Source organism: Callospermophilus lateralis, unplaced genomic scaffold (genome assembly GCF_048772815.1).
Source record: "Callospermophilus lateralis isolate mCalLat2 unplaced genomic scaffold, mCalLat2.hap1 Scaffold_63, whole genome shotgun sequence".
NCBI classification, from domain to species: domain Eukaryota; kingdom Metazoa; phylum Chordata; class Mammalia; order Rodentia; family Sciuridae; genus Callospermophilus; species Callospermophilus lateralis.
In genome coordinates, this window is record NW_027514713.1 from 236,924 (window position 1) to 306,904 (window position 69,981).

The following is a 69,981-nucleotide window of genomic DNA, read 5'->3' on the forward strand; positions in this document are numbered from 1 at the left end:
CTCACTGGAACTCAGATCATGAGCTCTCAGGAGAAAGCCTCAGTCTGGCATTCAGACTCAGACTGGAACTATATAATTATAGGTCTCCAACTTGTCCAATACAGATTTTGGACATCTTAGCCTCCATAACTGTATGAACCAATTCCCTTATAGTTAATGTATTTTTAAATGTCTCTATTTGTGTGTGCATACTATTAGTTTAGCTTCTCTAGAGACACCAGATTAATACTCCCATACAAGATACACCTGTTATACAGATAAGTTATTTGAATTCATGAAAAGTAAACTTTCATTTTTATGTACCAGCTACAAAGCTAACAGATAAAATTTTCAAATAATAGCTCTTATAATAGAATAAAATATCATGTACTTTGGACTGAATCATCTAAAATAAGAAGACTCCTCAGGAGAAAATTATACTATTAAGAGAAATTGAAGTTCTAAGAACAAGATACTATTTTTGTGATTATCAGATTTAATATTTTCTGAAGGGCTATGTTAATTCCCCACAGGAAGTTAGCAAAATTACAATCAAATCAAGCAGCCTGTATTGACAAGATAATTTTTAAAATAACATACGAAATTCAAAAGGTTAAGAAAATCAGTAACATAATCTTTAAAGAAGCACAAGTATTTGCTTCTCTAGTTGTTATCATTTACTACAAACCTGCAGCAATTAATGATATTGGCATAAGGATAAAAGAAATAGATTGATGGAAAAGATGAGATTGTTCAGAAGCAAGACCATTTATACCCTTGGTTTACAACAAGTGACATTAGAGTATGGGAGAGTGTAGACAACGGAGAATTGGGGCAAAGTGGATGAATGATACTGAACAATTAAAGACACCTATATGGAAAAAAAATCAACCTCAATCCCTACTTCATATTCAAAATACAAATCAATACTTGCAGGCTTTCATACCTCTTAACTAAACATATTTATTAAAGTTCTGATAATGTAAACATATATCTTTATGACCTTAGGTAGAAAAAAGACTTCTTAAATAGAACACATATGTTACTAATCATACAGGGAAGGGATAACACACTTTAACCACATTTAACTCAGATTCATCAAAAGCCACCTCAAAGAAGAAAAAAATTAACTTTCAGAAGTGGAGATGGATGTGACACATATAACAAAATTATTCATATCCAGAATATATGTAGGACACCTAAACCTTCAATAGGAAAAAAGGTATCAAAACCCTAATAGAAGAAGATGGGGGTATGCATAGGGGATACAGCTCAGTAGTAGAGTGTTTGCCTAGCATGAGCAAGGCCTGGGTTTGATCTATGTTCTACAAAATAAAGAAAAAAATACAAGCACTTCACATTTAAATAGCCAATATACATACGAAGGTGCTCTAACTCTTTAGGAAATAAGAAAATGCAACTCAGACAATATTTAAAACTATTATCCACTAACCAGTCAGCAAAATTATTATCAAATATTGATGATAATTTGGAGCAATAGGAACATTCTTACACTGCTGTTGGAGCATTAAATGGCTCAAATTCACCATTTCATACATACGTGAGTCACATGAGATTCTAATCAGCAACAGATCACATATATGACAGTGATCCCATAAGATTATAATGGAGCTAGCCAGGTGCAGTGGTGCACACCTACAATTCGAGCTAATAGGAGGACTGAAGTTTTGAAACCAGCCTAGGCAGCTTAGCAAGACAATGTTTTAATTTTTTTAAGTAATAACAATAAAAGGCTGTACATGTAGCTTGGTGGTAGAGAATCCTTGGCTTTAATCCCTAGTACCACCAAAAAAGATTATAATCTAACTGAAAAAAATCCTTAATACATAATGAAGTCGTAGCTGTCTTGACATCAACATGATACTCATGTGTTTGTGGTGATCTTAGTATAAACAAACTTACAGTTCTTCCAGTCATATCAAAGTATAGCACATACAATTCTGAAAAGTGAATAACATTTGATAATTATAATGAGCATGTATGTTATTCATTTGTATATTTGTTCTCCCATACTTTTTTTTTAAATTTTGGAGTCTTGCTACTTATTTTAAAAGTGCATAACCAGGTGTGGTGTTATCCACATATAGTCACAGCATTTTGGAAAATGAGAAAGGGGGATTGCTAAAGCAAAAAGATTACTTTAATCCAGGGGATTGGTGACAGTCAAAGTAGGACCCCATCTCTTAAAAATCAAACATGGCAAGTTTACTATAAAATAATATGCAATAATAGGCCACAGTGGGCCACAGTATGTGATTATCTAATATTATCTATTTCTGTGTATGTATTCTTTATGATGTTCAAACAAGGACAAAAATCACCTAACAATCTGTCAGAATGTGTCTTATCATGAACATATACATATATATTCTTTGCAGTTAAGCATTTAATACAGTAGACATTGGTCAAATATGGATAATGCACATCTACAATGTAGCTCCACTGAATTGATACAGGCTCTAAAGAGTATAAAACACAGGCCAGAGTTAAAATATTTAGTATAAAAATGACAATTATCTTAATTTTTTTAATCCATCATGTGTTGCAATGATTATATATTTATTAGGCTGAATAAAATATATCATTAAAATCAACTTTATCTCTGTCTACTTAATTTTAAATGTAGCTTGGAAAAAATAAATTATATATATATATATATATATATATATATATATATATATTTCACATTATATTCTATTACATATCACTTTTTGAGAGACATTACTTACATGTATACTTGAAGACATGCACCAGGAAGATTGTAAGTAACATTATTAGTTATAATTCCCAAACTGGAAATTATTACTAGAGTGTAATAATATATTGTGGCATATTCATACAACATGTAGCAAAAAATAACATTAATAATAAAAACATGGATCTATCTTCAAAATATTATTAACATAATGAAGCCAGATTAAAAAAATAAAAACACATATGATTGAACTCATTCTAATCTCTTTAAAAAGTTCAAAATCAGACAAACCTAACTATGGTATTTAGGGACACCTTATTAGATGAGAAAATCATAAAAAAATCAGTGACTACCATAAAAGTGGGGTATCTTTTAAAGAGATATGCTGAGAAAATTGCTGACAGTGTGCTAACTTCAACACACATCATGCTCAGTGATGGTTAAATATTGGTGTTCTGTAAATTGTATATTTTTTATTTATATACATTTTCTGATTGGGTTACAATTCACCATAAAGAGGACTTAAAAAAGAATCATCAGGCACAAAAAAAAGAAGGGTAAAGTTATTAATAAAATAAGTCTAAATGGTCATTCTAGTACCCAGTTCCAAGAAAAAAGGACAATTTTCAAATTCTGTAAGGGTATAGCAGAATACACCCGTAACACCAGGTTCTCAGAAGAAGAATGAGGTAGGAGGATCAAAATTCAAGGTCAGAATCAGAAACTCAGTGAGACTCTGTCTCAAAATTTAAAAAAAAAAAAGTAAAAATTAACAAAGAGTTTGGGATACAGCTCAAGGGTACAGTGCTCCTGAATTAAATGCACACACACACACACACAAACACACACACACACAAACACACACACACACACACACACACACACAAACACAAATATAAACACTGTCACAGCTTCAGAGACAGAGAACCTCCTCCAAGACTGGGGGTTAGGGAGAAAAAAGAATGGATGATATACAAGTAGCAGTGAAATATTTCCAGATTTTAATAGTAATACTAAAAGCTAAACAACACTAATTTCCAAAAAAGAATTCAACATTCAAACAAATTATCAATGACTTGTCATAGTAACATACTCCTATATACACCAAGGTAAAAAATCTTATCTCCCATATATTCTTTCTCATTAAGCTTATGTGGGTTCTGCTATTGTAAAATGGATATAAATATTAATAAAAGAAAAATCTGGAATATAAGAAATGAAGAAACCATTATGGAAGAATGGCCAAAAGAATGCCCAGAATGAAATGAAGGAAAAATTACAGGATGAGAACTATTTAATAAACAAAAATATCACCAGTCCACATTTAGGTCAGAAAAATAGAAATATCACCAGTCCACATTCAGGTCAGAAGGCCCTGGAAGAAACTGTCTCAGAAAAGAAAATTGATACAACGACTGAGGGAACTAAAAATCTTGAGAGAATATTTGGAAAACTGGTAGAGAGTTTGAGAATCAAAACATAGAAAACTATACAAACAAGAAAACAAGGTAATTTTCTAATCAAAAACTTCCTCCAGAGCCAATCTTGAGCAACTTAAGAGGTATAATACCTCCAACTCTTAGCAGGCACTACAAACGTGCATGTGACAATGTCCCAAATAGCGTAAAACTGAATATAATCTAAAGTACTTCACCAAAAATTTCCCAAGGTTTTTAAAATGTTTCTGTGGGAATGTACATTAATTCTATTAAAAATATTAATAAATTAATAGAAATTGGTTTTATACTTCAAAAAAATGGTCAAATTTCTTACACACATTTTATAAGCAAAAGGTATACCACAATTGTTGAGTTCTACAATATAATATTTGCCAAGCACCTAGAAAACAAGCACAACATATGAATGCTACCTAATAGGACTAAAGCAAAGGACAAGGATTAGATGCTAGTCTTGGTTTTGCTCTAACATATCCTGAAGAAGAAACAAATATGGACCTGAACATGAAGATGATTTGTCAATACTACCTACACGTAAATACTATTTGCTACCACAAAGTAGTAATGGGCATATATTGCTTTATGTTTGCCAACAACATAGACCTACCTGGTAACTGAACTCACACTTCATGATAGAAGTACTATCTAAGCATTTCTCCCTTTGCCTTTAAATCAGGTCAGAGTTCATTACCACCACTCAGCACACTTCTACATTGATTTGTCTCCTTAGAGAATTGGACTACACATGTCAGAAGATCAGTTTAATACTTTAGAACCTGGTGCACCAATGAGATGACAATCATTCCACCCAGTGTTTTAAAAAGCATGGCTTGAAATTTGCCCTAAGGGAGACAATGTCCACTTTTAAGAATCAGGACATTAGAAAATCTGAAATTCGGAATGCCTGAGAAAATGTTTTTACCTTTAAAACACACTACTGCATTCATTTTCTAGGAACTTAATGTATGAAGAATTATATTCCAGGTGCAGTCTTTTTCTCTCCTGAATCCCTCCTGGGGACAACAGATGGATCGCAGCAGAGTTTGAGAAAGGACTGCGACCTGAATCCAGTTTTATGACCACAACCAACCCTTCCTTCCAGGACCCGCCAAAAAATCAAAACAAATCAAAACATACCAAATCGAGAAAATGCCCTCCAGGACCAACAGGCAGCAGAGTCCCTGCCGCCAGCCACAGGGACATGGCTGAGCCTTGGCTGAGAGCAGAGAGGACCCTGCTTCCTGTATGACTTCAGGGATGGACAGGCACCCCGCCCTCTGTGGGCCAGCCAGGTCCCTCCCCCAGGTCTCTGGTGGCTGCCGGCCCAGCACTAACCTTCTGGAGCCCCAGGACCAGCAACCCCCACCATTTCTGATGGTTCTCTTTGCTGAAGCTTTCCGACCTCCGCTGCACCAGTTGCATGGCCAAGGTACCCACAGTGGAGCTGGGGCAGCCCGTGGGCCAAGCCGGGCCAGGATGGTGGCCAAGCCGCGGCAGGCCGGTGGCCAAACAGGCAGAGCGCAGGCCACATGTGTCGCAGGCCACCGCCTCCAGCCTGGGTCGTGACTGTGGCCAAGGAGTTCAGGCCTTCTTCCTGCGCCCAACTGGCCCTCGCCTCCCAGGAAGCACGGGAACCCTGAACTCCAGCTGCCTGCAGGGCCCTCTATTACGCAGAGCTGGGTTTCTCTGACTCCTGCTTTTTCTGGGCCCCTAGCCCCACCAGTGTCCCTCGGACTTCACCTCCTTTCTTATTCCGCTGCAGGCCACGGCGGGCTGTGGGTGGAAGCAGCAGCTCCTCTGCTCCTAGCCCTTTCCCTGCACTCCAGACAGGCAATGGCCCACCTGCGTCACCTCTAGAGGGCCAATGCCACAGACTGAACGCGCAGAGGGCAAAAGCATGCCACCAGGACATGCACAGCATGAACCCCCCTTGGGCAGCCACCCAGAGCTTTGGGGAGAAGCCAAGCTCCAGGGCGCAGATGCAGAGACTCAGCCCGCGCTGCCTGGAGAGGCCCCACATGGAGCATACCTGCAACAGAGCGAACCAGGCTGTGGCCAGATTGAGTGTGGCTGTGTATTCGGCCTCTGGGGAACTTTTCAGGGACTGTTTCAGACTCAAGGAGGATAAGTGCTCTGGGCCCCATGGCCAGTTCTGCTGTGGTGTGAACTGGTCAATATAATCAATGCCATAGGCATAGGTTATAGACTATAGGAATAAGATAAGATGATATAGAGAAGGAACGGTAAGACATAAATTCATAGACAAGTTCAAAGGAGTAAGCCTTAGTAGTGAAATCATGTAACTATAATACATAGCATTTAAACCAAAGGATATGCTCCAACAAGAGAGGCTTAATTTAAGACTTATGTTTCAATTCCAAGATCTGGTGGCCCCTTGGTTTGGGCCTTTGTGAAAGGTGGCACATTATTAAGGGAGAAAATATTGAAGGGATTTCTCCCACCTCAAGTAAAAGGAGAATATAGAGGGGAGGGAGGAGGAAAAGGTGGAGGAGGAGGAGATGATGATGATGATGATGATGATGATGATGATGGAGGAGGAGATTGGTATTTCCCAATCTATTTTTCAAACCATGCTTCCAAACACCTCAGGACTTTTTACTAGGCCTCATCTCCTGAAGATTTGTTACAATTCCCTGTACCACCCTCGGACCAAGATTTTGTATTACACATAACTTTTGGGAACACTTATCCAAATTTTAAGTCAAGATTACTAAACTCTTGAGTAAAAAATAATTATGATATTTCTAAAGTTTGAAGCTAACACAGAGCCAGATGCTGGATCATGTAGAAACATTATTACATAGAAATGTACAGATCAGGCATATAAATGTTAAAAGCTTCTCTTCATTAATTTAAGCATCTGTCAACAATCTCTGAAGAGTAGTAGTTTTTCCACTCAATGAATAGAAATCTCAAGGAAAATTTCTCTTTCAGACAATATAGGTATGGAGAAACAATATAGGTATGGATATGTGTCCTGAGGGCCATTGCAAGTGAGTAATCTGTACATTTCCGTTTTGGTGAAGGAGTGTTCTGTGTACTTTGCCAGTAGAATGTCTAACACCATGAATCCCACCTCCATTTCCTCAGATCCTAATCTTTTTGTGCAACCAATTCTTTAGTGAATGCTCAAAAAGGGCATATATTATTAAAGCCTGCATCCAAAGATCACTGTGAGAAGTGAAATAGGCAAGTGCTCTGGATATGACTTGAGATAATAGTAAATAGCAACACAGTGTATTCTTCACAGTTATGATGGTGATTGTGATAATCATGATTTATGAAATTTCTCTGTATAATTATGATAACAGATTATTGTTTGGCTGCATAAGAATATCATCTTATTTTGGAGCACATTGCGATTGTTTTGTTACACAATTCTGTACAAATATTATTCAGAGCTTTATCCAATTTTGAATTTTATGAGTAGCTGAGACTAATATTTATATACCAATACTTTTGGGCTGATCAAGTGGCCAAACTTTGATCCAGTCTTCTTGCTTCCTTCCCAGGAGACAATCAGAGGAATAGGAAACACTAGGAAGTGTAGAGTGGAAAAGAGGACGTTAGAAGCAGCCCTGCACAGGGGCTATGTCCAGTCTCCTGGGCCACTGTATGGGAAAGGGACATGCCTGAATGAATATGGAAGTCCTATTTAATAATGGGCATGAAAAAAAGTAAAGAGTGTAAGGTAAGTTGGTGATAGGGAGTAAGGAAAATAAGACCTAGAAACATACTAGAGCTACATCATGAAAGGTCTTGAATGCCTGCTGGAAAGGGTGTTATTCAGGCAAGGGGTCTCACTGAAGGTCCATGAGCCAGGGAGGCTTAGAGGAAGGTTGTTTCAGAAGGGAATATTAAGGGAACTTGTGAGTGGACAGGAGTAGTGATGGGAAGAACTACTTCAAGCCAAAAAGTTTCTGCATGTGGCTTTTCTGGTGATGAAGCCCCACAACAACCACTGCTGAGTTTCTAGTTCCTGGACTTGAAGAGATATTCTGATGTCATTGACCTTGTGATGTGGAGAAGTGAAACTAAAGTATATAGATAGTTGTGGCTTCATGGGAAAAGTACTGGGACAAGGATTGGAGAGACCTGGCTGGGAGTGTCCTGAGTTGGAAGATTTCCCTCTCCTAGGTTGTTTTTTTTTTCCATCTGGTAAAACAAAGCAAGCGAGATGTATTAGGTTGAGCATTTTACTCCAAACTAGGAGCACTAGGAAAGACTTAAAATACAGCTTCAAGGGGTCTGTAAATTCCTGAAGTTGCATAAAATTTGGTCTATAGCTTTCCCAGTTTCTTTTGCTCCACTGAAATGCCCTCTGCTGGAGGTGAGCCTTCTTCCCCGATTTTCCATGAATTTTATGTGCTCTTCCCATAGCACAGATCACACCCAGTATTGATGTTTTTTAACTCCTCAGAGACCATAATCCCTTCTCAGTAGGTGTACCTGTTTGCCCCCACTTCTGACTTTAGAGCTCATATACACATGTGTGTGAATCTGTAAATTTAGGGATGGAATTGAGTTCTGTCTAGGTAGGTGCTATGAGCATCCCTTTCTCTTTCCATTTGTTCCCTTTTAGCTCTTTTTCTGGTTTGCTGTATACAAATGAATATTGCTCTGTAGTTCTAGAATAATGAAGTAACTGAATTTTGTAGGCCAAGCAGAAATTGCTTAGGGACCTCTTGCTAGTTGATTTTAAATTGCATTCTCATTTATCACTCTATTTAATTAAGTGGTAGTTCATTCTCAGGACCCTCATCCTAAGAATCTCCCTCAATATCATATTTATTTCACTCTTGAATCTCCTAACATTTGGAGAAATAAAATGTTATTATTGTTTCCTAAAAAGTAAACTTAGGGCCTTTGTGTCTGCTGCTGCCCTTTGGAGCCACTTAGTGGTCATACATTTCCATGCAGTTTGCCTTCAGCTGCTGTAATTAAGCTGGAAAGGCCTTCAGTTTTTTATGCTTCATCACTAGCTTGGAGTCAAAAAATGAACATGTTTGAAAACACGCAATCTCACAGGTTGTCACTCAGCTCTTCTGAAGTCATTATTTCTTTTCTCTTTTGAACTATCATGCCTTCCATGGACAAGTCCTTCAGAACTGAATAGGGTATGGCCCCTTCCCTTGAGGAAGTTAGAGTCTAGCATGAAGAAAAATAAGTAATTAAACTATTATAGATAAAAGTTCTTGTAGGTATGCAGAAATAATTAAACTCCTTGTTATTATGCAGGTAAAACTATAAATCCCTCCATGATGTGTCTTACAATTTGTGCCTTAGGTTTAGTAAGTTAGCCAGGAACTTTTCTTCACTAAAAAGGGAGTGGTGTGGCATTGATTTAGCAACTATGAAATGATGAATCCTCAAGGAGAAGGATGCCCTTGGGGAGCACAATAGAGTCACTGATTTATGCTGCATTGGCAAAGAGGTTTAGGTAGGAGCCTCCATTGAAAAGAGATCTATGTGAGAGGAACCTGTTTAGATGAGTAATTCAGAATCTTGGTCCTGCAAGTCTCTGCCTCATGTGTAAAATCTTCTTACATCCAGAAGTCACAAAGAATTAGAGACAAACCCTTTAAAACCCTTGTATGAGTATCAAAACTACCATAGTCTTAACTGCATCACAGGCACTGTGCTAAATTTTTTACTTATGCTCTTATTTAACCCATGTGATAACTCTAGATTTCTAGTATTTTTATCCTTCATTTTACAGATGAGGAAATTAAAACTCATAATGATCAGATAAATTCCCTTCTACATGTACAGCCCTTAAGTGATATCACCAGAACTAAACTACAGGTCTATCTGCTATCCTCCTGGTGAATGGGAGATTACAAGTAAATCTAATACCAAGAGATGTGTATAATCTCATTTTAATGATAGAAAAAAATGCCCAGGTGAAAGAGAGAGAGCTCAAGCCTTTAGCCACACAATGAGTTATTTGCTGATCTTTTCAGAAATGTAGCTAGGATTCTACCTCTTAGTCATTTCTTCTGCTACCTACAGACTTTCATGGTTTTAGCAGGAAGCTGGCTCATTTTTCCCCTGGTAATTGTTTCATTGTGTTCCCAGGAGGTAAGTTCACCATTTTCAGATGAACTAAGTGCCACAGTGCCTCTGAGTGCAACCCAGAGGGAGATCCAGTGCCTGTCTATGACAAAATGTCCTGCAGATTCCTGGGAATGAGTCAGAAATGGCCAAGGTATTTGCCTTAGTTGGTTCATGAACTCAATAGTTCTCAATTTATCTTGTTCAATGTGAGTGTGGAGAGTGAATGTGAGAACTCTTGGTGAAATCCTTTTTTATATTGAATTTAGAGACAGGGTCTCACTGAAGTGCTTTACTGAATGAAGCATTACCCTATTTCACTCTGGAAATTTATAGTGTCTGGTGAATAAGGCACAATTCCCAGGCTAGTGTTTGATGTCTTTCACCATTCTCAGCTTTCTATTTTTATTTTCCTTCCAGCAATCGTCAATTCCCTTCTGCTGGGGAACAGAAGATTTCACAGACATACTCCTTCTCATCCCTAAGGGTACAACTACAGAAGTGATTTGCTATATCTGGAGTGCCTAATTTGTTTGTTTCTCACAAATGTTGTCCATCATCTAATAACATTCTTCAAATATTACTATTAAGTACCAAAAAGACATTCAAATGTTTCTTCAACATTATATGTATTTCTCTATCATTTATTCCACAAATATAATTCAGTGCAAACTCTGTGCAAGTAATTATGCTTGGCATTAAATGTCAATATATAGTTCACATTGGAATTATGATGGAAGCCAGAAATGGTGGCATACACCTGTAATCCTAGCAGCTCAGTAGCCTGACACAGGAGGATCACAAGCTCAAAGCTAGCCTCAGCAAAGTGAGGCACTAAGTAACTCAGTGAGACAAAGTCTCTAAATAAGATAAAATATGGCTTAGGGGATGTGGCTTGGAGGTTGAGTGCCTCTGAGTTCAATCCTGCCTCATCTCCAAATATCCCCAGGACAGAAATATCAAATCACCCTTTTTAGTGAAGCACTATAACTCTCTTTATTCCTGTCAAGTGTCTTGTCAGAGTGATACTGTTGGTGTATGAATGCCAAAGGATCCTGGCTTTGATTTTTTCTTTCTCTTCCCCTTAATCAGATTTCCCTCTTCTTTCATACATGACCTTGTCTTTCACCTTTAAAACAGCAGAACTCTTCCTGTTCCTGAAAATAGTCAGCAATGGCAAGCCCTTGGGACATGGCCCGCTGTTTGTGGTTTAATGGCTTTAATATTATGTTCATAGGAAAGGAACTGGGAAACTGTGTGGTGGAAATTTGATCAAATTTGGGGGGAAAAAAAGCAAATGAAGTTTTCAGAGCCAATCCTACAGAGATGGGTAGAGTCTGTAAACAAGTCAAGATGGCGCCTGGCATTTTGCCAGAGGGAGTAGTTTGTGAAGTAACACCAACAAGCTATTAAGCATGGACATTCCTTATTGACTAACTGCTGTATCTAGTTTATGTTAATTAAGATAAGCTGTGTGTAATGTATATATACCCCTCTTGTCGTACAATAAATGGCTGCCACTCAATGTATACATGTTTTTTGTCACCTCCCAGTTATGTTGCTGCAGCCAGACTGCAGCAAGAGATGAATTCCACTCACAAATAGAAAAAGCACTCACTTGGTGGTGCAATAATGTATTTACTGATTCCCATTCCTATAACCAAAACACTGCCTTTTGTTCTTAGAATGCTACACAAAATTTAAAGAGAGAAAGCAGGATGGCTATACATTTAGTTGGTAGTTTCACAACCCTGTGTGGCCACTGTGATGATGACATTGATGATGGTGATGATGTCAATGATGATGATTTGCATTCTGATTACAAAAAAAAGTGGTTCAAACAGGTTGAGACTTTTTTTCTTATCAGGGATTGAACTAAGGGGTGTCTAAATGCTGAGACACATCTGTGTAGGGCCACATTAAGTTGCTGAGGCTAGCCTTGAACTTACAACTCTCCTGCCTCAGACTCCCAAGTCAACTTGCCAGCCCCTGAGAAGGGGACATACTGGTTTTCCCTGTTCTCTCCTTGAGAAGATAAAACAGACATGCTATCCCTCTTCTCCCTCTGAGAGACAGAAAAACAGCTTGCCTGTCTTTTTTCCCAAGAAACAAACTTGCTTTCTCTAAGATCAATGGATGCTTACTATATCAGTCAAGATTAAAGCCACCCCTAGTGTGCGGCCACGATTCTAGCGTATAAAATGTTACATTCAAGGAGGATTTGGGGCTTCTCTCCACCCTTACTGCTGCTGTCACTCTCTTTTTTGCAGAACAGCCTTGACAGCTCCTGATAATAAACCAGCTTCTTATCCCAGGTGTGTGTGATTAGTCCTGCACAACCATTGTATCTGGTTTTCAAGCTCTTAGAAAGTGGCTGCTATTACATAGAGATGTATATATGAGTTATATCCATACATTAACTTTCCTCTGTATTCCTATGCTGTTAAAAATATTATTCTTCCTTCACATTCAAGTTCACATGTTAGCTCCTCATTGAAGGTTTCCATGACCTTTCAAAAGTAGGAAAACCTGGGCCCCAGAGTCTGGCAGTGTGGTCTATCTTGCTGACTTTTTTCAGGGCTCATTCTTTTGGGCCTCCAGTTGCCCAAGTGCACCTAGATGAGGTTGGGCTGGGGAGGCTCCCAGGACCAATCTGGCCTGGCAGTTGACCCTTTCATTTTTACCATGGAGTGGGCTCTTGATGCTGAGCACGAAACCAAGTCCTTTAGCACTCACTCCTGCATTTTCATTTTCTCTCCCTTCTCCAGGACCAGCCTTGATTTTCCTTGCTGGCCTTCTATGAATCTGTACAGAATGGAGCCAGAGCTAGATAGCTCCCATACCATCTCACTAGGGGTAAGATCTACAGAGTGTGTGCCCATCAGGTAAGAGGACAACAAGGGGCAACTTGGGGTGAATTTTATAATAGTAAACTTCCTGAGCAGGGAATTGGATACAACTCATTCTTTGGGGGGTTGCAACTTCAGTCACCTAGAAGGCTGTGGATTAGCTGCCCAAGGGTCAGGTGCCATCATTTGTGCTGGAGATGGAGCTTGCTTCATTCACCAATATATATTTATTAAGCACCCTACCATGTGCTAGACCACGAGTCATCTTTTAAGTGTACACTGGTGAACAACAAAGGTTTTACTCTTTTGATTTTCATGCCCATCGAGAACTGGTGAGAAAAGTTTTTGAGTTATCACAGCTGTGTGGAAGAGGGGGCTGGGGGTCACACACCTTTTCTGTCGCTGATCTCACTGCCCTTTAGATCCACCAAAAGTTGATGAAGTAGATTTTTCCAAGATGATGACCTCCTGTTTCCTCATGTCAAGTGAGGAGGAGGGAACTGGGCTATTTCTCTCCTAAGTCCAAACATCAGTCCTGGGTCTGGTGCCCTGTGGAGACGCAGTTCACAGTCTGGTGTGCTTTATCTCCATAGGATCTGAGACTCTGCGTCTCTACACTGCCAGATCTCTGCAGGGCTCAATTCCTCCCATGTGTGGCGAGTTGCTGTTCTGCGGGCAGGGTTCTGCGCATGGAGGAACTCAGAATTTCTCGAGTTATGGACTGCGTTTTTGACCTGCCACTGTTTAAATTCCTGTCACAGGCTCCATGAAGCTTAAATTTGTAGGTGGGGGCTCCTATGAGGGGGAGCGTCTGTTCACTAAATCAGGGTCATGCCAGCAACGAGTTCTCCTCTAATCCTCCATCCAAGAGTAGTTTGTTGAAATCAAACCTGCCTGTTGTTCTTAGAGGAGAAGACCCTTGTGGCTCATCCAGTGGTGTTTGTGTCATGTAGCCCCTAAACTCACATCTACCAATGCCTGAGCAGTTGAGTCTGATTTGCCATCAAGCATGAAAGAAAAGGCCAAGGTGAGTGTGACCACTCTGCATTCCATGCCTGTGGGAATTGAAGTGCCCTATAGGAACAGTCCCCTAGGTCTAAAATGTGTATTGACTAAATAGATCAGGGGTTAGATTCTGAAGGCTGATCCTCAGGTGGCACCTACCAATTCATGGTCCAGGGACCCTTGTGGTGTGTGAGAGGAAGTGGGCATCTGCAGACCCAGTGGCTAAATAGGGGCATGCAGTCCCTCAGAAAAGCTGATCCCTACTCCATTGCTCTGCCTCTAGGCTCAGATCTGGCCTGGACCAGTGCTTGAAACAGCAATGCTTCCTCTTTCTTAGGAGAGTCATCCCTGGAAGGTGAGAAGATGAGATGGAAAAGTCACTATACTTTGGGATTTTATGGCTTTACTAATAAAGTGCACATGTAGAAAAATTCAGAGAGAAATCATAGGAATCTAACAGTGTCATGTCTACCCTGGAGCCATAGGACATGATCCTGTCTTGCCTAAATTTCCCCTACCTGGAAAAATATTAAAAGCAGAATGACTGAATTGATAAGGTAATCTATGTAAAAGAAGGAACGAACCCAGCCATATGCTCAAAACTTATAAATCAACCTTTATTATAGACACTTCAATGCCATTTGTTAGACACTTCAATATTTTACATGATTTTCAATGTACATTGTACCAAAATTTCTATAACTAAGTAACTATGTACATAAAAGTAATACTTCCTGTTTCACTTTGCCTCTCAGAAGCAGCAGATTCACATATTTTGTGAAAGTAACATTAATAAGTTAACTGTTGAGGACCAAACTCTAAATGTGCTTACCTTCTGGAACAATGATAACCTCTGATCGGAACATGTTACACAGGTAGCCATTTGGCTAATATCTCCCCTTCAGCTTTTTGGCTAAAGAAATGTACTTTGAGATTTTTTTAAGGACCTTATTTGTTTCAATGTAATTTTCAGTGAATTGGCACTCATAAGATGGTTAGCTACAGGTCTCAAAGTGAAAACTCACCCAGGTCTAGGGCTAAATCTTACGTAGTCCACACCCAGTTCCATCTGGGTGAGGGAAGGGTGCAGAATTAAAATGTCACTATTGAAAAATGCACAGCTCCCAACACCAGCAGCCTTTGCCTTAATAAAAAGCCTCAGCTAACAATCCAGCAACATGAACAAGACCACATTTGCTTTTAACAAAAAGTGAGGTTCAGAGAAGGAAGAAAGACTAACTGTTCTGACCCATGGTGTGTGTGGTGGATTAGCAACATTCACTCCATCTATCCCTAGGCACCACTGCAAGGGTGAAGTGGAGATTCTCCTCCATCAGGCTGGTTGGGCTCCTGGCCATGCAGTGCACTTGGCTGTGTGCTGTCTGCTGTCTGTGGATGTGGGCTGAGAATTTTGGGCATGCTCCTTGGAGTAACATGTCAGCATTGCAGTCACTGCACACCAGAAGGCCACTGGGTTTTGAAGGAGAGAGCAAGCCAGATCAGAACCACTTCTAGCTCATCTCCATCCCCGCACAGGCCACCCACTCAGACCCATGTGAGGTCCCGCTCTCCCACCAAACATCTTCACAGAAAAGTCTGGGGACATGCCACATTGTTAGTGGAGATGAGTCTTTCATGCTCACATGCCCATGATCAAGCAAATCTCGTACTTAGAGAATGTACATTACTTTGATCACAGCCAAAAAAAAAAAAAAGAAAGAAAGAAAGAAAAAGAAAACAAAAGCAAACCCCAACAGTTGAATTAGGTACCATGCAGGGTTAAGAGTTTTCTGAAAAACTAGAAATTTAACCTCAAAACAGCCTTGGTGAACAGATACTAAATCTCTCTATGTTGCTTATTATTCTGGAAAATTCTTGCTCTGGTTTACTGTACTATAAATAGTATCTAAGAGACCCACTCTTCTAGAATTAAAAGGACACCAGGCCAGACCTTCTTGTTTTTATACTAAATACCAAATTCAGAGAGAGTACTAGATGGAAATGTAGGCATCTCCCCTCTTCATTTAGTAAGTAGGTCAACCCAGATTTTGATTTCAAAAAGGCACTGCTTTTCCTGATGAAAGCATCACCTACCCATCTCAGGTGGACCAGGTGTCCCAGTAGCTTTCACTGTCAATTTTCCAGGGTCCTTTACTGTACCTAACACAGAGCTTGGGCTGCCTGCATGTGATACTGTGAATATCAACCTCTGGGAAAAGGCCTGAATCTCTCAGACACACAATTGGAACAGACTCCCCAGTTTAGAAACTGCTTAGGAAGTCTCAATAAGCCTTAGGAACAGAATGGACAGAGTTGATGCTACAATCTTTCTATCAAAGATGGGTTATTACTGTGCAACCACAAAGCTGGAAATGGGCCTGTTTTCTAGTAACATTTTCCCAGCAAGCAGTCCTTCAGCATCTGCAACCATGTTAGAGGAGCAGCTCTCACAGGCTCAGCCTTCAGCCCAGCAAGCGCTCATAACTTCCACCAACTGAAACAACGACCTCTGTAGAGTGTTCTCCCTGTGACACTGAAATACAGAGTATATCTGGGTACTGCCCCTGGACTCTCATCCCTTGGTATCCATGAGGGGCTGGTGCCAGAGCCCCATGCAGATACCAAAATCTTGGGATGCTCTAGTCCCTTGTATACAATGACACATCATTTGCACATTACGTACATATATCATCCCATATAAGTTACCTCTATATTAATCATCATGATTAGTAAAATGTAACTATATACATAGCTGTTGGACTGTATTCTTAGGGAATAATAATAAGGAAAAGAAGGCTACATGTTCGTGCAGCTCCTCTGCCCTGAATATTTCTAGTGTGTAGGTACTAGAACCCACAGACACAAACAGCCAACTGTGCAAGCAGTGGCTTGGATTCAGGGCCTGGGTTGTCCCTTGCAACTGTTTTTACAGCAGTCCTACCTTATCCCGACTGGGAGACGCATTAGTAATACCAGGCAGTGACTTTCCTGAGACACAGAATGTTAAAACCTCTGCAGAATTTGACAGACCAGGACTGAGCCAAAGAGCAGAGGCCTTGGCAGGGCAGCCACCTTTTTCACCTGATGCTGCCCATCTAATGCCAGATGCCTGTCTTGGGAGGAGCCTAAGCAACTCAGTGAGACCCTGTCTCTAAATAAAATATTAAAACAGGCTGGGAATGTGGCTCAGTGGTTAAGCACCCCGGAGTACAATCCCCAGTACCAATAACAGAAAGAAAGAAATGAGACTCATTTTACATACACATTCACACACAGTCACTGTCATGATAAGGAAAGACCCAAATGGAAGGAAGAGATAGAAATGGTGAATATATTTGTAGAAAAGCCAAAACATGTACGCATACATATTTCAATACATAGACGAAAAATTAGGAAAAGATGTACTTCACAGGCCCCCAAAATGAAGTAGGGCTTCTACTTTTGACTTTCTGCATTTCTGAAATTTCAGATTTTCTTTGAACCAACATAAGTTGTCTCTCAGTATTTGTGTAGGTTTGGCTCCATGACCCTCCTAACCCATTACCAAAATCTGTGGAAGCTCAACACTCACATAAAATGGGATAGACTTTGCATAGGACCTACCTACAACCTCCCATATAATTTAAATCATCTCCAGACTACTTATAAACATCCAATAGAGTGCCTACACAATACTTCACTTGTGTTCATTTAGGGTGTTATGTAGGATGTAGTCATTTCAAGTTTTGCTTTTGGGGAGTTTCTAGAATTTTTGATTTTGAGGAGTTTCTGGAATTTTTGCTTTCTAATTATTTTTATTCTTTTTTAATCTCTGGAGGCAATTTTCTCAGAGGTCTGACATCTCTTAATCTTAAAGCAGTTTTGAGGGCAGGTAGGGTCCAAATCCGTTCCAGTTTCAAGACGTTTGTTGGATACTCAGTATCAAGGCATCAATAATTATTGGTTCCACGAGTATAATTAGAGGAGCAGAACAATCAGTTCTTCCCCCAAATCCCAGAAAGCATCTCCAGTTGTGGGTGCTCTCAAGAGCTGGGAAGAATGTAGAGACACTGTGAGGAGCCTTGCGCTACAGGGCAGGACCATGGTGCGGGTGGTGAAGGGCCTGGCCAAGGGTAGAGGGACTAAGATTTGCAAGAATCTGAGGCAGGGCCACACTCCTCAAGAATCTTCATCCCAGCCCCACTACCATGAGTCAGGCGATTCTGGGCACGTGCAAGGCAACACCTACCTCAACAGCTCCTAAGAAGCGGCTCAGGCAGCAGGCGGAGGGGCGGTGACCGCAGCGGCAACAGGCGGTGGCGGCAGCAGGAGGAGCAGCAGTGGTGGCAGGAAGCAGGGCTGAGGGAGGCGGGGCCAGGGCAGCCGCAGGATGCGGGCTGCTGGCAAGTGGGGCGGCAGCGGCTGAAGGCTGGGAGGAGGCAGCAGCTGCAGGTGGAGCAGCGGTGGTTTAGGCTTCGGCAGCAGCAGCGGGCGCGGGATCATGTGGAGCGGCGGCCGCACGCGAGGCTGCGGAGGCAGCATTGGCGGCAGGAGGGGCGATAGTTCCAGGGGCGGGAGGCTAGACAAAGGTTGCAGCAGGCGAGGCCGAGGAGGTGGCGGGAGGCGGGGCCTTGGCAGCCCGGGCAGCCGCAGGATGCGGGGCGCTGGCAAGTGGGAAGGCGGCAGCTGAAGGCCGGGAGGAGGCAGCAGTGGTGGGCGCGGGAGCATGTGGAGCGGCGGTGGCGGCACCGGAGGCTGAGGAGGCAGATTGGCGGCAGGTGGGGCGGTAGTTTCAGTGGCGGGAGGCGAGGCAAAGGTAGCAGCAGGCGGGGCCGGGGTGGCGGCAGGCTGGCCGGCGGTAGCCGTGGTGGCAGAACTGGAGTCGGTGGCAGGCTGGGCGTCGGTGGCAGCAGGCAGCGAGGTACCACAGCTGCAGGCAGCGGGGCGTGGGCGTCAGGCGGCCTGGCGTCCGCAGCAGGAGGCGGGGCGTCGGCAGCAGGGCTTCCTTGGTGGTGGCGTGCAGGGCTTCATCTGTAGTGACAGGTGGATAGGCAGCAGCCAAGGCAGGCCGGTCAGAAGCAGCGTCAGTGGCGGCAAGTGGGTCGGAGGTGATTGTGGAGGCAGTCGGGTGGGAGACAGAGGCAGCTGCGGCAGGCAGGTCAGAGGCATTGGCGGCAGCAACAGTGGGAGTGGCGGTTGCGGTGGCGGCAGGCCTGTGGGTAGGTGGGGCGCTGTGGCACTGCTTGTTCTGTCCTGGCCTGTCAGGGCACAGGCGGTGATGTTCTGGTTTCTGCCACCGTGTCCCTGCAGTATGGGGTGGAGGAGACCCCCTGACATGTAGTTCTGACTGAGTGGATTGGTTCCCAAAGGACTTCTTCTCTGGTTGACAGAAGGATGAGGTGATGGCCCTGGCCCGCTAACAGCTCACAGCTGAGGATTCCGCTCTTGGGGAAGCTGCACAGCCGCAAGTCCTCTGTTCAGAGGGTGAGTTGGTGGTGTTGGGTCTTTCTGTCGTCCCTTGGCTCCCCTCCAGTGTCCCAGGTGGCCACTACCTGGAGGCACAGAGGAGGGTGATGGTCACACTGGCCTACACCTGGGTCACAGCGCACTTTCTCTCACACTCCCACAAGTGGGCATGGAGCCAAATGCACGGGGATCCCGAACTTTTGCAAAACTGACTGGAGACAGACCGAAACCTCCCATGGGGACACAGGCCCTGGGACATTGACGAGGGGAAACACACTCTCCAGATCTCAGAAGCAGAACTTGTTGGATTCCATCTCCTGCCCTTGCTTGCTTTAGGTGACCTGAGTTTGCAGGGATTCCCAGCCAAGCCCTAGGGAGCAGGGTCCAAAAGGGTTGTGAGTAAGGCACCAGGTATTTAAATACTTTACTACTCCAGAAGAGTCTTGGCTCCAACACTTTTGGAAATTGGGTACTGTCACTCCATCTACTTAAATCCTAGTGACATGGTGAGTGTAGTTACTGGTGGTATTCGCCTTGTAGATTGTAATTAGAAACATCTTTGAAAACTTTGAAAATGTTTTGCAGATACATATTTGTCAATTTGTTTTCACTTTGGGTCTGTCAGAAACGAATGGAGGACTATCTACTATTAGGTAAAGAGGAAAATAAAGGCAAAGTTGACTTTTTTTATTGTTGGTTGTTCAAAACATTACGTAGTTCTTGATATATCATATTTCACACTTTGATTCAAGTGGGTTATGAACTCCCATTTTTACCCCGTATACAGATTGCAGAATCACATCAGTTACACTTTCATTGATTTATATATTGGCATACTAGTGTCTGTTGTATTATGCTGCCTTTCCTATCCTTTACGATCTCCCCTCCCCTCCCCTCCCCTTCCCTCTTCTCTCTCTACCCCCTCTACTGTAATTCATTTCTCCCCCTTGTATTATTTTTCCTTTCCCCTCGCTTCCTCTTGTAAGTAATTTTGTATAACCCTCATTACACACAAAACAAACTTCTAAACTATTATTGTGCACACCTAGTATTTCCCCCTTTCAACTCTGTTGAAAAAGTCTATGCAAGAAAAAGTCTGTGTGATATTTTATAGTTGTCATGTTTTTTAAAAGTACCCTCTTGAATTTGCTTTTTACTGTGTTTTATTTACTTTGCTTCTCACCTCTACAAAGGCTTGGGTGTATTTATGGTAGGTTTTTAGCAAACTGATTCTAGCTCCTCCCATTTGTTACAAAACCTTGGAAATCATTTTCTTTTCTACAGTGTTACTGTGAGGCAAATTAATTTAATGTTATGACTGTATGGATTGTGAATATTGTAATTCTTATTATTTGCATTTACCATTTCTTTTCTCAAGAGAATTGCCTATCTAACCTGTCAGCTCCCACAAGTCCCCCTTATGTTTTGGACATTTTCTGTATAATTATATTCCTTGTTTATTTTGTCCACAACAGAGCAAACTTAATGAGGGAAGATTTCTTGTTTATTATTCCTCAGAGCCTGGGGTAGGCATTGGAGTAATTTTTGAATGACCAAACTTCTGGAAATTTTGCTACAAAAGTTTCATTAAATTATATTAGAGTTGGGCAAGTTTAAATCCCCAATAAAAGCAAACAAACAAAACCAAAAAATAACCTCCAAACAACAACAACAACAATGTGGGTACAATAGAGTGCTAAAGCTAGTAATGAGTATGTTGCAGAGAAAATAGCATAAAATATTTCAGCTTTAAAATAGATTGAATGGAAAATGATTTAGTGTTTTCCTGAGCTCTAAGTAAAAAGATAGTACCAATGCATTTATAAACATTAAGTATTTATCTTAGATTGTTTGTTTGTTTGTTTGTTTGTTTATGCCAAAAGATCAAGTTTTCTAATGGTAATCCAGGATGGAGTTTTAAATTTAAATTCTGAAGTTGAAGACACATAACATTTTTTTTTCTCCTAGCAGGTAGTGTTTTATAAGATGTTACCCATTCTATTTGGAGAGCACCAACAAGATTTATAAAGATGACATTTCCAATAGCTACTTTGTGAATTTCCAAATTTGGGATTTTTCTGGGCCGATGGACTTTTTTGACCCAACCTTTGACAGCGAGATTATATTCAGGGGAACAAGAACATTGATATATGTTATTGATGCACAGATAGTTAGAAATAATTATGTTTACTTGTCTTCCCTGGTGGCAAAAATATGTAGAAACAATGAAAAATTGTTCATCTTATTTTCATTTGTTTGCATCTCATTTCTTTACCACCAGATTCCATAACAGTATTTGATGCAATTGCAGAGGTGCTTTTGGAACAGGCATGTCTTTGTAATTTGAAAGAATCATTTGGTTAGGAGGTTTACTTTACATCCTGAGCCCTAGTTAATGAACACTTAGCATTGGCTTTCCAGTAAATTTTGCTACACATTACTATTAGCTATTATAGTAGTACTACAACTAATCAAAAAGATCTTGTCAGTGCCCATAAGATGGACTATGAGAAAAAACTGAGTCAATATATACTAGAGTGATTAGTTTCTTTGAGTGTCCAAATTGAATTTAGTCCAACAAGCATTTTTTGAGGGCCTACTGTGTGCCAGAACGTCAGATGAATGGTACTTGTCCCTATTCCTAAGAATCTTACTTTTCATAGCTGATATATTATTTAGGAATGCATTCTGAGTAGTAGACCATATATTGGGAACTTTCACATACATGATCTAATTTAATCTTCACAACATTGTGAAGTTAATATTGTAATTCCTGTTTTTTAGATGAGTAAACAGAAATCGCAGAGTTGAAGCAACTTGTTTAAAGTCACACATCTATTAAATGCCAGAGCTGGGCTTGCTTTAAAAAACTATTTAGAAGAATTGTTCATTTCCCCTTTCCTTTATATTATCAGTATTAAAATTTGAGGCATTAATTTGGGATTTTAATTTTTTATCTTGAGAAATGGAAGAACTAACTATTAGCATATTTGAATACTTGGATATTTCTGAATAAATAGTGTAATATATTTTCTGTGTTGGGGAAAGAGTTAGTTTGACACTTTCTTAACTCCTTGACCTTTATAAGATTCTTTTTATAAAATGATTTTTCTGACTTACAGGATAACTACAGGGAGACTTCAACAAGACTTCCCATTACTGTTTCTAAAGTATACAGAGTTGAGCCTGGGGTTGTGGCTCAGAGGTAGAGTGCTCACTTAGCATGTGTGAAGCCCTGGGTTTGATCCTCAGCACCACATAAAAATAAATAATTTTTTTTATAAAAGGTACTGTGTACAACTAAAATATATAAATAAATATATTTTTTTTAAAAAAAAAAAGCCTAAAAAGTTAAACCAGACATGAATTTTGAGGGATTTATTCCCAAAGTTGATGGTCTGTCTGATTCTCACAGAATAGAAACAAAGAGGGACATTCGTCAGAAGGCCAGTAATGACCTTGCAGATGCTGGGCTAGAAAAAAATCCATGTTAGGTAAAAATATGTATATTTGAAATGAGATCCCTCCCTCAAAAAACAACATGTGTGTTCAATATGAGAGCCCTGAAGATATATTCCCATCTCTGTCATTACAACCTCATAGCTTTCTGTTACTGATAGGTCCATTCCTAGTTCTGAAATATTCCGGTCTCTTCTTTGTTGAATTCCAAGCTATCTTGTAACCTTGGTGAAATTAAGAAGTTATTTTTCTTTCTTTTCACATTTTCCTGGTGATTGAATTCATGTGACATGTATACATTGGTGCTTTTGCTCCACCCCCAACCTCTAGTTGCCTTAGGCAAATAATCTCTTGTTATGTTTGTGTTAAAGTCTAGCTTGAATTTCCATACTATCTTTAATAGTAGCAAGGGTCTTTTGTAAATGTGGTACACTTTCAAGTCTGGACTGATTCTAATATTTCTTAGTTTTTAAACACTTTACTTTTATGAAACTCTATCCTTTGTGCTAGGTGGATTTATTCTATAAGTTTGCACCCTTTTTCTTTGAAATAGTTGAAAGTATGCTTATTTATAATTATTTAATTAAGAAACTACTGTTAAAGATCACCTGCTAATTAAGATTAATGATTTTGAATTTGCTTTCTATAAGCATAGAGGAAATAACTTTGCCCATCTTATTTTTTGTGATATTGATACAAATGAGCATTTAAACATACCAAGAAAATGTTCTTTAATGATAGTAACAGATTACTGGGGAAGCAGAGGAGCAACCCAATGTAGTAATTATCTTATCCTAAGTCTGTTATGGTGTCTTCCCTATAAGCTCAATAATGTTCTCTGGGCCTCAGGGTCCAAGAGCTTTTAGTAACTCCCCTAGAAAACCATGCAAAAAAGTCTCATTGACTTCTAGTTTGCCTGGATTAAATTTTTAAATCATTTATAGGAAATTAGTGCTTAAAACATAAAATTCAGTGCTGAGGTTGTGGAGCAGTGGTAAAACTCTTGCCTCACACATATGAGGCACTGGGTTCCATCCTGAGAACCACATATAAATAAATAAAATAAAGGTATTTTTTCCATTTACCACTAAAACATTCTAAAAAATAAATTCAAACTATCTTCCTCTAAAAAGTATCCTCCTTTCTTCTCCCACTGTAATGTGTTTTGTTGTTGTTGTTTGTTTTGGGGAGATTTTTCGGTATGGGGAAGTTAACAACTGAGCTTCATCTGCAGGCCATTTTTGCATATTTAATTTGGAGAGAGGAGCTACCTGAGCTTCTTAAGACCTCAATAAGTTGCTGAGCTGGCATTGAACTCTTGCTCTTCCTGCGTTAGCCTCCTGAGCCATTGGGATTACAGATGTATGCCACCACACCCAGCCACCAAATGTAATCTTAGCTTTATATTTTTGTATTCTTATTTTGAAGATTAAGTTTAAGAAAAAAGGATCACTTCTCCCATCCCAGTAAATTTAATATGTATCTATTATATTTTCCAAACATTAATTTGAAATTATTCAGTGTTTAGTGGTTTCTTTGGCTTTTGGTTTATGCTAGATGTTGACATCAAACTGTAAATCTTTTGTGTTATACTGATTGCCCACATAAGAACTTTCTGGTAGCATGATCACTCAAATCAGAGATGGATTATAATTATGTATAGCTTGAGTTTGGATAATTTTTTGTTAAATTTTTTGGTGATCTCTTAGAAAATGATTCACTTAATCAAAGAGGAATAAGAAAAACATTTAACATATGCAATTATGTTAGTAAAATAGAGATATAATTCAACTTTTATTCTTTGATAATAGAAGTGTTTCTGGAACAAGTACTATTTTTGTTTTGGTATTGTGTTGTACAGACTTATATGTTATTTAATAATTTTTGGTCTTTGACTTTTTTGCTAACTTTGATTCTTAAAAGATACTGAACACTTCCACAATTTTGTTTTTTCAAGAATTCAGGTATTGGAAAATCTTTTCACCAATGTATACATTGCTGCAGACAGTCCCCCCACGTATATGCGGTATTATGAACTTTGCTGTGTCATGATTGATGTTGTAATGGATGTGTCTTCTATATATGGGTGAGTTATATACATAATTCTGCAAGACTTCAGACACGTGGAATAATAGCTCTATTTGTTGATCAAATTTCTGAGGCCTCTGGCATGTACTATATAAAATTTGCTTTAACTTGGAGCAAGACTTCTTTTAAAGCAGACTGATGGATCTTACTCTTTGAAATAGCTTGTCAAAGAGCAGTTGTAAAATGTGATGAGTGCTGACTTACTTATCTCTGAATGTTTCTTCTACCATTATTTAAGGGATTTGCACTGTGTCTTCTCACTACTGGGACTTAACTAGATCAAAAACTGTTAATTTATTTAAATGTCAGAATGACAAAGTGCTTTATTAAATGTTTGAATATTAATCTTTTAGGAGCACATAAGTAAGGTAGTCAGAATTCTAGATGTCAGAGGACTTATGCATATAAAAATTTAACCTATACATCTGAGTTTCCAAAATAAATCTCTGAAATATGAAATATGAGCATTTCCCATATGTTTACTCACAAAATGAAAGACAGAAAACAGCAATTTTCTGTAATAGGTACAAAACCAAAGAAAATTGGGGTGAATAAGTGGTGTTTCAAAAGCCAATGGTATTCTGTGAATCTTCTGATAGCCCTGATTCCTTTGTTATATTAACATGAATTCCCAAGATGATTTTAACTGCTCTTTGGCTTCTAATCATTGTGTCCTCTGTTCATGTTCTCAGATTTACCTATGATCACATCCATCATTTTGGTCTGATTCATCGGTGTTTTTCTCCAGCTAACTCTGGACAGGAGAACATATTTATCCTTTTTTTCAGTGCTGGGCTTAGAGCTCCAAACGTTGTGTGGAATACATACACCACGTCCAGTCCTGTCTTATCCATTTGAAAAATATTTTTCAGATATTGATGGAGTTTTATCTTTATTTTATACATTTATACATGGTGCTGAGAATTGAACCAACTGCCTCACACTTTCTAGACAAGTGCTCTACTTCTGAGTCACAACCCCAGGTGTCTTATCCATTTCTGACCCACCTATTCTTATTTCCATTTCTTCTTATTCACTTTTGTGATTACTTGTTCACCTTGTTTTTTTTTTTCTATAATGAAAATGAGACATATTACCCATTATATTACTCACTCCTGTAGAGAATCAGATGTGACTGCATTACTATTACTATCCTTGATGGAGTCTGCCTGCAAATGGGATATTTTGTCAAGGTATAGGGAGGTAACAGCAGACATGCTTGAAAAACGAGGTGTCTGCTGTCCTTGGGAGGGCCTACTCGAAATGAGAGGCTCCTTCAAGGTTTAGATAACAGCGGATATGCTTGAAAACGAGGTGTCTGCTGTTCTTGGGAGGACTTGCCTGCAAACGGGATATTCTGCCAAGTGGGCTAAGAGGGCACTGAGAAAAAATTTATTAACTGTTATAAACAAGAACAGAGCTCAGCATGCTCCAGGCTGAGAGTAGATTAGTCATGAGAAGCGGGCCACTTCTGATTAGAAAATAAAACTTCTGTATGCTATGTTTAATTAGCTGAAAGACCTGCTTTATTGCTGTTGGAAGGCTGTCTTCTGTGTTCATAATACTATAAAAAAATTGCTTGTATAGAATAAAGGACTTTTTTCTGCTGCTGCTTTGCTTACTCTACTTTTTCTTTCTTTCTCATGCTGCCCTGCATGTGAATTACTGCAGCAACTCCTATTTTTTTTTTTTTTTTTTTGGTACTAGGGATTGAATTCAGGGGCACTCAAACACTGAGCCACGTCCCCAGCCCCATGTTGTATTTTATGTAGAGACAGGGTTTCACTGAATTGACTAGTGCCTCACCTTTGCTGAGGCTGGCTTTAAACTCATGATCCTGCTGTTTTAGCCTCCCAAGATGCTGGGATTATAGGCATGTGCCACCAAACCTGGCTTTCTCATTTCTACTTTTAAAAATGGATGAGTAGAATATTTGCTTTTTCTTTAAGACAAATAAAATTTCATAAGACAAATATTTTACAATTTGAAAATCAAATTTAATTTTAAAATTTATTTAGTAAGGCACATAATGAGATATAGAAATCATAATGAACTTCTAAAGAAAATAGGATACCACTTCACTATTCTCAACATATTCTGTACATGCAGTTTGACGAGCTTAATTGTAGTTAATTTGTTTATTAATTGATCCTGGATTTACATTTTTTGAAGGGGAACTGCATATAATTCTGACAATGTTAGCTTAATAAATGAAGTAGATGTTAGCTCCTGTAGGTCTTCCTTTGCAAGTATGAATATACCATAGAATATTTAGTAGAGCATATTTCTTTTAATTTTTATATTTAATCACTTTTTACTACTAGTAGTTTTCATATTTTAGATACTTCTTAATAGACTATGTCACTGCAGATTTATGTGAGGAAAGATTTAAAGCCTGCCATATAACATGTATCCTGTGTGAACATGTGGAAGGTATATGAATGCATGCGTGTAACAGTGCTGGTCACAGAAAGGGAAAGAATGTGTTATTGAAACTTGGTATGCATTTTATCTCATGATGTCATCCAGAAGCTATTCACTTCATGATTTGAGTACTAACAAGTTGCCTTTTCCTTCCCCTCTCGTTTGCAACCTGTAGGGTATGCTGAATCTAAATCTTGTTCCTCATGGCTATGACCTTTGAACTTCTGCTTGGGTAAGAACTAAGCTTCAGATAATCATATTTTCCTGAAATAAATGTGAATTAGAGCCACAAGAAGACCATTTCATATAACTAATTAAAATTAAACATGCTGGGAGCAATAGCACATGCCTGTAATCCCAGCAGCAGAGGAGGCTGAGACAAGAGAATGGCAAATTCAATCCCAGTTTCAGCAACAGTGAGACACTAAGCAACTCAGTAAAACCCTGTCTTTAAATAAAATACAAAATAGGACTGGGTATGTGGTTCAGTGGTTGAGTGCTCTTGATTTCAATGCCTGGTAATAAATAAATAAATAAATAAATAAATAAATAAATACATACATACATACATACATACATACATACATACATACATACATAGATATAGTAGCAATTCCAAATGTTAGAAAGGATATGTATCAACTATAATTTTTTTGTAATTACTAATGAGAGAACAAAATAAATTTTGTAAAACTGATAATTTCTTATAAAGTTAAACATATACCTAAACAATAAATCAACAATAACAGTTTTGGGAACTTACCCAAGAGAAATGAAAACATATGTCCATGAAAGACCATTCTGGAATGTTCATAGTAGTTATATTAATAATAGCATAACTCTGGAGAAAACCCAAATGTTTCTGGTAGAAGCATGAATAAACAAATTGTGGAATGGTCACATAGTCGAATACTACCTGGCAATTCAAAAGATGGGCTCAAGAGACATGCAATGATATGACTGAGCTGCAAAACCATGTTGAGTGAAAGCAACTGGCATTGTTTATATCATGTAGCTCTGTAAAAATAAGAAAAGTATAATACACACAGAGAATGTGAGCCTGCTGAAGTAAGAAATACTGAAGAACTAATGAGTTTGGCATGATGGCAACAGGGAGATGGGCTGATGTATGCTGTTGAAGGCCAGGCTAAGGGAATGGGAATTGATCGGACACTTTTGGTCTTAACTGGTTATTTAACATGGGGAGGTGGAAAGGAGAGAGTTGCCTCAGAAGCACAGCTTCGAGGTTCTCCCTAGACCTGAAGCAAGTCATGGCAATGAGGAGATTCAATCACATTCATGCCTGCTATAAAGTAAAATTTAAGAAAATAAAGAAAATGATCATATTCATTTTGTATAGTATTTCCTTCTCCAAGAGTCTATTTCAACACGGTGCTCTATCCATCAGATTAGCATAAGAGAAAACAATAGTTTCTGCAGAGAAAACTAGTTCACAAAATTTAATGGATACCAGATATTCTTTTAGAAAAAAATTCAGTGGAGACTATAACACTATAAAATTATATGCAAAACTGCACCAAGAGATATTTTATTCTCATATGGAGAGCAGAAAGGCTGGGAAAAAAGGAAATAGGAGCAAACACTGTAAGAAAATACAATCTTGAATTTCTCTCTATTGATGGCAGGTGAATGGAGCAGCAAGGATGCTTCTCCCTGAGGACCAAACTTGCAGCAGATATATACTTGCTACTCAGTCTGTGGCCCGCTGCCTATGGGCTGATGAGAGGGGATAGTCAAGTCACATTTACAAGGCCCTAGCAGCTGGGATTAGAAACTCCTCTCTGTGATCTAGTCAGCATCTAATTCAAGTCCATTTACTGACACAAAAATATCCTTTAGAGGTTTCTATTGATTTTTTTTCCTGCAAATATATGTCAATGTTTAAGTTGATAATTTTCCACTTATCCTAATCACCATTAGTTTTCAGATAAAAAATATTTTAAGAAGAATTTGCTGTTAACACTATAGAGGATAATGTCTGAACAACAAAGATTTTACAGAAATCAATTTAGAGCCCTTGAAGTAAGTTGCCCTTGACAATCTATCTCCTGCAGACAGTACAAAGCAGTATGCACTGAAATGTGCCTCTTGTTCCAGATGTCATCCTGGAACATATCCTGATTAGACTGTCATCCTCAATACAATTTTAAAAAGCCCTTTCAACCTCTTTCTGCCTTCTCTTAGCCATACTAAAGTTACCCTTAAGTTCTCTAGGAGTGCAGTACCAGTTTCAAGAGTGGAATTTCCGCATTTCAGGGTTTGCTGAGTCCAAGTTTGTTTAGCTGAACTTCTGCATCATGTGGTGGTGATGGTAGTTTCACTTAAGTTAACACTGCAGTCTACTATGCAGAGCAAAACATGACTCATCCAGCCTGAGAGGGGAATAGAGCTGTGCATCTGGTTGCAGGTCTTTCAGATGCAATAAAATCAGTCCAGTATGTGGTACCTGTGAGACTACCCTTGGATGGGTGGAGCCCACTCGTCTAAAATCAGATCCCTGCCAGGGGATTACACCACACATAATTATGCCTCCAAATGGGAAATTACAATCACACAAGGGGACAATCAGGGTTCTTAATTGCACATTACTTCAAGTTTCCCCCATTTCCTCCATTAAGTTTGCTTGTCTCCATAGATTCAACCCTAAAAGGACACTGAAAGAGATTTGGCCAGTTTTAAAAGAAATTAAATTGTATACAAAGAAACGTAACAACTAGAACAAAACTACAAATCTACTCTCTCTTCTGTACTGCATAAGGGTTCCATAGAGGCCATCTGAGTAGCAAGCAATGACACTAACTCAAAGGCAGGAAGGAGGCAACAGATATTATCTAGTGGGACACTTCAGACCAAAAGTGGAACAATTTGGATAGAAGCTCCTCAATATGGATGCCCTTTGAAACATCTGGGGAGCTTTTTAAATACCAGCAGAAATATAGCTAAGAGCCACCTATAACCAAGGGGAAAAGTGGGGATGGAACTAATTTGCAATTTGTTGAATTTTTCAATTGATGTGATAGAAATATCAGACAGTAGTAAATTTTAAGCTACCAGGATGCCAACTGAACACAGATTTGGGAGAATTAGAGCCAGGACCAGAAGGTTGCAGCAGATCACTGAGGAGTCAGGACCTCACCATGAGACTCTGCTTTCCATGGAAGGGTGAGGCCTGAGCGAGGGGACAGGCAAGTCTTCCCACAGGTGATGATAACAGGCAGCCAGTTTGAAAATAGCTACCCTCCTCCAATTTATTCCTTCCAGATTTCTGCTTGCACCTGTCATCACACCTGTAGCAACTGCAGGTCAGGGCCTTTCCCTTCAAACACTGCTACCTTAGGATAATGTGCTTGGTGGAAGTCTCTTCTTTTCCTCCTGCTGCCTTACACTAAGTTGCTCAGAGAGGACCTGGTATGGATGGTCTCCAAAAGAAGATCATTTATCCAAAAACAAATTTTAAGATAGCATTTGAGACTTCGCTAGGTCATGAGGAAATGGTTTAAACCACCCTTCTTCACTTCAAGAAGCTTCTAATCTGGAGGGAGAAAAAGAGGGATCATCAGTGTCAGGAGAGTCGGGGAGAGAAGTTCAAAGGAACTTTGTTGAAGATGCTGTTTAGCTGCTAACCCCTTGTTGCCTCTGTTGTAACAAACAGAAAGCTAAATGCCATGTGAAGGGCAGTACTGGGCATCATGGTGGCAGCTGTGATGGTGGTCTGAACTACCAGGGCTATCTGCTGTGCCATCTTCAGAACCATGTCTAGAGTGGCTGCAGGCACAACTTTTGTCAAGGGCCCACAGCAGATAGTTGATGACATGGAGCTGCTCTCGGAGAGTCAGGAGAGGACCTGCATGGGGGGATGGGGTGTGGATGAGGGCGAGGTGTTGAGCACAGCACTACCAGAGAGCTCTTTAACACTGTAATACGACTCCTGGGGCCAGACCATTTACCCCTTTTATTCCAAAGAAAACACTCGTGCACAGAGGATGAGAGGAACTTCCTGTTGGCACCTCCTCTGTCAGCTTTGTGCACACAACTCAGCATTCAGTTGGGTGTCAGATGTAAGGCTTTGGGCAAGAGCTGCAGGAGCAGAGGGTGATGGCTTGCTAGTCAAGGGCTGTAGCCAGCCTCATTTTGCACAGGTAATACATGGGTCATAGGTCAGGCAGAGCTCTCAGTGAAGTGACTCAGGAGCATGACAGACTTCTCCTTATCTGAATCCTCCAATTGCACATGTACAAATATGTTGTTCTCCTTGGAGCTGTCTGAGCTCTCTTCCTCTGTTAGCACACCCATGGGACTGGAGGAAGAGCTGGAGTACTAAGAAGATCTGCCCTCCTGGGGCATCCTGTTTACAAGCTGCTCCACCTCCATCTACCTCCACCAACCACAGATCTGCAGCATGGCCACCACACCCACCCTCCACAGGCCCAACGTGTCTGGTGGGGTAAACTAGGGCCAGTCCATTGCTGGTGACCAAGGTCAAGGCCAATAAGTTGAGGCCCAAGGAGTCTGACTTCCCTTTTTCTAGCTCCAGTTGAGTCTTAAGATTTTTTTTTTGCCCTCATAATGAGGAAATCATACTTAGTAAGGCTCAAAAAGTTCACTAAGGTGAGCTTCTAAAAGACAGCGTAATACTTGTGTGAGTGCAGATTCTTGAGCTAATCCGAAATTCTGTTTTGCTCCTGGGACTGAGGGGCCTGAAGACGAGAGGACATAAAAGAATTGCAGGTGGGGTGTCCTCCTGGGCCTGGTAGACCAGTACTGAGCAAGCGCCTCTGGTGTGGGAAGAGTAAGGCAAGGTAAAGGGTGTACTGGATGAAGGTTGCAAGTGGTGCTGCACTCAGCTCTGGGAGGATGGGATGCTGGCCACTTCAAGAAAAGCCTCTCAAGACTGAAAAGGTTTCTGATCTCCAATTCCCCCTCCCCCCAGCTGTGGTAACCAAAAACTTTCTCACCAGCTCTCCGTGGGCAATATCAGCCCAGTGAAACTGAGAAGGTGCCAGATCTCCAACTCCCCCTCCCCCATTGTGATAACCCCAAACTGTTCTTGCCAGCTTTCAGTGAGCATGGCTATCAGAGGGAATGAGTCAGAACAGGTTGCCATTTTTCAATTCCCTCTCTCCACAGCTGTGATGACTTGGTGACTACCCAACACAAAGAGCGCTCAGTTGACTAGACCTAGGGGACTCTTCCTATAGGGCACTTCGATTCCCACAGGCATGGAATGCAGAGTGATCCCTCTCTCACCTTGGCCTTTTCTTTCATGAGCATGGGTTGGCCCAGGTGCCGCATGTCCAGAGTGAACCCAAGAATGTGGAGAAGAGTCCTAGTAATTGAAGCCTGGTGAGCAGAAGTGAGGGGGATAGAGACCAGGAAAAACCCTGTTGAGAGCCACAGCTGAAGGGGCCCCAGCATATTTCCAGCTGCCAGCTGATTAGCTCCTCTGTGGTGATGCTCATTGGGCTGTTTCCCTGCCCTTTCAGACCACGGAGCTGCACATTGGGGGACTGTTTTTGGCTCTGCCCATGCGACCCAGCCAATCAGCCTCAAAAGCCAGAGGAGTGGGGGGTTCTGAGGCTTGTGGGAAGCCAGAGGTGGCAGTTGGGCTCTGAGGGAATTCCTGAAGAGCTCGTGTGGTGCGGCATGTGTGTGTGTTCTAAAAATAAAGTTTGTTTCTGCTTGACAAGTGGCTTGTGAATTGTGCCCAGCAGGATTGCGGCATTTGCGGCCCATATGGGGAACAACTGAGGGTAAGTGATAAGGTAAACTGCTCGCCCCTGAGGGCAGGGCGAGAGGATGGGTAGGCATTTTAAGATTCTTCTTTCATTTTGTTTCGATTTTGTTTTAAGTTGTCTGTCCCTGGAGATGTGTGAGATGAAAGAAAAATCACTCACATCTGAGGAAAAACTATTTGCATCTGAGGAATTGATAGAGAGAAAGGACGGATGGACATTTCAGAAGGATAGAAAGGATATTAAAATGATTTTCTGTTGTTCCATTTTTGTTTCATTCTGTTTTGGTTTTGTTTGGCGTCATCTTGTTGGGTTGTATTATAGTAGAAATATGGGATCAGAAATTAGTATAAAACAAACCAAAAGAGTGTTAAGTAAATTATTAAAGGAAGGAGGCACCTCAGTAAAATTAAGAGCAGTCAGGGCATACGTTCATACAATACAAAAATGTAGCCCATGGCTTTTTAAGGAGGAGTTGTTAAATATAGCACAATTGAAACATCATGTTGAAGATTTAAGGGAAAAGGAAAAGAAAAACCCAGGAACTCTTCCAGTTGGCACATTGCCATTGTGGGCATTGGTATCTTGGTTGCTTAGTCCAAAGCCTTCAGTTCAGACAATGGTAGAGGAAGGAGAAGTCATATTGATTCAAGTAAAACAGAGGGGGTCTCAAGTTAGTCCAACAGAGGAAAAGATTCAAGTAAAAGAGAAGATCTCTCAAGTTAGTCAGAGGGAAAGATTCAAGTAAAAGAGAAGGTCTCTCGAGCTAGTCAGATAGAGGAATAAAGTTTAGAGCAGAAAAAGCCATCTGGGGAAAAGTTACAACAGGTGCTGCTACTAACACCTTTCTTTCATCAGAGGGCATAAGTGCCCAACAGCACCACCTCCATATGCTGGGAGGCCCCCAACCCCCGTAGTTAATAGATGGGATCCTGAGACAGGACCTCAAATATTAGCATGCCCTGTATTTGAGCAGGCAAAAGGGTAGTGAATTCTCCATGCTTTAGATTTCAAAACAGTGAAGCAGCTAAAAGAGTCTGTAACAACTTATGGTCCTCAAGCACCCTTCACTGTAAGCATGGTCGAATCCATTACCAACTTGAACATGACGCCGGCAGATTGGACTAGTATGTGTAAAGCTGTGCTAAATGGAAGACAATACCTGTTATGGAAGGTTGCCAATGAGGAATTTTGCAAGGAGACAGCTAGGCGAAATGCAGCAGCTGGTTATCCTCAGAGAAATTTAGATATGTTATTAGAAAAGGGACCTTATGACCTTATACACATATATGCAAACAATCTATTGATTCTATTTTTTCTAATGAACCTTGACTAATACAGAGAGAATAGAGGGAAGTAAGAAAACTAATTTGCCAAGTGCATGAATCACTCTTTCTACTAGTTATTTTAATTCCCCAAGAATTCCTAGAAACTAAGTTTAATTATTATTGTAATTTAAGAGGAGAAAAACTGAGTCCCAGAGAAGATAAGAGGTACTTTCCTGTGTAATAGGAAGCCATGCAAACAACCTATCATGACAGTCTTCATGCCTTCTGCCATTCTTAGATAACCTGTCTCTGAGAGGCACTGGCTAGGGAAACTTGTATTAACCAGAGACAGCACTATGCTCCAAAAATAAGAGACACTCTTTGGATTAGAGAAGGGCAAAAATAAACCTCAGAGTTATTGTTGGTAAGCTGTGATTGTTGCTGTGGTTTTATTAAGCAATTTTTTTCTGACATTGTGCTGGTTCTTAGAGATTATGAGATAGTCCCCCATTTTAAAAACAAAACACACACAAAAAAATTTCTTTATTCCATTAGTGAACTGAGAATGGTTTTTATTTTCTTTCAAGTTTTTTGCCCAAATTTCTTGATGCAGTTCCCACATTTGTAAGTTTCACTGAGTCTAGACTAGGACAAACCTTTGTCCTCCAAATGGAACATGTTTTTCTATTTCAAAGTCTGTGGCCCACGTGTACCTTGGGTAAGCACAATGAATGAAAGAGTTGCCAAAATTATAGTATCCTAGGGGAAAAGCAATGTAGACTAATTGTACTCTCTAAATAGTAAAATAAGGAATAGGCTTCTTTGCTCAAAGTCAAAATTATTTCTATATATCTCTAGTATTTAAAAGTTCCCAAGAAAGCATCCCAAATTTATTCTTAGTACTATCGAATATGGTGGCCTTAAGGCACCACACTAGAGACAGAAATGAGTTTGAGTGGATGACATCTTATTAAATAGAGAGAAAGAGTATTCTGATGTTAATATAAATGTACACTTTGATTGATTTTTTGGAGACCTCTCAAAATATTTTAGATGAAAACATGAGTTAGTTAAAATATGATAATAAAATCAATTCTTTTGTACATATTTATGTCACTATATTTTTATTTTGGAACTAGTTTTAAGACTGAACTTAAATTTTATAGCAATGAGTTATCAATTTCTTGTTTCTGCTAATTTTTTTTCTCTTTTGTATTGATCACCAGCAAAACATAAGCTTGCAAGAGGAAATGTCAATATTTCAGACTAAGCACAATGGAGGCTACCCCTAACTTTTCTGACCTTAAATTCAGAAGAAATGTGTTTGATAGGAAATATAGAAATCAAAAGCAGAAAAAAGAAAAAGAAAATTAGCTCAACTGGGCTTAAAATCTGAAAGTAGTATTTAAAGCTAAGAAATAAATTTGAATGAAATACATCTTAGAAAAAAAGCAAAACCAAAATTCCAGTGAAGAAACCAAACCATATATGTAAGATGGAAAGAGTAACACAATTCATTTGAAAAGCTAAAGTTCTAGTAGAAATGAGATTAGAAAGAAAAAGAAGATGTAAAATTGATGAAAATGAAAACAGAAGATCTGTGAGATCTGAATGCTGTGAGAGTTTCATTTGGCAGGGCAGAGGCTCCTCCATTGCCTTCAGGTTGAATGAGTCCCCAGGCCTTTCTAACGAAAGAGTAGTACATGACCAAGTCGCATATTGTGATTTCCTCATTTCTCTCTAAGGATGACACTTTCAAAAAGTTCCTCCTTAGCTCTGTTATTTGGAAGTTTTTCCCAGTCACCAAAACTCAAAATAATTATTAATTGGAGAAACTGTTTTTCTATGAAAACAAATGCTGCTCTTTGATGATTTTCTCTATTCATGTTAGTTTTAATGTTTTTACAACTTATTGCTATCTTTCCCCTTATTAAACATGACTATTTGTTTTAATTAATTTTAGCATTTACATGAAAGAATACTTTGTATAGATTTATTTATTCATTGTTTTGACCTTAATAACACTCTCTGGGAATAAACTTGTTTCCATTATTTTGTTATTGTTGTTGTTTTTCCAAATGAAATTATGCTCTTTTTATGCATGGTATTATATTTGAAGAGAATGCTAATGCAATAATGAAGCCATAATCAAGCTAATTCACAGCCAAAAATGTTGTTTAAGCACCCACCAATATTGTGACTTTCTTTTAAGCCTCATTTTTATGCACTTTCTTTTGTTTGCTGTTATTTCTAAGGTCTTAAATTTTCAACTAGACTATAAAATCCTCCATGATAGGGACAGTATTTTAATGATTTTATGACCTCCATTGATATTGGTATAGTGCTCAGTAAAATGTGCATTTGAATGAGTGTGTGTTGAATTGATACAGTTCTTGAACATGCATATAATTGAGTCATGTGACATCTCTGAGTTGCCAAGTTTTGAGTTAAATGGTACTTAAATGAAAGTACCTAGCTTCCTTAAAAATGATAAGATTCTTCTAAAATCTGATCATTCCTAATTCAATTTGTTAAAAAAGATGCATATTTCAAGAGCCAACAAATTTAGAATATCACTTATTCAATTGCATTTTTGCTATTTGACTTTAGAAAGCTTAAATAAATCTTATTTAGTATACAACTTTTCTTTTTGGAAAAGAATATACATAAAGAGTTAGTACTACATGCGTTCATTTTTGGCAAGAATTCTTAGTATATTGGCAAGGTTCAGGTGTTTCTTTTAAGATATTTGTATTTCTTTAGAGCTTCACAACAAAAAATAACAATATGTGAATTATGTGAAACTGAAGTTCATTCTGTATGTTATGTATAGATTTATCTTCTCATATACTAAAATATTTACCATCCTCAGCACATTTGTACTGGCTCTGGTGCAATGTAAACCTTTGGAAGCTCTCAGTTTTTCTAAACATTTTTTAAAGTTTTTTTTGTTGTTGTTGTTCTAGCTCAGAATTCTTTTTGTGTGTGTGAAAGTTCTTGACTTAGAATTTAAAAAATGTGTAAGAATTATAAAAACTTTCAGATCCATGTTGTTTTAGAGATTTATTGGTTAAAAAAATAACTTTTTAGTACTCAAAGCTACTCTTTTTTCAATATTTATTTTTTTGGTGTATATTGACAGAACACAATGCCTTTATTTTTATGTGGTGCTGAAGATCGAACCCAGGTCCCACCCGTGCTAGGCGAGCAAATCCCAGCCCTCAAAGCTACTTTTTTATGTGAGGTTGCCTGTGTGTTTCTCTCTTTCTCTCCTTCCCTCACTGAATCTTCATTTCTTTGTTGTCTATTTGTCAAAGCCATCAGACTTCCATCTGTTTAATAAAAATAGTGTAAATGAAACCTTAGTTTTGGTATAATTATGTTGGGACCTCTGCTGACCATGGAAGTGCAATCACTGGGGAAAATGAAATCCCCAGTCTTGTGATTCTGGTTTTGTGATTCTCCATGTACATGACAGAGCTTGAGAAATGGCTTCCATGTAAGTGCCTGAACGGCCCCAAGATATAGCTTCCACAAACACAAAGAATAACTTCCCAGCAATGGGGCACACATACCTAATGGGGTATTGTTTATGTAACTAGGGTAATGGGGCTCTATTTCTGTAACTAGGGTAATGGGGCTCTATTTCTGTAACTGGGGTGTCTAGGCTACCCCAACCTGGGGGACTCTCTGATCTCTGATTGGCCCCTGCCTTTGTCCCTTCTCCTTCTCCTCTCTCTATATAAGACTTCTCCCTCCACAATAAACTGAATTGCTGTGCCAACTCGGCTGACACAACTCCTGACTCAACTCCTGACTCGGTGTGATTTTTGCCAGGCAGGGTGGCAGGCCGGGTCGTGACACTCACCCTCTTGCTCAGCCCAGAGACACTCACTAGCTGGTCTAGTGATTCTCCTCAACCTCTGTCAGAGGGTGGTCCGACAGCTGGTGGCCTGTGTAAGGAAGGGAACTTCGCTGATGAGCAATCGGGCAACGGGTGAGTGTACCCCCACCAAAAATGGGTCAGGATTCTTCAAAAAACAATCCCTCCCTTCATTCCCTCCGAGTCCTCCTTAAGAGTAGAGGTCTCAAAATTTCTGACACTCAGGCATACAAGACTTGGGAGACTCTAATTAAAGCAGCTCCCTGGTAACCAGTGAGTAATTTATTTTATTGGGAGACCTGGGACAAAGTTGAACAACTGATCCAAAAAGCCGAGGTTAATCAGGGTGAAATTCCTCCTGTTGGAGTTTATCCAACCCTATCTGCTCTCAAGGGTTGTTTCCCTCCATGGCCCATTAGGCCACGTCCAGAACTGGAGGCAAAGATCCCAAAACTAGGGAAGGCACCCGGATCAACATCTCCTCCCCTTGAGGGACCTAACCGTACACCTTCAGCTGGAGCCAATCCAGAAAGGAAAAAGGAAAATAAGGAGCCCAAAGGGAGCCAAAACAAAAGGCCCCTAAACCCCTTTGATGCCACTCCATGGGCCCCTAGACAAAAAATTCTCTTTATCCTCCATTGCCTAGTTCTGAGTTTTCTCACAATCCCTTCATGTCATCCACCTGTACTCCTGGTGATTTACATTGGACTCTTCCTCCACTGTACCCAGACTCGGGGAGGGCGGAACCTAATGCACCACCTGGCCTAGAGCCATGTCAATTATTTTCTGTTAATATTAATCCAGGTGGTAATCACCCTGCAGCCTGGTATCCCTGGGACCCAAGGGATCTTAAGAAACTAAAAATTGCAGAGCTTTGGCCCGGGTGGTTCTTCCTGCCCTGACAATAAGCAGCGAACTCCATGTTGTTTGCGTCACATGATAACCATGCAGTGCCTGGCCGGAAGAGCGGGCTTCCTGGTCCCTCTTCCCACACTTTCTCGTGGGCTTCCAATTGATTCTTTCACAGTCACTCAGACAGGACTTCCAGCCCTGCCTTCCAGCCACTAACCTGTACTTCCTCTTTCAGATTGCTACCAGAGCTACCCAGAGCCTAAATTTTTAAAAAATGCGTACCTGTAAATGCTAATGACAGATCTTTTTCAAACAAAACTTAATTCCACAGGTTTATGTGTTACAGCCCTAAATTTAAGTTAATTCTAAGTTAAATAACCTAACTTTTCTTATAGTTGTGTTACTAAATAATCTATTAATAAGAGATATCTAACATGCTTGTTTGTATTTCACTTTAATTTTGGAGGTTATGAGGATGCATTTGCTGGCCACAAGAACAAAGTCAGCAATATTCCTGTGATGACCAAAAATAACCTTATTCTAGTTCCTGACTATAAAAAATAAATATGTATACACAAGGATTTTATTTCAGTTACATCAAGTGACATCACATAAAAGAGTGCACTCCTAGGTAAAAATAAGTTAAAATGAATCCAAATATTTTTTAAAAGCCACGTGGTTACATAAAGTTAATACAATTATAAGTTATGTCCTTATTCTTAATATAATCTATAAAATAATTAATACATGTTTAATTTTTAGTTAATATATATTTGCCTAATTGTTTTTCTTCAACAGGAAACTCATAATTTATATATTTTATACATACATTTATCAGATACTCTGCCTTTTCAGTTACAGATATTTGAGATAAATATATTTACTATAAATTTGCTTTTAAGTAAAAATCCAATCTTCAAGTAGTTTCTAATTCTCAAAAATATTGTTCAATAAGATGATAAGATGATAAACAAATATAAATCTGTCTACAAAATATCTAAAAATTTTAACTATATTTTCATTAAAATTTCATTAAAATTTCTTATCAAAGTACAATAATTTGTTTATAGATTCTAAGGTTTTCAAAAACTGTTCCAAAGTATAACAAGAAAAAAATCCTAAAAGAAAAAGAGGCTTCAACAAAGAGAAAGCACACTTTGGATCCTAAAAAGAAGAAAGAAATCATCTTTGGGTAAAACATGGTCTTTATATTCTAGATTTTAATGATAAAAATATTTTCCTAAATAAAAAAATATATATTATTATCAAAACAGATGATATAAAAAGTTAGAACAATTAAAAAAATATATATATATATACTAGACTGACTAAAAATTTTAACTGATTAATTCAAGGATATTTCAAGCTATTTTCCTAATTTGACTATACTGATGTGAGCTAAGATTTTGTCCCTATTGACATGATAAATACCTATTAAAATGTAAGTTTGGACACACTAGACAAATATTTTACATTTTTTCTTAAATTGTAAACTAATCATAACTTAATAAATTAAATAAGATATCAAAAAAATTTAAACCAGTCATCATGCCCCTTTTTACAGGTTCCCCCACTCTAGACCAGCAGGGTAAATCCCCAGGGTCTAAAACCTAGTAATCTCTGGCAAACTGTTGTCACACATTTTCCCTCTTTTAAAAAAAACTAAAGTAAATCTTCCTATCAGTGGACACTTTCTCTCATACATGTTGGGCTACTGCCCATGCAGGCAAAAAAGTTAAACATGCCATAGATCATTTCTTACAATGTTTTATAACTCTTGGCCTTCCTGATCAAGTAAAAACTGATAATGGTCCATGCTTTGTTAACAAAACCTTCAAGGAATGCCTTCAGCAATGGCACATTGGCCACATCACTGAAATCCCTCATAATCCTCAGGGACAAAAATTGTAAAAAGACATAATCATCTTCTAAAGTCTCAACTAATAAAACAAAAAGGGGGAACACCCCCATGATCAGCTGAAGATGGCCCTGTTTACTCTCAATATTTTAAATTTGACCAAAGGTGAGCATTTCTCACCTTTCCAAAAACATTGGACAACAACTGTCCCTTATCAAATGATCCAAGTCCGATGGAGGGGCCCAGATTCCCTTATTACAGCTGGATGAGGATTGGGCTGTGTTTTCCCCACTATTGAACAAAAGCCTATTTGGGTCTCTGCAAGGGCCTCAAATATTGTCCCCCTCTAGCAGGGGACCCCGATGAGACTAATGAAAACCCAGAAGGCCCTTTGATTTTTGAGGATATTCTTCTCTCTTTTCTTTTTCAGGACCCAAGATGAATTTTACGATATTAATTTTGCTGCTCCTGAGAAGTGTTCTGATGATCAACGCTGGATTCGATGATCCACATCAAGCTGAAGCCCTTTTACAAAGCATCCAGGGCGACCCCTTTACAGCTTTTGCTATCCTACCATCTGTTCCCCTCTCTAATTGTTATGCTACTCTTAAGACATGTTCAAATGGAAGAATATCAGTTACCCTCATACAGGGAAAACAGGCAGGATGTCCCCTAGAGTCCTTATCCAATGTTTGCTGGCAGGCCCCATAGGTTACCTCTATTACTCCAGCTACAAAGGATCCCCCAAATTGCCCACAGGATTGCTCACCCTCAGGGGTCTTCAAGGCCTATACCTATGTCTCTACCTCTTGCTATGATCAGGCAAGCTTATGACAACAAAACTCAACCAGATACTGGTCAGGCCGACCAAACTCCAACACAAGGGCCATTCCATGTCCCTGGCTAACAGACTCCCCTTCCAAGACCTATTGTTGGACTTTCCTAACGCACATAGGAATGTCAGATGGCAGTGGGGTACAAGACCTAGCCCAAGATTATGTGCAAAAAAAAAAAAAAAAAACTATGGAAAAAATAATTGAACTCCAGGGTCCCCCATTTACCACCCTCTAGTTCTCCCAGCAATTCAGGGAGAGTTATTTCTTGACCCTAAAACACAATCTATCTTACAAGCCACCCTCTCGCTGCTTAACACAACAAATCCCAATTTAGCAGAAGATTACTGACTTTGCTTAAAACCGGTCCATTACAGGCCAATGCTATTCTTATTAACTCCTCACAAACTGAGATCTATTGCCTATTCCTGTCCCCGAGGTCTGGAGTCTATTTGTCTCCTTTTTCTCCTCTGGTCACATGTTTTAGATCTGATCCTTTTTCTGATAATTCCAGTAACATAGATGTTGGCCAGATACATTACTCCTTCTGCCAACACAATAATACCATCAATGGTACCCAACTCTTCCCTCCTAATGGTACTGTTTTCATGTGTTGGGGAGAAGCTCTAAGCTTTCTCCCACAAAGTTGGACTGGACTCTGTGCTCCCGCCATCCTGTTGCCTGATGTTACAATTGTTTCTAATAATCAGAGCCTTCCTGTCCCTACATTAGAACACATTGGGGGGAAAACTAAGAGAGCTATCCAAGCTTTTCAACTCTTCTTGAGCCTCGGAGTAGTCACTGGGGCTGGAACCGGCATAACACTGTTAGGGACCTCTTTCCACTTTTATAAGATTTTATCCCAACAACTGACTGATGACTTACAAGCTGTAGCAAGTACTTGGACCTCCAAGCACAATTAGACTCCCTAGTTGCAGTGGTTTTACAAAATCGCAGGGGACTTGACCTCTTTACTGCCGAGAATGGAGGATTATGTCTTTTCTTACAGGAAGAATGCTGCTTTTATGCCAACCAATCAGAAATAGTCCAAGATAAACTAAAATGGCTACAAGAAGACCTCAAAAAGCAGAGAAAAGAATTACAAGCCAACTTCCTCTGGATGGGGCTACATGGGTGGTTGCCCTACCTCTTTACTTTCCTTGGGCCCATTCTCTTGCTGCTTCTCCTCTTTACCTTTGGGCCCCACATTGCTAATAAGGCCATTCAATTTATTCAAAGTAGGATAGAATCAATTCAACTCATGACTGTTCAGGTACAATACCAGAGACTCACACAAACAAAGCACCCATAGCCTTCTAGGGGTCCAGCAAGTCCCTCCCCTCAATCATCTCCTGAGGCTAATGACGGGTGAGATCCAGTTGCAATGGTACCAACCTAAGACAGGGGGCTGGCACTTTGAGGTCAGTTTATCTGATGACTGGTAAGGACCATATACGGTATTGGACAACCTAACAGGCCAAAGGAAAAGTTTTCTAGTCACCAGGTGAGCTGTAAGGTACTCAGTGATGGGTAAGATCTGATTGCAGTGGTACCAACATAAGACAGGAGGTTGCTGCCTGAAGGGCAGCTCATCCGATGATGGACCATGTGCAGTATCGGACAACCTAAGACAGGGGCCTTACCCACTCGTACTTTAAAACAAATAAAAAAGGGGAAATTGTTGGGACCTCTGCTGACCACGGAAGTGCAATCACTGGGGAAAGAAATCCCCAGTCTTGTGATTCTGATTTTGTGATTCTCATGTATGTGACAGTTAGAGCTTGAGAAATGGCTTCCATGTACGTGCCTGGATATGGCTTCTGCAAACACAAAGAATAACTCCCCAGAAATGGGGCACACATACTTAATGGGGTATTGTTTCTGTAACTAGGGTAACGGGGCTCTGTTTCTGTGGCTGGTGTGCCTAGGCTACCCCAACCTGGGGGACTCTCCGATCTCTGATTGGCCCCTGCCATTGCCCCCCTCCTTCTCCTCTCTCTATATAAGTCCTATCCCTCCACAATAAACTGAGTTGCTGTGCCATCTCGGCTGACTCAACTCCCGTCTCAGTGTGATTTTTGCCAGGCTGGGTGGCGGGCCAGGTCATGACACTTACCCTCTCACTCAGCCCGGAGACACTCACTAGCTGGTCTAGTGATTCTCCTCAACCTCTGTCGGAGGGCGGTCCGACACTCTTTAGTCAGTGAGCAGGACATTGGCCGTGCAGCTGGCCCGCGTCCCCTGGAAGGTGCAGCCAACCTCCTGTTCCTGAGTCCAGCAGCACAAGATGCTGTACATTGTCATTTTAAAGCAATGTATAAAGGGGATATTTGGGCTCTGTCACTTTTTTTTTTGTACCAAGGATTGAACCCAGTGTCACTTAACTCCTGAGCCCCCTCCCTAGCTGTTTTTCTATTTTGTTTACAGAACACATCTCACTGAGTTGCTCAGGGCCTTGCTAAGTTGCAGAAGCTGACCTCTACCTTGCGATCCTCCTGCCTCAGCCTCCTGAGCTGAGATTACAAGCGTGCACCACTGTGCCTGGGGCCCAGTCACGGTGGATCATGTTTTTTCTCCTCTGAAGGATCATTAAGATCCAAGCCCAGATGGAGGGGGATCCACAACAGTAAGGAGGCACTCAACCACCTGGGGAAGATTGGCACCGAGACCACTCTGAGATGAGGTGGTGGCCTCCTGGCCCCAGGTGGAGGCTGACCAGAGCTCAGGCTATTTCTGGGCCTCCAGGTGTGACAAGACCCAGGACAGAGTGGCTTAGACTGCTGAGCGTCTCAGGTGGCTTGTGAAAGTTTGATTGATGAGAGAGGTCCCCCTTGTCCTGCAGCTGACACTCCCTCTGCAGGAAGTCACTAACTCTGCCACAGTCCTCTGGGACAGGAGATGGACAGAGCCAGAGCCTGGGCTCTCTTGGGGCCTTGCCAGCCTCACCCCTCCCCGGCCCCTGGCTTCTGTTCAGATGCACGAGGACCTGGGGCTCTCCAGACCAGGAAGTATGTCCCCAACAGTCTGTGAGGCCCTGGGACCCATTTCCTCACCCCCCATGTGTCCCTGGGGTCCAGCTGAGCCTACAGCTGAAGCCACCTTGGCTGGGTGGTGGCTTCACTGACTTTTAACCTCTCTGAGCTGGAGAAACACGGGGCCTTGATTTTGTTAATTTATTTTGACATGGGGCTGAGGAGCAAGTGCTAGGCAGGCACCAAACCACTGAGCCCTGTCCCCAGCCCTCTTTTGCATTTTATTTAGAGATAGGATCTCGCTGAGTTGCTCAGGACCTTGCTAAGTTGCTGAGGCTGGCCTCCAACTTGCCATCCTTCTGCCTCAGACTCCAGAGCCCTTGGGAAGCCACTGTGCCTGGCTTGAGTAATTTCTAGACTAGGGTGAAGATGTGAAGACCAAAACTTATGTTACACTGGTGGCCTCCATGATGGGGCTGTGACTGTGATGTTCCCAGTCATGGAAACTCTGTCCTTTGCTGGTTCCACAACAACCAGTCAGAGCCTGGAGGGGGTCCAGCTGGCAGAGTCCTGCCACCCGTGGACCTGTGGGGGGAACTTTGGGACCAGCTGGACTCCTGGCCCAACTGTCCACTGCAGGTCCTTGGTGCAGCAGCTGACTCCAGCCAACCTGCTGGCCAAGATCAATGGGAAGGACAGCATCCAGCGAGAGCCCATGGAGGAGAACATCCAGCTGTTCATGATGCCAAATCCTCAACCAAGATCCTGGATGACCAGCAGGACAAGTCCATGAAGGGACCCAGGTTGCACTCCATGGAGACTGCGTCCCCACGAAGACAGCACACACAGCCTGGGCTTGGCTTCCCTTCTCCCATGAGCTCTGTGGTGTGGTTAGTTCTGTCTGAAGAGCTTTTTATTTGTTTTAAATTCTAACTTTTGGGATTGCTTTGGTGGAATCCTCCCTCTGCTGAGGTGTTCTTAAATAAAATCTTAAATGTTATTTGGATGACACCACCCCTCCCACCTCCCCCTCTCCTCCTCCTCCCCCTCCATCTCCCTCCCTCCCTCTCTCTCCCTCTTTAAAACTTTCTTTTTAGGGGCAAGAAATAACTGGCATTAAACCCAAGGACATTTTTTTTTCAGAGACAGGGTCTCACTGAGTTGCTCAAGGTCTTGCTGAGTTGCAGAGGCTGGCCTCCAAACTGTGATCCTCCTGCCTCAGGCTCCCAAGCCACTGGGATGACAGGTGTGTGCCACCGTACCCAGTTTGCCATATCTTAATTATCTACTATTGTTATATATATATTTCTTTCAACATGGCTCAAGGCCAAAGGTGTGGGTTCTGGGCACTGTCCCCAGGAAGGTTGCCTCTGTGTCCCCCACTGTGTGCTTTTGGGATTTCTCTCAGGTCAAGCTCACTTGTTTCAGGGTACAGTGGGGGCCAGGCTGAATCCTGAGCTTCACGTCCACCTCTACCCACAATCTCCTCATCCACTCCATCCCATGTCCCACATCCTGGCAGCTAAGGTCCTGCCCATGTGGGGAATGCCTCTGTGTGCTCATACACACTGTATTCAGCCTATTGAGAAGGAACCTTCTGGAATGGCCAGATGCAGGGGCTGCCCCCTCCCTCTCACTCAGTGGTTCTCTAGCCCTGAGATGGTCAATGATAGGGATACACTGAAAGGACCAGGAGTCAACAGAAGGCTCTCAAAGGCCCAGCTGGACCAGCCTGAGCAACCAGAGAGGGTCGTTCTGGGTTGTCACCCAGTGCACAGTGACTAGACTCACACTGACATCAAAGGAACTTGGTCAACACAGGGGGCTGGGCTCGGCCACCTGTGGGTTCCAAGTCAATGAAGTAAATGTGCAGCCCAGGACACTGAGCACATGACGCTGCCCTCCACAGGTGGATAGGAGAGGAGGGACCATGTGGGTCTGAAGCATCCCCTCAACCCAGCCAGGAGGTGGCTGTCAATGCCAACTGGATGCTTCAACAGCAAGCGCCTCGGCAGACACAAGGGTATGGTGGACTTCCCATACTCAAGGTCCTGGTCAGGTCATGAGCTCAGCTGAGGGACACAAGCAGAGCACCCTACCAGTCCTCCCCCAAACTGTTGAGGTCACCAAAGACAAGGGCCATTGAAGAAAAGGTCACAGCCCAGAGAAGCCTCTAGAGATGGGACAATAAGGCCCCTGGCTGGGATTTTAGGACAGAAAAAAGGGCATCAGGTAAAACGGAAGGCAGTGGGTGCAGGTGGTGACTGGGTGCCAACTACAAAAGATGATGGGTGACACACAGGAACGCACTGCCACCATCACACTGCTCTGCATATCTAAAACTATTCTAAAATTTTAAGCATCTCCCCCCTTGTAGCACTGGGCATGAAACCCAGGGCCTCACATGGTAATCAAAAGTTCCAAGAAGGCGTGTGCAGTGTAGCCGGCCTGTCATCCCAGCAGCTCTGGAGGTTGAGGCAGGAGGATTGCAATTGGAGGCCAGCTTCAACAATTTAGCCAGGCCCTAAGCAACTCAGCGAGACCTTGTCTCTAAATATAATATAAAATAGGGCTGGGGATGGTGCTCAAAGTTGAGTAACCCTGGGTTCAATTCCTGATACCCCCTGAAAAAGATGGAAGCCTACTGGCCATGAGAGCCCAGAGTGCCCTGGGCTGCACCTCCTCCCTTGGTGCGTGTAACTGGCCTCACTTGAGTCCTGGGTATTTGGAGGTCACTGCATGTCTTCAAATCTGACCTCTAAGAACAGGTTTTGCCGCAGTCCCTCCTCTGACCCAGGCCCCAACCTTTTCCAGGAAGAGACCAGAGGCCGCAGCGACAGCAGGCCCCAGCTGTGGGTCGGTACAGAGGTGCCCTCGTGACCAGAGAGGTGTGTAGTCTTCTCATTCCTCCTCCTCAGGTGTCGGGGAGGTGGCAAGCTGGATCTGGGCAGAGGTGGCCCTGGGTGGGCAGGTTGGGTGGCCTGGATCTACTCTGACTCCCCGGCCACCGAGCCTGATGGTCACATTCATCTCCCAAAGGCAGTTTTTCGCAGGGTCCCCTCGCCCACCGTGGGGGGGGGAGGTCTCCCTCCATTATGAGCAGGACACAGCCCAAGCAGAAGCAGGGAATTTGTCACATATTATTGCTCTGACACGCCACCTAGCGGCCATGACAGCACCCGCCTTTTTTTGCACCATTTCAGCTCTAGCCTGAAAAATGGTTGTGATGTTTAGGTGAAGTCAGGGGGCTGGTCCCCTGAAGTGTTTGAATTGGTCACAGCTGGGCCCAGGCTCTGGGGTGCCTCCCAGTGCAGGATTGGGTGGCCCATCAATCCCAGGTTCCTGTAGGCTCTCAGGGGCCCCTGTGGGAGTTAGAACCCAGGACAGGAGGGGCTTTTTTCTTGACACCACGCACTGAACCCAAAGTCCCCTTTCCCACTGACCTCTGTCCCCAACCCTTCATATATTTATTTAGAGCCAAGGTCTCACTGAGTTGCTCAGGACTTCTCTAAGTTGCTGAGGCTGGCCTCCAACTTTCAATCCTTCCCCCTCAAACTCCCAAAATGACGGGATGACAGGTATTTGTCACCCAGCGGGGCTCCTTTCTGTCCTTGAGCCTCAGTTTTCCTATCTGTAAGATGGGCCAATAAGATAAGGGGCGATAAGATGAGCCAATGTGCACCCACAGATTGTCCGCTCTGTCACCTGCTGTCGCCGTCACCATCATGCCACCTGCTTGCAGGTCTGTGCTTTCAGCCTCCTGTGATTAATGGGGACACCAGCGGCCTCGAGGAGGGAAATCGCAGGGTGCGGAACACAGGGGACGCAGGGCAGATGGGGGCCTGCAGAAGTGCAGGGGGACCCCTAGGACTCAGCTCCCACATCAGGCTCACCCAAGGACCAGAGGGACTTCAGCAGGGTTGGGAGCAGGAGCACAATGACAACCAGGCAGGCTTCCTGACCCCCACCCCTGCCTGTAACAGACTCAGCCTCTAGGGCCACCATAATTGTCCTTTGCGGACCCCTTTCCCAACTGTCCCAGCCATTGGAGAACCCCAGGTCCTAGACGGGCGCCTGTCATCACAGGCTGGAGGCTGTGGCTAGAGGACGGCAAATTTGAGGCCAGCCTCTGAACTTAGCAAGACCCTGTGTTAAAAGTCCAAAAGGGCTGGGACGTGGAGCAGTGGCCAGCGCCCCTGGGTTCAGTTCGGTCCCAACCCCAGGGGTGAATCCCACACCCACCAGACCCTCACTTGACAGCCTAGGGGCAGCTCTGGCCACCTACCGCGTGCAGTCTTCACCTTAAGAGGGAACTTGTCACACTCAGGACGCGGTGGCGGTGGCAACAAGCTGCCAGGGGCCCCGGGCTCCGGCGCATCCCACCCAACTCCAATGCATTCCTCCAGGCGACCGGGTGACCCCTGAGGTGACCTGTCCCCTGGGCAGCGTCCCTGCAAACCAGTGACTCAGCGTTCTACCAGAACCCAGCGCAACCGGCCGGGGGCCACGGAGGTCTGTGGAGACCCGCAGTGGCAGCGCCGGCCACCGGGTGGGTGACAGCCGCGCCCTCCATAGAGGAGCCCAGCTGCAAGCAGGGAGGAGGTGTGGACCTTGGCCCGGCTGTGTGGGCCTCAGGAGACTTGCAGCAGAGATGCGATGTCGCCTCCTCGCAGTTCCCGGGGGCTCCGTCAGTGCCTCAAAGCAAAGCTTGGACGGCAACCAGGAGGCTGCAGTTCCGGGGAAGCACTTGCACAGTGGGGTCCTGGCTCCGCCCACGCCCCTCCCCAGAGGCGTGACCACTCCACACTCCCTTCTGCACCGCCCACGCCCCGCCCACACCCCGCCCCCGGAGCGTAGCCACGCCCCGGTTCCTGCACCGCCCACCCCCCCATGGCCACTTCCCTCGCCACTCCTGGGCAGCCCACTCCCCGCCCCTGGGGCGTGGCCACACTCGCCCCAGTTCCTTTGCCACCTGCTCCCCATCAGGAGAGGAGCGGAGCCTGGGGAGGTGCCCGTGGGGGAGCCCTCTGGGAAGCCAACATACCTGGTAGATGTTCAATGGCATAGGGGAGGGGGACGCTTGGAACGTCAAAAGGAGCTTGGTGCCGGTGGGGTGTGTCTGTCATCCCAGTGCCTCAGGAGGCTGAGGCAGGAGGCTCGCCAGGTGGAGGCCAGCCTCAGCAACTCAGCGAGGCCCTGTCTCTAAAGAGCTGGAATGGTTGGCAGGGAGGCTACCCTGGGTTCAGTCCCTGGGACCACAACCCAGGAAGGCACAGAAAGGATTCTCAGTGGAAGTTGCCCTGCTGTGCTCACCCTCGGCCTCTGGTCCCTGACCAAAAGCTCCCCAGGCCTCCTCTCTGGAGACCCCCAAACCAGATCAAGGTGTCTGTCTGACATTGACTTTGAGACTTATCAAGTGCAAGGCTGAAGAATAGCCATTGAGCCTGAGACCCGCCATTAGGCGTTCCTGTCATCCCATCAACCTCTGCGCTGTCCATGCCACTTCCAGTGTCCTGCTTTTTGGAACTGCACACGCAATTCCTTGGTCCCCGAAGACTTCAGGATACATGCTGTCACCCAGTGTTCAGCACATTCTTTTTAATTTGTAGGGACTGGAGATTTAGCCAGGAGTGGCCGATCACAGAGCCACATCCCAGCCCTTTTTTTTTTTTTTTTTTTTTGAGACAGGGTTTTTCTAAGTTGCTGAAGCTGGCCTTGAACTTGCAATCCTCCTTCCTCAGCCTCCTAAATTACTGGGATTAAAGGTGTGCACCATGGGGCTGGGGTTATGAAGGCTCTTGACCAAGTCCTTGTAGGCACGATTCTTTTCAGAATTGAGCAGAGAGGGCATGTGTCAGGGTTTTTAGCCCCCCCGTTTTCTCCTGACCTATGGGAGAAATGGGGAAAACATGCCCTGACTAGGACAAGCCAAGAGAGGCAAAGGTCCACTGCCTGCCCACACCCAGCCTTCCCTCACTGGAGGACAATCAGTCACTCCAGGGAGACCAGTCAAAGCAGAATCTTATTTATTGAGGAAGTACACACAGCTAATATACCACACAGGAGCCAATCAGGATAAAGGTCAGAAGGGTGGAGTGAGTTCACATGTCCACCCATCCCATGGTCTGTAAGAGAAGGCACGAGCTGTCCATGAGGGCGAAAGAGTCCTGGACCTTCCTGGAGGTGGTATGTTTTTTCCGTCACCACACACAGCACCGCCTCCTGGCTGTGCCAGGCGTCATTCCAGCCACATGTGTGGCCCCAAGATGGGAAGCAGGCAGCAAGTCATGCCCTACAGGCATGCACCTGTTCTGGCTTCATGGAAACTGCTAGACCTTTCCTGATTCTGGTCTATTTGCTTCTCATCAAGGCTGTAATGCTTCTAGAAAGGACAGATGGGTGATGTGGCCCCAGAAGTTTTGGGGCAAGGAGTAGGTGGGTGCTGGCATAGTTAGGGCACCCCTGGGAGCCTCCAAGAAGACGCATTGGTGGGTGTGGTGGATGCTGAAGCTCAGGCCGGTGTTTGACGGCCCTTGGACGACAGCCCTTGGATGGTGCTACATACTCAGGCACCAGCCCTCATCAGGAAGCTGTGCGCTTCACTTGGCCACCCACCTGGAAGCTGAAACTGGAGGCTCATGGGTATTATGCATGTGAGGATCAGGCCAGGCCAGAGTGCAGGTGGGGGTCAGCGGTGGAGGGAGTGGTGGGAAGGAATCCCAGGGGTTAGGAGCCAGGGGTGGCAGCTGATGCCACCAGGACCCCTCATTTCTGACCTCAAGGAGGTCCCTGCAGGCAAGGGCCTGGGGTAGGCAGAGCCTGGATCTTGGCCTCCCAGTTGCCTCCTGGCCTCCTACTGCCCTGGGCCTTACTTTTTTCACCTGTAAAATGGGGACCAGCTGCTTCCTCAGGGGCTCCATGGTTGAGCAGGGACCACATGGAGGAAGCGGTGAGCAGAGTCTGCACCAGGGTGGAAGAGTCACTTGGCTACTGAAGATGGCAGCAGACACTAGGGGGTGTTTGAAGGCAGTGCCTGATCCTCAGTCCACCCCCCACCCCCCACACACAGGTTACCTGAAAATGGGCTCCAACTGCTCTGCTGTGAGGCATATTTGCAGTGGCCCCAGGCACAGCCCCAAGTCCCCAGGGCACAGAGAAAAGGCCCAGTGCTTCCCAAGGCAGGAGGTTTCTGACTTGGGGTTTTGGTTTTTTCTTGTATCATGGACTGAACCCCAGGACTGCGGGACCATGGAGGCTAACCCCTGCCCTTTTTATATTTAGACACAGGGTCTCATGAGTTGCTGAGGGCTTCACTAAATTGTTCAGGCTGGACTCCAACTCATGATCCTCCTGCCTCAGCCTCCCGAGTCATTTGGACACAGGCGTGTGCACAAGGGGATGCTCCCAGCAGGAGGAAGGCCAGGCTGCAGGGCAGCATGTCTCTGGGGATGAGCTTGAGTGGAAACAAGACCGTGAATAAGCAGTTTGTAAAAAGTTGCCTTTATTTATCTTTTAACCACCGTATCTCAGTTATGCCATTTTGGCATCCACAGTGATTGTGCCCTGGAAGCTGGGTCAGCCCCTTCCCACCCACCCTCTGTGATCACTGCCCATGGGCTGAGAGCCCAGGCCACATGGGGCCAGCAGGACCACAAACTCCTCTGAAGTCTGGCACTCTCCAGCCACAGCCCGAGAGCCAGGGACTGGGCCTGCCTTCCAGAGGCCATGAAGTCCCCAGCGGTGGCCTGGGGGGCCCTGCCCTCTAATAGGAGCAGGAGAGGTATGGCGGTGGCCTCCATGGGCTGGGAGATGGCTGGTGGTGGGGCTGCCCTGCTGGGGACTAGGTCTAGCCAAGGCCACATGGGAGAAGGTGCTGGGACCTGGGTGGGTCAAGGGCCCCTCTGGTTCTTGACCCAGGTCTCTAGGTACAGTGTGTCACCCCTACTGAGCCATGAAAGGGCCCATGCAGAATTGGGGCACCCTCCCGAGGAAGCCTGCAGCTGAGTCTGAGAGGGGCATCTGAGAACTCTGGAAAGTTCACCAGCTTCATGTCTATGTCACCTGTCACTTCAGACAACATTGTCTTTCTGTCTCAGACACCAGAGTATCTTCCCATGGACCCCGAGTCCCTGACTTTGAGCTCAGGCCCTGAGCCTGAACCTCCCCTCCTGGCCTCTGAGTGCGGTGGAGGCTGAATGTGGTGGAGGCCAAGAGAGCTGGTGGCATCCCACTGTCCCTTTACTAGCATTTGGTCCCTAAGTACAGTCAGAACATTCTAGAAACACAGGGAGAAACAAAAGACATCCCTTCCCAGGGACGCAGGGGCAGCTGCGCAGTGAGGATCCACCAAGGCTGACTGGAGTTTGGACAATTGGACTTGGCAGGGTGGTCCCCTGAGGGCAACGAGCTCGGCCAGGCAAGGGTGGAGGTGGCAACTCCAGGCCTCCCCCAGATGAGGACAAAGCTGCCTGGCCACAAGTTGGCCGTGAGGTGGCAGGGATGGCGGTCCTGGCTCTGTCCCAGCATAAGGCTCATCTGTACACTTGGTGGAAGAGCAGCTGCCCACTGCTGGGCAGGGAGCTGTTTTATCCTGAGCCCAGGGGATCCAATGCCCCCCACGGCAACAGTCTGCACCAAGAGAGTGCCACTGCTAGTGATGCTGAGGACATGCTGGTGATGCTGTCCATTTCCCCAGAGGAGGTGAGAGCCGACGGCCGACCATCCTAAGGCCACACACAGAGATTTTGTGCTTCCAACCCAGTCAAAAAGCCACCATGGAGATCAGAGACACCACGGTGGTTGCACACATCACTGAGGGTGGGAGGGGAGGCCAAAACCAAAGTCAGACAGAAAATGGGGACAGTGCTCCCCATCCCTGTCAAGGCTGCAGCTGCCAATGCTAGAAGAAGGAGAGGAGCCCTGCTGAGGGTGGCTGCCCCATGGTGAAGAGGAGGGGCAGACATCAGCCAGAGAACAAAGTCCCCACGCGACACAGCACCACTGCCCCCGGCCACCACTGCCTTCCGAGGCACTGCCCAGTGTCGTCCCAGGTCCTTGGATAGGCATGGCTCTCAGAAGAGCAGGGTGCCCATGCTTCCCAACTCACTTGGCTCCTTGATGAAAATCTCAAAGGACTGGGAGATGTTGGTGACTGCCAACAGGATCCCCGTCCCCAAGCCGATGGTGCCCAGGAAGGCAGCCAGGACTGAGAGGCCCCAAGACACAGGCCCCCAGAGGCCGCTGCCATGGGGATGTACCTGGGGGAGGGCAGGTGGTCAGCCCCAGGCCACCACAGAGCCTCCAACCTGGCCACCAGTCTTGCCCATGACTGAGACCAGAACCTCAGGAGGCCCCACCACCTCCCTTAATTATCCTCTGCTAACACCCTACTAATGCTATGGGACCTAGTCCCTGTTAGGGGACTGTGACTAGTCCAAACTGAAAGGCTGCTGAACACAGTGGTCCATACCTGTCACCCCAGTAACTCAGGAGGCTGAGGCAGGAAGATCACAAGGTGGAGGCCACCCTCAGCTGCTTTACAAGGCCCTAAGCAGCTTAGCGAGACCCTGTCTCTAAATAAAAAATAAAAAGATCTGGGGACATAGCTTAGGGGTCAAGTGACCCTGAGTCTGATCCTCAGTAAGGGGGCTGGAGGGCTGGTTATGAGACCCAAATGCTGATGATGTCTATCGAAATGGCCACTGTCCCTACCAAGGACTCATAAGCAACCAAAAATTTGCAACTGTGGCTTTTCCCATGGTTGATTCTTTCAGGAAAGGTCACCAATTGAGAACCCACAGGAGAACCTGGGCTGCCACCTGACTTTGTAGACACAGCCCTTTTCATGGTAGCTGCTGCCGAGTGGCAGAGGAAGAGCTGCGAAAATGGCAGAGGGCACCAGGGAGGTTGGGGGCAGCCTTCAATCCAGGATGAGGTGCAGCTGCAACGGGCACTCCTTCTGCCCCAAACACCTGTGCCCTGGGGCCTCCCCCACCCTCCATTCTCTCCACCCCAAGGTGATGGCCACCCTGGCACATCTAGTCTCTGGCCTCCTCTCTGCTGTGGCCTTGTCTGCTGGAACTGACCTCCCTGCTTCAAACACCACCATCCCTCTACGGCTCTGCTGGCCTCTCAGCCACATCCAACATCTGTCTTTTTTCGGTCTTGGGGATTTAACCCAGGGGTTCCCCAACCCTGAGCCCTGTCTCCAGCTCTTTTTTGTATTATATTTAGAGAGAGGGTCTCACTGAGTTACTCAGGGCCTCACTGAGTTCCTGAGGTTGGCCTCCACCTTGCCATCCTCGTGCCTTGGCCTCCAGGCATGCCTCAGAGAGCCTGGCGCTTCAGCTCAGATCCATCTGGAGCCCCACTCTGTGCTCAGAGCCTGGGCACTGCTCCTGGATGCCTAGGGCAGCATCCCACTAGCATGAGCAGAGGTGAGGGTCCCCTGCTGCCAACACCATCCCTACAGAGCCCCATGCTGGGTCACTAGGCTGCATGCACCTGGCTCCCTGCTGAGGGCGCTAGACATCTTATTCCATGTCCCCAGCATCCAGTACTTAGCAGGTTCATAAATATCCAATGACACAGGGACCTTGCCTACCCTGTGATCTGAGAATGAGACACATGGACACTGGAGACCACAAGGTCCACTGGTGCTCGAGGCACGATAGCCACACCTGCTGACTGGGGGTGGGTACTGCACTCACTGGTTGAGCTCATGCACCATGGATGTCTCCCGGTGGCCCCACATCACCATCTGCTGCTCCTTCAGCTGCTTGACCACCTGCATGATGCACAGAGCAGAGGATATGTTCAGAGGTGGTTTCAGAGGGAAAGGTCTCAAGCTGCTGGACACTTAAAGGGCTCTTTCTGCAGCTCTACATCTTTACAAAGACTTTAAAAATGCCCAAAATCCTGGGATGCACCCCTGTCAATCCAGCAGCTTGGGAGGCTGAGGCAGGAGGATCGCAATTTGGAGGCCAGCCTCAGCCACTTAGCAAGGCCCTGAGAAGTTCAGCAAGACCCTGTCTCCAGATGAAATCTAACAAGGGCTCAGAGGTTAAGTGTCCCTGGACCAACAAGGTGCCATAAGGAGACCAGACAATGTGTGATTTTCCACTCTGGCTTCAGGTTCTCAGACCTGCTGCTGATGGCTGAGCTCCATCCATCTGTCCTTAACGCTCTGAACTGTTTCACCAAGGTGGGTGGTCCATCTGCATGTCACAAACCACCACTGTGACAAAGCAACAAGCCGAATGCCACTTTAAGAACGTTCGTTCATACTTACATTCTTGGCAGATGAGCTCAAGACCTCGACCCAGATCTTAGAGAAGAAGACAAAGATCCCAGCATGAACATGAGGTACACTACCACATGGACAGGGTCCTCCAACACGGAGCCAAAGGACTCCAGCAGAGATAGGTAGTAACACAGGCCACAAACTGCATAGGTGCAGGCGGGGCCTCCAGAAGACGTGTCCTTGGAAGAAGGAACAGAAGGTCTGGGACGCTGCGTCTACTGTACCTGAGCTTCAAGATGAACCCAGAGCAGATCAAAGACTGTGATTGCAGCCGGGCACAATGACACACTCCTGTCACCCCACAGCTCAGGAGGCTGAGGCAGGAGGATGGAAAGTTGAAGGCCCTAAGCAGCTCAGTGAGACCCTGAGTCTAAATAGGGGTGGAACAGGGCTCAGAAGTCAAGGGACCCTGGGTTCAGTCCTTGTTACAAAAAACTTCCTGCACAGAATTTGGGAAAGGACACAGGGGAGGAGATCTGTGGGTGAGACACTTGGTCAGGAGCAAGACACACAGATGAGGAGCAACAACACCCACTCTGTGGCCAGGAGAGCCTCCTTGGGAACATCTGACTGACAGACCAGGTGCCCAACAGACTGATGAGCAGGTGCCCGCTGAAGCGAGCCGACAGGATCTGGGAGATGATGTAGAGGTGGGGACCAGGGCGGACTGCAGGACAATCGGGACATTGGAGGTGAAGAAGAGCTAAACGGGGTAGGTGTGGTACTGGCCCTGGTAGTGTGCAGTCTTGATGGGCAGGTCCATCTGGAAGCCCTGAGGACACAGAACAGGGCACTCTTCACTGCCTTGCTGTCCCCTATGGTCCAGAGGTACAAGAAGTGGCAACAGCTCTGGGGACCCGACTTCTGACACTGCTGGAGAGCACCTGCCGCTTCCCTCACAACCACTGTGTGGGGCACACACAGAAAAAAGAACAGAAAAACTGGTTTCAAAATGTACTCAATGGCCATTCATATCTAAACAGAAAAAAAAAGAAAAAAACAATTATGCCGAAGCCAGAGACAGTGGTGCAGGCCTGTCATCATCAGCAGCTCTGGAGGCTGAGGTAGGAGGACTACAATTTGGAGGCCAGCCTCAGCAACTCAGCAAGACTCTGACTCTAAATAAAATATAAAAAGGTCTGGGGATGGGGCTCAGGGGTTCAGTGCTCCTGGGTTCCATCCCTGGTACCAAAAAAAATAAAGAAAAATAATTGCAGACTTCTTGGGCTCACGTTGGACACACCTGGAAATGGATGACCACAGCAATGACAAAGATGGAGGCGATGAGGTTCATGAGGTCAGGGAGATTCTGGCAGGAGAAAGCCTCACTAATTGCTTGGACTTTGTCTGTGCACGTGGCACAGAGATGAAATAGTGCAATGATGGCGCGCTCCAATTCCATACCTGTTGGCAGAGAAGAACCCAAATGTGAAGGGAAGAACAAAGGGCTGAACCCCGCTGGGTTTTAGGCCTCCTCCTGGCCAAAGCAGAGTCAGGAGAACAGAATCAGCCAGGAGACTCAACTGGTAGACTCACGGCACCACAGTCATGGGGTCACTGTTTGGATGTTTTTTTTGGCATCAGGGATGGAACCCACGGGCCCTCGGCCACTGAACCCCAATTCCAGCCTATTTGTATTTCATTCACAGACAGCATCTCACTGAGTTGCTGAGGCCTTGCTGTTGCTGAGCCTGACCTCCAAGTTGAGATCCTCCTGCCTCAGCCTCAGCAACAGGTAGAAAGGAGCCTGGCGTGAGGAACAGGCAACAGATCATCCCAGGACACTGCAGCAGAGGGCGACAAGGTCCAAGCAATTCAGAAAATGTGTGAGAATGACTTTAGAACAAAAGGACAGTGGGAAACACTGTCACCATGGCCCCTGATGCCAGTGCTTCCCTAGACATGGCATCTGTGGGCAGAGTGGCTAATGGCTGGGGACTAAGATGTCCCAGTCTCTCCCTGGGACAGCATTTTCCTGTCACCTCAGAGTTGGGACTGCAGGACTCGCATCACCTTCTGGATGGCCACTCAGATGGGCCATCTGTCCTGAAGACCACATGGACGGGATGTCTGTGACAGAAACACTATCCTAGCTTTCCCTGGCCCCTGGCATCCCCATGGTGGTCTTCTGACAGCCCCTCTCCCTGCCACCTCTGGCTGTGTGGATCAACAGCTGATGTCCCTGTGGTCAAGAATCTGGAGACATTAAAGCTTGAGCATTTTGTAAAGGAGGAAGTGAACCCAGGGGGGAGAAAGCAGGGACTTTTCCTGGCTGTTCTTGCTACCAATGACCTCTCTGAACTCCCCTAACTTGCTCCAACCCTCAAACACACCAGCTCATCTCTGCCCCAGGGCCTTTGCACCTGCTGGGTTTTCTAGATGGGCCCATAACACTCTTCCCCAGTCACCCCATCTTCCTTCTCTGCTCTACTCTGACCCGGGACTCTGGGATGACACTGACGCTCCCATGTCTTATGTTATCTCCCTTTGTATTCTTAGCACCCACAGAAGCTCCTGGTGCTTAACATCACCTGCCTGACAAGTGTCAGGAATGAAAGGTGGGTCACAGCAAAGTCAGGGTGAGGGCCTTAGGAGCCTTCTGAATGTTTAACATGGTCATTTCATGCAAATCACTACCTGCTAATCTCTGTGAACTGGATTAATTTCATGTGCTAGTGTTGCCCCGGGGGCGAGAGTCATGTGGCGTCTGTACTGACCACCTCCCTCCCAGCCTGGACTGTCCCCCACCTCAGTGAAGAAGGACCAGCTATGCTCTCCACCCTAGGGGCCCTTCCACACCCCACTTTCCAGGTTGCAAGCTGAGCCGTGGTGGCACTCCTGGTAAAAGGTGGCTCTTCCAGCTGCAAGCTACCTGTGCCTGCTCCATTCTCTTCTTGCCCATCCTGGGGGTGTCCCCATGGCTCCACCATTTGGGCTCCTTACAGCACCACTCAAATCCCCCCAGTTAGTGCCTCTGCCCCAGTCAGTTTCAAGAGTTGGCCAAGGGCAGCCACCTCCATGTCTCGGTTGTCTGTGGCCTTCATCTCTCACTAAGTCCTAAGGCCCTCACTCTGATGTCACACTGGCTGGCTCAGGCTGGATGGCTGTACCACTTCCCCAGCCATTTTCTCAGCCTGTCTCTCAGGAACAGCAAATCATTCCTTCCAAAGCTGTCCCCTCACTCACTATCCTGCTCCAGAGCAAAGTGATCCTTTGGCTGGCTGCCGTAGCCCAAGCCTTTGCTGACTGGCCCCCTGTGGCCAACACTGCTCCCACTCCTTTCGAATGCAGCCCCCCCCAAAGCCAGGAGGTGTTGGCTGACACTTCAACTCCTACCCAGCTTTTGCCCCCACATCCACGGCTGGGGCCCATCTGCTTTGCACCCCCAGATCCTCAATTCACCTTAGATTTTCTGAAATTGTAGGAAGAGTCTGGTGTCCCTTTGCCTAATCTTCTGTAAGTGTCCCCAACCCTCCTTCCCATAGGATTCCTCAGGCACCCTGCAGAGACCTGTCTGCAGTTTTCTCAATTTGATGACATGGCACTGGAGGCCAAGAATAAGCTCCACAGTCAATTCCAAGAAAACACACAAATGCACACAAATATTTTCCATGAGAGAGACTTCCGAGCAAATAACAGATTCAGGGTTCAGAGGCCAAAAGAAAAAGAAAAGAAAAAAAGTCAATTTCCCCTCTCCTAAGAAGTCTCACATGTTTTGCAGTTTTTATTTTATTAAGACTTGTAAGCCAGGTATCATGGTGCATGCCTGTAATCACAGTGGCTCTGGAGGCTAAAGCAGGAGAATTGCAAATCAACGGCTAACCTCAGCCAAATTGGGGCTCTAAGCAACTCAGCAAGACCCTGTCTCTGAAAAATACAAAAGAGGGTTGGGGACGGGGCTCAGGGGTTAACTGTCCCTGAGTTCAATCCCTAGTGCCTTCCACCCCAAATTGGCAGTACTGCGGATTGAACCCAGGAACAGTCATTCTACCCCAGCCTTTTTTGACACAGGGTCTCACTTATTTACCAAGGCTGTCCTTGAACTTGTAATCATCGAACTAACTGCTCCTTGCCTGAACAAGTGGTTTGGTGTAGCAATTTCCTTTTTAAAATCTTATTCACGAAGAACAACTGCTACAATATGTGCAGATGATTGCCCAAGGATATTCATTTCGATGCTACCTGTGACTGAGAAAGGACTGAAATGTCCACCAAAAGACAATTGGCTAAAATCAACACTTCTTTATCTTTACAGTGCAGGTTCCTGCTAAGAAATATGAGGCAGGATTACTCTGTGGCAAGTTGACTGTCTTTGAAATATTTTTATAAGAGGTGTTATTATTATTATTATTATCATTATTATTATTATTTTGTACTAGGGATTTAACCCAGGACCACTTAACCTCTGAGCCCTTTTCCCAGCCCTTTTTTATTTTATTTAGAGACAGTGTCTCACTGAGTTTCTTAGGGCCTCACTAAGTTGCTGAGGCTGGCCTCCAACTTGTGATCCTTTTGCCTCAGCCTCCTGAGCTGCTGTGATGACAGACTTGAGCCTCTGCACTCAGCTATATTTTTAAAACTTTGCACACTGAAAATTCAGAAGACGTGTTTCTGAAACAGATATTTTCCCCCAGAGGAATACTCTGCAGGTATGAAAACTTCCTGCAGAAGTGCCCCACAGGAGGCAGGGCCATTACCTTGGTTGGTGTTGATGGTGGTGGGGTTGAAGGTCTTTCCTAGGATGGTTTCACAGATGTTGCTTGAAATGGAGAGGGAGAAGCCAAAGCCCAGGCTGTACCCTTTCTAAAGAAGGTCATCCAAAATGAGAACGATCAAGCCCACCACAAAGAACTGCAGAATTGAAATAAATAAATTAATAAAATGGACTCTGCATTACTGGCCTCAGGGCTCTGGTTCCTTCCATCTTCAATGACTGGGCTCTCTGCTATGAAGGCCAAATAAGAGACCCTTCTCAATCTTCCTCACGGAAATTCAGAAGACAAAGCCAGGGTCTTTCGATTCTTTATTTTTTTAAATCTATTTTTTAGTTGGAGATGGACACAACATCATTATTTAATTTTTATGGGGTGCTGAGGATGGAGCTGAAGGCCTCGTGCACGACAGCTGAGCCTCTACCACCGAGTCCCAGCCCCAACCCCTACATTTTTTTGTTTTTGTTTCTTAGTTGTTTGGGGTGTGCAGGTGGACAGCATGCCTTTATTGATTTCAATATTTCTCGTTGTAGATGGGCTCAGTGTCTTTATTTGATTGATTTCTTTTTGGGTGGTGTCCAGCCTCCAACTCGAGGCTTCACCCTGCTCAGGCCAGTGTCTAATCCTGAGCCCAGACCTGAGCCTGGCCTGGCCCCATCTCTTGCTGAGTACTGCTGATGAGAAAGAGGGATGGTGCAGTCACTCAGGAAGTGGCGTGCAATTGGGGGTTCACCTGAGTGGTGATCAGCAGGCAGATCACAGCGCTCATCTTTGAGGCGTCCCTATCCATGCCCGTCATCACATCCATTATGGACTGGCCAATGCTAACAATCATGCCAAACACTAGGATCCCAAGAGAACCCTTAGCAGAGTGTGACAGGAACACAGATGACAAATACTAACACTGCACCCGGGGACTTGGTAAGGATTGTCCAACTGTCACATGTCAAAGTACATGAGAACTCAGAGGCTATCTAGTGAAAGCACCTTTGGGTTTTTTTGTACTTTAGGGATTGAGCCCAGGGCCTTGCGGATGGTAGGCAAGTGCTCTACTAAACCTCAGCCCAGTCATCCTAAATTCTTTTTTGTAAAAAATAATCTTGAATTTTTAAGATGGAAAAACATTTTTAAAAATTATCAAGCGTGGCGGGCGAGCGCGGGCCGGGCGCCCTCGGCGGGCGCGCTCCCTCCCGCCGCCCGCCAGGACTCTGGTGCTGCACACCCCACCGGGACCCCTTTTGGGCCACCTCCTCATCACAGCAACTTCCTCAACCCTGCTGCTCACCTGGAGCCTTTCAATCGTCCATCCACCTTCACGGGCCTAGCAGCGGTTGGTGGCAATGCCTTCGGGGGACTTGGAAACCCGACAGTTATTCCCAATAACATGTATTCATTTTAACTCTGGGTGCTGTTGAAGGCTTTGAGAAAGCGTGGAGAAAAGACACTCCAGCCACCCCTCACCAGCACCTATCCTCCCGGCCAACGCCCTGGGACAGAGCCGCAGCGCCACCGAGCAGATCAGGGGTCATTTGAACACAGAGGCTCGCGAGAAGGACAAACCCAAAGAGAGGGAGAGAGACCACCCGGAGTTGCAGAAAGACCTGGCCGCAGAAGAGCACAAGGCCAAGGAGGGCCCGGCGTCCGAGAAGGACGGGCATGGCCACGAGGGCCGCGCCCCGGGCGAGGAGGCCAAGCAGCTGGCGCGCGCGCCGTCGCCCTATGTGCGAACCCCTGCGCTGGACAGTGCCCAGCCGGGCAGCACCTCAGGCCGCGAGGCCGAGCTGCGCAAGGGCGAACCTGCCTACGAGAACCCGCGGAAGAGCGCCGAGGTCAAGGTCAAGGAGGAGAGCAGGGAGGAGCACGAGCTGCCTGCGGAGCCCGCGCAGCCACCGCGCCCTGCGGAGCCACCGGGCGCAGCCTCGGGTACCCACGGAGGCCCGCTGGCCTCGGTGCCCATGGCGGTGGGCGTGGCGGGCCTGCACCCCATGGGTGGCATCGGCAGCCTGGACCGGACCCGCATGATGACCCCCTTCATGGGCCTCAGCCCGCTCCCGGGTGGGGAGCGCTTCCCCTACCCGTCCTTCTACTGGGACCCCATGCGGGACCCGCTGAGGGACCCTTACCGTGAGCTCGACGTGCACCGCAGGGACCCGCTGGCCAGGGACTTCCTGCTGCGCGGCGACCCGCTGCACCAGCTGTTGGCCCCTCGGCTGTACGAGGCCGACAGATCCTTCCAGGACCGCGAGCCGCACGACTACAGCCACCACCATCACCACCACCCGCCGCTGGCTGTGGACCCGCGGCGGGAGCACGAGCGGGCCGGCCACCTGGACGAGCGTGAGCGCCTGCACGTGCTGCGCGAGGACTACGAGCACCCGCGGCTGCACGCTGTGCACCCCGCCTCCCTGGACAGCCACCTGCCGCACCCCAGCCTCCTCACGCCGGGCCTCCCCAGCATGCACTACCCACGCATCAGCCCCACGGCGGGCCACCAGAACGGACTGCTCAACAAGACGCCCCCCACAGCAGCGCTGAGTGCGCCGCCCCCGCTCATCTCCACGCTAGGGGGCCGCCCGGTGTCCCCACGCAGGACTACGCCTCTGTCTGCGGAGATCAGGGAGCGGCCGCCCTCCCACACTCTGAAGGACATCGAGGCGCGGTAAGGGGACGAGCAGAGGGAGCCCCGAGAGCAGGGAGGACTCCTGCACCCCGCGCAGACGCGGTGGCCAGCCCCACCACTCCCCTTGTAAAACATGTACAGACTCCGTGCAGATTTGGAAATGTTTTTGTATATTCTATGTTGGAATTTTTCAGATCCTTTAGCTAAGTCATATGTTCTCATGTCTCCTACTCTTTGTTCCTTGTATGAAACTTCTTGATTTCAGCCAAAACAGTAAAGATGACAACACACACCAATTTGAGGAGGACGGGGGAGCTCACACCATCCATCATGCAGAGCTCTTTCAGATGGGAAGGGAAGGCCGTGTACATAGTCCTGTAAAGAGATTGCTTCATGAGCTGGTGGTTCATATATGCAAAGGGTGAGACGAAAGCTTTACTTTGTACAAATGTAAATAGATAAAGATTAAGTAACATAATTCATTACTACTTCTTGAAATGTGCTATTTGCAAAGCTAATATCAGTGGGCACTGCCTGCTAAGGCTGTGTTCCCCGTATTGTTAGAGACAGCTAAACCCTTCAACTATGCAATGAACGTTAGGGCTTCTCACAAAAGCCCGCCTAACTCAAAGGAGCCTTTTCAAATCCATTTACAACATACTTAAGGTCATATTTTCCCTGAACAAGCGCTTAGGTGATATGACTCTGTTTTCCTTGCTTGTTTTTTTTCAAATGGAGAAACATCCTATTTTGCAGAGGGGACCCCAGGCTGGAACTTTGCATCTGAAGTTGCTGCTTGTGGGCTTCAGGGGCAGGTGCGCCCCAGGAAGGCAAACCAGTGCCAGCGAGAGTGGGATTGGTCAGATGCCAAAATCAGGGGCGGGCATCGGTGTCTGGCAGACAGAGCAGGCTGCCAGAATTGGTCACCGCCAGTCACACGACCTCACACACCTCTGGTGGGAACCATGCCTTTTTTTAAGTGTGTCCTATTTCATATGTATGCACACTTCCTCATTTTGCAGTGCGACTTAATTACACCCAAACAGATCCTGAAAGAAAGCTTCGCGTTTTCTGAGATGATGGATATGTTTTCACTGTATTCAGAAACCGCTGAGTGTGAGGTGGGTTCCCAGCGCGACGCACTGTACTCTAGTCAGTAACAAGGTCTGGGCATAGCCCGGACAGGTCGACCACGCAGAGCTATCGAGATTCACAGAGGTGACAGGTGGCAGAGGAGAAGTCGTGTGTGTGCGCGCATGTGTTTTTGAGTTTGCATCAATTTTAATGTCTCTTCATGATACTTTTATAATATATTAAACTTCTTGTCTACATATTTGGAGAGAATATGACTTTACTAGCAGAGAAATACAATATATCTTGTCTACTGGACTGTAAAATACATGTATGAAATAAAATTAGTTCCATTTGGTCTTCTAGTATATTAAAGTGCTATCTGACGTTGTTATCCTGTTTTTGCAAAAAAAAAAAAAAGTTAACTACAGACCATTGTTTCTAATAAGCAGATTGATCTATTTTAGTAGTAAACTGAAGGTTTAGTTGTGAGCTTCAGATTTTGTGAACACCAGATGTTGTGCAGTGTTTTGTTTTGTTTTTTGGGGTTTTCTTTTTTTTTTTGGTTTTGTTTTGTTTCTTTTTTTTTTTAAAAGACAACGACTTTAAAAATCCAAGGAATATGTACACTGGAACTGTAGTGGTAGCTTTCAGTGTTGTAAAGAGATTGTTCTATACAGACCTTTTGCTGTTTATCCTGTATGTAACAAAGTCCTTTCTAGACCCTGTGTGAAAAGCAAAGTGAAGCAACTGAATCTTCAGCATGTTCTCATCGGCGGAGCCTCTTGTGTAATGTAAACTGTGCCATGTTATTAAAAAATGTGAACCAAAAAAAAATTATCAAGCGTAAGGAGAAAACTTCTGGGTCTGTAGCTCAGTGGTAGAGACACTGAGTTCCATTTCCAGGTTTGCAAAAAAATAATATTAAAAACAAAGAGAGAAAGAGAAAGAACACCTGATTTGGGCTCTAGAAAAATACTGCAAAATTTTTTTTGTTTGTTTTGCTTTTGGTACCAGGGATTGAACTCAGGGGTACTCAACCACTGAGCCCCATCCCCAGCCCTATTTTGTGTTTTATTTAGAGACAGGGTCTCACTGAGATGCTTAGGGGCTCACTGTTGCTGAGGCTGGATTTGAACTCACAATCCTCCTGCCTCAGCCTCCCGAGCTGCTGGGATTAGAGGAGTGCACCACTGCACTAAGCCAAGTATATTTTAAAATGTCCAAAATAAAAAATTAAAAAAAGAAAACCACTTATTAGTGCTTCAGAAGAATGATTCATTAATTTAAGACATTGAATAATAAATGAAGTACTTATTATTTAATAATGCATTACTTAATTCATTAATGATTAATACATTAATACATAAATATATTCTACAATCTTGATTGGTGTCTGAAACTCACAAATTTAAGTTAGATGGATTTCTCACTCAATTATTTAACCTTCTAACTTAAGAGCTCTAAGGCATGCTGTATGGAAGATGGCAGAGTAGAAAACTGTAATCATTGTTTTCTAAATAATACATTCCAGTTAACAGAGGCTAGGCTTGGCTGACTCTGAGGCTGGTCCCCATTATTGGGACTGCCTATCATTTGAAATGGCCAATATTCTTAACCTAGTTTAACAGCACATAGAAACTGGGACTGCAGAACTATTATCTAAATTTCTTCCACATCACAAAACTAATCAACAGCAGAGCTGAACTGAGAGGATCACCGTTCTGCTCATTAAATCCTTTTAAATGCAGGAAAAAAAATAGAACTTGCTAAATAACTACCATGCACTAGGCACTGTGAGAGTATTATTCAGTTTAATCATTTTTTTTAGTACTGAGGACTGAGCAAAGGTGCTTCACCCCTGAGCACCTTCCCCAGCCATTTTTTAATTTTATTTACAGACAGGGTCTCACTGAGTTGCTTATGGCCTCACTAAGTTGCTGAGACTGGCCTCCAACTGGCGATACTCCTGCCTCAGCCTCCAGAGTTGCTGAAATTACAGGCATACTCCACAGCACCAGGCTTTGATTAAATTCTTATAACATCTCTGAAGTAGATGTCACCTCCTTCACGAGGTATGGAAATCATGGCTGGTGAAGGGGTGACCTCCATGCCCTGATCCTTCAATTTCATCCTCTGGGGCATTCCTGCCCTCCCCTGCCCTGCCTGGCCTTCCCCCATACCCAGCACCTCCCAGAAGTGCTCTCTCATTAACAGGCCATGGAGCACCTACAGGGTTGGCAGGCCAAGCACACAGGCCAAACTGGGCTGTTTTAATGCTCCTAATTTTAGGGCCAATTCAAATTGTCAACCAGACATCAGAACTGTACCCTTGATCTTTCTTATATTTCTTGGCTCCATTGAAGAGGGCTTGGTCTTTTGGGGTGTCACCCACTTCAATCATCTTGGCACTAGCCAAGAGTGCATGATGAGGCCCAAGGTGACAATTGCAGAGATACCCAGCTACTTGAATGTGCATAAGGAAAGGGGCAGCCACAAAGCCCCTGTGAGCCCAGGAAAGCAAGACATCATTTAATAAAATGAACCTACAGAATTGCATGCGACCCCCTTCTCCACAGGATGGGCTTCAGGTTTCTTACAGCAATTATAGAATAATTCCTTAAAACCAAAGATTAGAACACAACTGAGTGCCTCTGTTGAGCCTGTCAGACCCTGTGTCATTCTGTTTGGAAAATCACATACCCCTCAAGAGCCTGTTGCATTCCCATCCCCATGGACAGATCCATTCTGGCTGGACAGAGGTCAGAGAGTCCCGTCCTTCATCAGTTCATAAAACTGGAAAACATTCCAATCATTTTCTGAGTCTGCGGATGGGGCTGGCACAATTGGATCTAGTTGGGAATCAACCTTCCCTTTCCATCATGTTCAGATGAGCTCTGATTCTGAGTGACTGGAACCTCATTGGAACCCCATTTTTAAACCATGTCCATTAAATGTACCATCAACATACACAAGAAAATCATTTCCAGACCCACCAGTGACTGGTTAGAATCGACCCTCCACTGTCACTCATGGTTTTGATCCGTATATTTCACCCGTAGATATGAAAAAGACACAGCTGAGAAACCAATGAAAAGTTCTAGAGAATATTCTAGGTGGACTCACCATCTCATTTCAGGGATTTCAAACACTCTAGTTTTTTCTAGTTTTCAGAAATTCTCAAGCAGAGACTTATCTTGTTCATCCAGGTTTTGTATTGCATTCAAACCCAACTCCAAAGAAGATGGTGTTGCCCAAGCTGAATGCACAGTTGATCAGGCTATTCGACATGGCACATGCAGACTTTCCAGGCCACAGAGCTGCCCATCCTCTGAGCTCCACAGATAGGCTGTCATTCAACTAAATGGTGCTGGTCCAGTAGAAAAGAGGCAGAGTGAATCTGAGCCTCCCTCTGTTGGAGGCCAGAATCCCTCACATCCAGTAGAAAGGGTCCGCAGAATCTGAGGCCATAATACCAAATAGAGGATCTGGAAACAAGCAGAAACCAAAGGACTGGCACGTGTGTCCCCCCTCTTCCCCATGCTCCAACACCAGCACAGGAGACTAAGAAGATGAAGAAGGGGATGGCCACCCACAGCACCTTCTCATCCAACTGGATCTGCAGAAGAGACAGAATCAGAGGACTCAAAGTTTCCCAGTAAGTCAATAAAAATGGAGTCCCACAGATCCTTTCTCTGATCACCAAGGAAGGCCAAGGAGGGCTGGGGCCACAGCTCCACGGGGAAGCACTTGCCTAGCATGAATGATGCTCTGGGTTCAGACTCCAGCAGAACTTTCCCCCCAAAAGGAGAAGAAGCCAAACCATGCACCAAGCAGAGCCCTTTCTGCGGACAAAGCCAATGTGAATATGTCCGCAGGTGTCATGTCTGGGAATCCTCATATTATACAATATCATGATCTTCCCTCTGCTTAAGTGATTCAATGGCAAAGCTGTGCTCTTAACCACTGACATGAATAGTTTAGATCCTCAAGGTGAGGCAAGAGGAAGACAATTTCAAAACCAGCCTGAGCAAAAGTAAGGCACTGAGCCACTCTATGAGACCCTTTCTTTTCATAAAAAAACAAACTAGAGCTGAAGACATCTCTCAGTGAGTGGTTGCTTCTGAGTTCAAGCCTAGCGAATAAATAAATAAATAAATACATACATACATACATACATACATACTTTCTGTTGTTGATATTTTTAAAATAATATTTTAGTCTTTATTTTATTTACCTCTTCTCTGATGTTTAGTATTTTTTTTTCTACTAGTTTTGGGTCTGGCTTGTTCTTGATTTTCTACCTCCTTGAAGTGGAAATCTTGGTTGCTTTCTTTTTTGATGTAGGTATGTACTGATCTAATCTTCTTTAAATTGCCCCTGCTCTATGCTATAGGGTTTTCCATTTTGTGTTTCTATCATAATTTTTTCTAAAGAATTTTTAAAATTTTCCATTCTATTTGCAGACACATAGGATGTTTCTGAAGTTCCTCCTTTTGTAGGTTTACAGTTTTATTCCATTGTGTTCAGAACAAAAAATATTTGAAATGATTTTTTAGCTTCTAAAATTTGTTAAGGTTTGTTTTATGACTTAACCTAGTGTCTATTCTGGAGAATGTTGTTGGTACTGTTGTGAAGAATTTGTCTTTTTTTTTTTTTTTTAAAGTTCTGTTGAGTCCATCTGCTCTGCAGTGTACTTTAAATCCTGTGTAAATAAAGAAGAAGAAACAGAAGCAAGGTGCAGAGGCAGAATGACAGAATGGCAGAAATTCTCCTTGTCCAAGCTGCCAGCTTTACTTATAGTAGTAGGTTACATTAGGTCACTGGATTCAGTATTACATTATTGTTCATTGTGCCATTAGGCTACAGATTTAGCAACATTATACAGCTTCTTTGTTAGTTACCTATTAAGGTTACAATGTGCAATGTTAGGTCCATTGTTTAAAGTCCATTGTTTAAAGTTACTATTATGTGGACAGCTTTAGGTGCAGCAGAGCTTGACAAAACACTGTGGTTGTCTAAAAAGAGAGTCCCCCAGGAGCTAAGTTCCTAAAGTCAAGGTTGAGGCTGATAAGATTCTAGCAAAGAGCTTCCTCATGCAAGGCATTGCCACAACAGCTAGGTATTGAACATGTGTTAGTTATCTTGCTAGTTTCTGAAAGAAACTGCTGAATATTCCAAACATAGGAAACAGGGTGCCTGTTACCTCCTGGGTGTCTGCTCACCAGAGGAATTCTGTCCTTATATTTTTTTTAATAGACAAATTTATTTTGCTTGGAACACGGCATACATATTTTACACATAACATCTTTGCTAACCAATTCCTGTGTCTCTTTTTTGATGTTTTGGATGAAAAATCC

The 69,981-nt window shown here is 44.2% G+C and overlaps 2 pseudogenes; both read right to left on the reverse strand.

The window, feature by feature from the left end:
* Positions 1–18,852: 18,852 nt before the first annotated feature.
* LOC143389530 (zinc finger CCHC domain-containing protein 14 pseudogene) lies at positions 18,853–32,810 on the reverse strand (annotated as a pseudogene).
* Positions 32,811–53,987: 21,177 nt separating this feature from the next.
* LOC143389539 (protein transport protein Sec61 subunit alpha-like) lies at positions 53,988–68,222 on the reverse strand (annotated as a pseudogene).
* Positions 68,223–69,981: the final 1,759 nt, after the last annotated feature.